The sequence below is a fragment of the Aptenodytes patagonicus genome, chromosome 3 (genome assembly GCF_965638725.1).
Source record: "Aptenodytes patagonicus chromosome 3, bAptPat1.pri.cur, whole genome shotgun sequence".
Taxonomy (NCBI): Eukaryota; Metazoa; Chordata; class Aves; order Sphenisciformes; family Spheniscidae; genus Aptenodytes; species Aptenodytes patagonicus.
The window spans coordinates 117,234,567-117,296,182 of record NC_134951.1 but is presented as its reverse complement, the minus strand read 5'-3'; the positions used below and the strand labels follow the sequence as shown (position 1 = coordinate 117,296,182).

Below are 61,616 nucleotides of genomic sequence, written 5' to 3'. Positions count from 1 at the left end.
GCAAGGCCAGAGTCAGCACATCTGCCTGGGGCTGGGCATTGTGTTGCACTGGGACTGGCGGTGTCACCAGTGTGGGGCTGGCACTGCCCTGAGCTGGCAGCGGAGTCAGCCCCAGCAGTGCTGGCCCGGGGTTTTTTACTCCGGTGCTGTGGGGCCAGGACCAGCTCTAGCACCACCAGCAAGGGACTGGTGCACTACCCTGCACTGCCGGTGCCAGCACCAGCGTGGTCTGGGCTGGACACCACACTGGGACCGGGACCAGCACCACCAGCGTTGGGCTGGACACTGCACTGCCAGGACCAGCACCGTCCCCATCTGCACAGGGCCGGGTCCTGCCCTGCCAGGGCTGGGAACAGGCCCAGCAACCCACAGCCGGGCACAGCACCAGTGCTACCAAGACTGCACCACGCACAGAAATGGCTCACACAAGTGAGCCTCTCCCTACATGTGGCTGAGCAGTATGCCTGTCCCCGGGCAGTCCCCTGTTCCCCCACCCTGGGGTACACAGCTGTGCCCCTGCTCCAGGGCCATGCCATCCTCCACGCTCCAGCTCACCGCTACTCACGTTGTATCGGAGAGCAGATAAGCACACGGCTCCTACAGATGTGCTGTGCAGTGCACACAGTTATGCTTTCTTGTTCCCTTTCATCCCAGATGTGCACTGCAAATCGCCCATATCCCCAGCTGTACCTTGTACCTGTGCCCCAAACCGTGGATGTGCACTGTCCCATGCCCTACAGATGTTCACGCAACACACTGCAAGGGGTGCTGCTCCCAGACCCTCTCCGCAGACTTGCAACACACCCATGCCTTCTCCCTGTCCCCACCAGAGTGACCCAATCTGTTGTCGATCCCTAGCTGGAGGTTCGCATCTGATCGCATGTGTGGGATGTCGCACCAGCTTCCACAGGGCTGTGGTGCTCCCCAGTCCCTTGTGGGACGTATCTCCTAGCCAGGACTCTTCCCCTCCCAAAGCAGTCCCTTGGGGCCAGGGTGGTAACGAGGGGAATATGTTATGAAGATTGACATCCCTGCAGACATGCCCGTGCAAAGGTAGATCCTCCATAGCCATGGCCACCCCCAGCCACTCAGACCAGGGAGAACAGGGCTACCAGGCCCCCGTGATGTTCCTCCACTGGCTGGAGGTGGCCCTGCTCCCCCTGTGTTGAGGGCTTGCTTGGCAGAAGCATCCTGCAGAGACTCCAGGGAGTCTCCAGCCCTGCAGCAGCTCATCCCCCGGGTCCCAGGGTGTAACACAACCCTTCACAGGCAGTTGCATCCTCATGCCTGGGGCCCTGTCATTCTAGGTCTATGATTGACAGATGATTGGCAGTTGCTGCATGAGCTCTGTATGCTGCAAGTCCCCATCACTTGTGTCCCTAAGTGCTGGCCCCTGGTGTTGGGTTTGAGAAGGCTCGAGGGAAGCAGGCAAAGCAAAGGGAGAAGGTAGGGGAGCTGTCTTCCCTGCTGCAAAGGCCCTCTCACATGCTTCTCGGTGCCCTTCAGGCCCCTTTTTCAGCACTCTACCTGCTGCCATGGACATCTTCTCTGGCACACCGCTCTCCCAGGCTGCCTCCCAGATACACCCGAGGGCATGGCAGAGATTTCCCCATGGAGGGATGCAACCAGGGGAGGGACTCCCGGCCAGAGATGCCAGCTCCTTCATGCCATGTCCTGCTGCCAATATCCACATGGGCACTTGCTGGGGGGAAGGAGCCCATGTGGCCAAGGGCAGGGTCCTCACAGCCCAGCAGGAGAGGGCTGGTGGAGCACCAAGCACAGACCCAGCAGCAGAGTTGGGTTGGAAGAGACTGTCATGGTCCTGAGTGCACTAATAAGCCTTAATGGCCCTTACCAGCTTCACCGGGGGCTCTACCCACACCCTGCCCATGGGCCCATGAGCTCCATTTCATATTAGTCTTCAGTCCCTGCCTGAGCAATGCTGTGCTGATCTCCAGCTCAGCCACAGCTGTACCTGTCCATGGACTTCCTGGCTTGAGCTTGAAGCTGTCTTGTCAGTATGGGCCTGCCCAGGTGGACAGTGTCTGAGCCAGGCTACCATCACTGAACCTGATCCTGGTCTGTAGATTGACTACCTGGCTTGAGTCCACACCTGCCTTGCCTCATCACCACAAACTTGCCTGATGACTTGGGGTCTTGGTTGAACCTGGCTACCACCGCTGCATCCACCTCGCTTGGGTACTGCGATACTGGGCCCTAGCTGGGGAGGGCCTTGCCTTGCTGGCAGAGCTAACTTCAGAATTAGAACAGGGACTTGTCCAGGCCAGTTTGGACGATCTCCAGGGATGGAGAGACCACAGCCTTTCTGGGTACCTCAACCCCTCTCCTGGGAAAGCAGTTCTTCATGCAATTACAGTTACGTTGCAACTTGTGTCTCTTTGACCTTAATTGAAAGGAGAAGGCAATACCACTTGATGAGCTGACGTGTAAGTCAAGCGAGAGCTGGAGGCTTCCTAACTTCCTCAGTTGTTTCCCCCAGGCAGTTGTCTGCCCATGAGTGGGCCTCTGCCACATGTGGACACTGAGCCTAGAGCATCAGTACCAAGCTGGAGGGGACAGAAGAGTTTGGTGCTGAAGCCCTCAGTCCCCCCTCGGGGTGGGCAGCCCCAAGTGCTGCCCAAGAGGAAGCCAGCATTATGGGGAGGTTCATCAGCAAGGACTTTCTGGAACAAAGCACATAGCAAAAACAGTGCTGAGACTGCTCGTGCAGGAGAGGAGCCAAACGGCAAGGAAAGTTCAGTGTTAATCAGTGTTAATCCCTCTTGAGGGTGGGACAACTGATGGCCTGGGCAGGCTAATGACAAGTGAAACGGAGAGTATGGGCACTAGCAGGGAAGGATACCCAGAAAAAGCAGTGATCTCATTTGCTACTGATTGCCCCAGTGCGATACCATACCAGTGATGGCAAGGAGTCTCCAGAGGAGAAGGAAGCTGACTCTGCGCGAGGTACCGGGCTCTGAGCAGTGCCACTGGGGCATTGGCTCTCTGATGCCAAACACGGCATGCCCTCCGTGCACTCCAGACAGACAGCCTGGAGGAGCACCAGACACCCCCGTGCCCGCACATTGCGGGGTGCTCCCGCACTGTGCACCGCCACTGTGCGTGTGGCAGCCATGCCCCGTGCTGCGCTGTGCATTGCAGTCAGACCTGGCACGGCAGATGTCTGCACTCTCCTGCTTCTTGGTGCAGAGCTGGGCTCTGCTCCTTGGTCCTGTGCTGCACGCTGCACCCGGGCAGGCACTGCGCGCTGTATCTGCCTTTGTGTTCAGCTGGGCACTGCGTCTCCAACAGCCTTATCGTGAATTTATATCATGCTTCTTGAAACATTCTTGGGGGAGAAAAGGCATTTTTGTTCATGATCTTGTTAACACTTCTAAGTGTTGTTTGTACTGTGTACAGCAAATGCAAACCTTGCAGCCAATTTAAGGGAAATATGTGCAATCTTGTGAGTTAAATGTTTGCAAGATGGTGCTATAATATTAGAGATGTTTTTTAGTCTCTTTACATCTGTCTAAAAGCACTTTAGTTATCTGGATATTTCTAAGTATTGTTTTTTTCCTTTGTCACTTACTGGGCATTTATTACACATTCATAAATCGAAGAGCAGCAAATCTATTTTTCACACTGTTTAGACCTTTATTTCAGGTGTGGCTAGATGTGAGCAGATCAGGCAAAGATTCACATCCCCGATTAACTCGAGTACTCTGCTCCTTCAAACCCTCTGTAGTTCCTGTTGCTTTGGACCCAAGGTGTGTGCTGATCTGTGCCACTGAGTTAAACTGGTACCTGAAAAACTGCATTTTAGCTTCATTACATCCCTGCTCTAAACCCCCCTTTGAGCCTTCTCTGCTGCAGATGGAGCTGAATGGGCCCACAAACCCACTGGAACAGCCACCTGGGAACATGTCCAATTTCACCTGCAGGCCCAAATGTAGCTGAAAATGATCAAAAGATTTTATTAAAATCTGGGTTAATTGTGACTTGGGAAGATTTGTAACATAGACCTGTGTGTGCATGGCTCTGATGTTTTTACTTGGCCCTGCCTTTCCTTGTGGGGCCAGATTCCAGCTGTGTGCACACCGTGTGGGAAGACGGCTGGAAAGTACGGTTAGGAGCAGAACCAAGTGGCAGTCATGGATTTCACCATCTTCTTACTCTTCTTTTTAGAGCATTAAGGGAAAAATAGGGGAGTGAGCCATTGGGAAACATAACTCATGTCAAATACCTGCTTTGATAGTAAAGATAGAAAGACAAGCAAAGCGGTTAGAGGGCACTGGTGTGCATGCCCATAGGGTAGCTGTGCCTGGGAGAGGGGCACAAGCAGAACCCCCCTGATATTCTGCCAGTAGTGCAGGCCTGGTGCTCACCAGGGAGAGCAAGAGGTGGTCTGTGGGGTAAATGCAAAATGAGCCCATGGAGAGTTACTGTGTCGTGGAGGCTGTGGCTGGGATTAGCCCGCCTGGTGGAGACCCGGCTCTTACCAGGACGGCTTCAGCTGAAGGCTGAGGTTTCAAACTGTCTCCAGCAGTCCAGGGATGGATGTGGAAAAGCCAGCCAGGCTTGCTAGGATGCCAGGTGCTCTTTAACCCCGCAGGGATGAAAATCCTGTGCCTGAGTGCTTCCAGTTGAAGGTCCCAATCCTGCAAACACCTCTGCCTGTGTTCAGCTTTATGCTGGCACTTCTAGGGCTTGCACACTGCGTTGAGAAAGTCTTGTACATCTTGGCAGGAATCAAAGATGAGGCAAATAAATAACGTTGTTGGTAGTAGTAGGAATACGAGTACAAAGATGTGGGGCATTGGGTTTTTTTGTTTTGTTTTTGATTTTTTTTTGCTACAGCTCTTATCAAGAGGTGTCCGCAGCCAAACTCACACCCTCCTCAAACCACTACTGGCTTGGTTCATCAGTGCCTGCCGTGATATCAGCACAGAAGACCCATAACATATGGCAAGGGCTGCAGCTATTCAGCAGGTGGTCCTGTTAGCTGCTAAAATCTCTTGCAGGGCAGTGAGGTTGCCTGGCTGGACCGGGAGGCCGTGCCAGGGGATTTGGCTGCAGCAGGGAATGACTTCTTCTACTTTGGCAGCCACAAGCCTTTGGGAGCTGCCATACAGAGGTGGCATTTGCAGATCACAGTAACGGGACTTCCCCAGAGCTGAGCATTGCTGTTTGGACTCCATAATGCCAGGAGGGTCTTCTGAACGGAGACACGGCGAATGCAGGAAGCAATTCCATAACCTGTCTTTTATCCAGCGCCAGCCTTTCCTGGCGTACTCAAGCACCGTACTTAACAATGAGAATTGCTGTAACCCCCATCGACTTTCAGAAGTCAACAGCCTGATGCCAGCCTTCACCGCCAGAAAGTCATAGCTGTGACAAGTAGGCACTGCAAAATCTCAGGGACTCATCTCCCCTCTCCTCAGCTCTCTTGCAGGCAAGAAAGGAGATCTGGGGTTGTGTTTGTCCTGCCCAGCAGCCCAGCTGAATGGGGAGATTGAGTGGCCTCTGGGCTGGATTACATCCGAGTTGTCTTGATGATGGTCATGGCTTTCTTTGACGAAAAAGGCAGTCAAAACTTGAGGGTGGGGAGTGGTCTGGTGAAGCATGAGAAAAATAAAACTTGGTGGTGGAAAAGGAAAATTAGCCTTATGTAGAAGAAAACCGGAGAAGGGTACCATTCCCAAAAGATTTCAAGGTCTGCAAATGAAACAGCTAGGTTTTCAGGCCAAAGAATTTAAATTCATGCTCAGGTTTTTTTGACAACTCATTTGCTTGTTTTGTGAAAAGCATTTCTCTGAAATCCTTGGGGCGGGGGCGTGTTGGTGGTGGTTTGCATATAAGTACTATTTGATAGAAAACTTTTGAGCAATCCTTAAGGAAACCAAGTGAAAGCCGAAGAGCTCTCCATGCTCCTGTCTGGCTCCAGGTGGCACACGTGCTGCTGTTTGTAACTCGGCGCTTCGGCAAACCGAAGCACTGGCATTCAAAACACAAGGAAGGAACACCAAGCTGTATTAGCAGTGCGGTAATGCCAACTTTACAAGGAATTTAAGAGTATATTTGTTCTTGTACATTACCTATAAAACACAGCTGCAAACGTCAGAAGTGCCTGAAATCCGAATCCTGATAAAATCTGTATTATTTATCTAAATAAAGTGTCTGGTGATATTTCTAGGATAGGAAAAATTTATAGAAAACACTACTTGTCTGTACCACTGCCAGAACAAGTTTCAGCTTAGCATAAAGAGTAGGTTCAAGTTTTTAATCTTGACCATGAAATGTGCTTTGTCTGCCCAAACTCTGGGAGTGAGTTGAGTTGGCGCTCAGGTAGTTTGGCACTTCTTAAGGATGCCCAGACCTTGCCTCTCTAATATGAGTTTTCGAACTCTGTGCTGGGAGGCTGGACCAAACTGCCTAAAAGAATTAGTTTCTTCACGCCAGCAAAGATGTCCCTGCTACGCACAGGGAAGAAGCTCTGTGTTACGTGCTGTAAAATCTCGCTGCTCCTTGTTGAGGGTTTGCACTATAAAGTCAGGATTAAATCTGGTGCTGATATCAAGACAGAGGAAGAAGCGTTGTGTTAGCAAAGCCAGGAGCTCCACGTTGTGGTAACAGTGATGCTCGCAGGGCTGCCAAGCAAAGGGTGGATGTGTACCCACTTAGAGAGACTTACCCCATTTCGAGCAAAGCGGGGACAGGGGTATGACACGTGGCAGTGTGCGAGGGCACAGCACGTTCACCACCTACCCACATGCACAAGCACTGTCTGTGCACAAGGGCTGGGCACGCCGTTTGAGGACCGTGTCACCACTGTGCTGACTTCGTGGCCAGTGTCCAGGCGTGTGGTGACATACAGCCGTTGTTGACAGGACAGTGTGCGTGTGTGCCGAGTGTTGCTCTGTGTGTGTTAAAGTGTATGGCTGTACCCAGGTGCCTGTGTCTGTGGTGATGAGGGTGTGAGCAGGGGTGCACCTCTGCCTGCATGTCTGTGCAGGTGATGTTCCCAGGGTAGTGTTAGTGCAGGGTGCATCTCTGCAGGTGTCTCTGGGGGTGCAGGGGGGTTGCTCCCAGGGCTGTGTGGACACAGGGGGTGCATTTGGGTAGGCGTCTCTCTGGGTGGAGTGTACCTGTGTGAGTGCTACGGGTGTTCCCAAGGCTGTGAGGGTGCAGGCGTGTCTCTCTGGGTGCGAGGCGCTGCCGAGGCCCTGTGGGTGCAGGGGCGTCTCTGGGTGTGGGATGCTCTCAGAGGCGCAGGGGTGTCCCTGGGTGCGGGGCGATCCTGGGGCCGTGCGGGTGCAGGGGTGTCTCTTGGGGTGCTCCCGGGGCCGTGCGGGTGCAGGGGTGCCTCTTGGGGTGCTCCCGGGGCCATGCGGGTGCAGGGGTGTCTCGGGATGTGGGGCGCCCCGGCTCTGTGGGGGCGCGGGGTGCCCCCGGCCGCGGGGCGCTCCCGGGGCCGCCCCGCTGGGGGCAGCCCCTCCCCGCAGGCGGTCTCTCCCGGCGGGCGGGGGCTGTCCCGCGGCCGGGGGCGGCGCCGGGGCTGGCGGGGCCGGGCCCCGACGGCGGCGCAGGGCTGTGCCCCATGGCGCTGGCGGCGGCCCGAGCGCGGGTGCTGCGCTCCCTCAGCCGCCCGCTCCCGCCGGGACGGGCCCCGGCCCCCGTCCGGCGCTGCTGCAGCGACGCGGGGGGCCCCGCTGCGCTGCCGCCCGGCGGGTACGGGGTCTGGCAGGAGCGGGCGGCCCGCGACCCCGCCGGTTTCTGGGCGGAGGTGGCGCGGGGGGAGCTGCGCTGGGACAGCCCCTTCCACACGGCCTGCCAGGCCGGCCCGGCCGCCGGCGCCGCCCGCTGGTTCCTCGGCGGCCGCCTCAACGTCTCGGGTAAGGCGTCCCCGGGCCCGCGCATCCCCCGCGCCCCGCCGCCCTGGGGGCCGCCGCGCCGGCCCTGCCCGCCGGTGCTACCCGCTTCTGCCTTCGGGCTGGCCGGGAGATTTCCCACCGGTGTAGTTTGCGCCAGAGCCCCTTTTTGGGGGAAAACCCCAAGATGTCGGTTGGGCGGCGCTCAGAGAAAATCTGCCGGGCGTTGCGAAATGCTGGGAAGTGGGGAGAAAATCCGAAGCCAGGGATGACCGTGGCTAAGTCTCTTGCCTTGGCGCTGCTTCCCCGGTGGCCACCCATCGCTTCTGTGGAAACCCTGCCGCAGCCCCGACGTCTTCCTTGGGTCCATGCGGGGCGAGGGCGAGCAAAGGCCTGCCGAAGGGCTGGGACACGGCATCCCCGGCGCCATGCCAGCAGGGATGCCCTGACCTCAGCTGTGCCGGCCTCGACCCCGGTGGCCGGCTGCGGGGTGCTGCTTGGTCCCGTGGTGGGCTGCGCAGCGCCGACACAAAGATGATCCAAAGGTGGGGGACGGTGTGAATCCCAATCTTTTACGGGAGAAGCTGCAGCCTCTTTTCTCTCTTAAATGAAGAGCTGGGTCTTTTCCTCCAACTTCACGACTTACATGAAGGAAGAGAAAAATGTGCCGTGACAGTCCTAACTACCTCTGAGTTTCTTCCTGGCCATATCTGCCTTGAAGGCTCTTCTGTGCTGTGGCCCTGTTTCATTCAGTGGGAGTAAGCCCCAGCCCCGTCTAGGGTACAACTCGGTGGTGAAGTCTTTTAACAGGGATATACGTTTCTTAACTTCATTTCCCATTCCTGAGAGAGTGCTTGAATCACCAGACTGCGGTTCAGTAGTGCAGGAATGGTAACATCTCTGGCCACCTTTTTTTCATAGCAAAAGAGCAAACCCTCCTCAGGTCTTCCAGAGAACATAGGGGAGTGTCTTCTCCCAGGAGGTGATTCCCAGCAGTGGATCCCAAGTTGATGGAGGTGTGTGTACAGCCCTGCCTCCAGCACCCAGCAATCAGAGGGATTTTAGCCGGACTTCTGTTTTCATTGATTCCTATTAAAAGGAAGATCTTAGCTGAACACATAGACTTTCAGGGATTCGTTTCTTTCCTCTGTAGACTGGGATCAGCACCTTCTTTTGGATCCCATGTGGGTAAGGTGTCTGAAATCCAGATAATGCTGGGCCTGAATTTAGATCATGTCTTGGGTCTGGTTGTTCTGCAGGCACTAAATGCTGCTTAGTTTTCTTTGCATAGGTAAAAAAAAATAATCATAGACCACTGAAACACAGATGCACAGAATTAAAGTTTTGCTATTGCTGGTTTTCTCCTTTTAAAGCACGATGAAGATGGTACTCGGCCACAGCTGAGTGACTAGTTTTCTGCTAGGAGGCTCTGGTTTTGTCCTTTGATCTCTTAAATCAAGAGATTTCTTAAATCTCTTAAATCAAGAGACTAGTTGCAGAAATACAGCAACAGTTCAGGTCCCTGATCCAGAGCATCCTGTGTGCCTGTCTGCCAACACAGCTGGACCGCAGGCAACCGAGTCATCTGCTGCTTTTTGCTTGGGGAGGCCTTGTGGTAGGATTTGGGGGAACTGTGAGCTTCAGTGCTTCTGGGTTTATTGGACTGTAACTCCTGGCCAAGAAAATACCCCGACAAACTACTGCACTTCCAAGGCGCTGGGTTCTCAGGAGCATGTCTTGCTGAAATGAATCGTTTCCAAGCATTGTTGAGGAGGCGAGAACACGTATGGAGAAACCATTAGGGTATAGCAGTAAGGGGAAGGTCACTAAATTCTGTCTTGTAAAATGAGCAAAAGGCTCTTGTAAGCCTAAGATCAGGAGGGAAATAATAGCATTTGGCCCTGGTTCACCTGCCGGTTCTTACTGAGCAAAGAGCTAAAGCTCTCACTCGGCTCAGCTGGGGCCTGCTGCAACAGAAATTCCCTCTGAAGGCTAGTACGGCTGCTCACGAGTAAGAAATGCTGCTTGGGCAATGAATCCCGTTAATGTGATTTACTGTAATGTGGTGCAACACGTGAGGGTGTTGCTGCAATGAGCTCGGAGGTGGGAGTTGCTAAGGGTCGCGGACCAAGCCACAGCACATCCAGTTACCTGTGGACGGATGACGGAGGAAACCAGTGTATAACTGCTTAAAGCATTCCCCATTAGAGCTTTTGTCCTCCCGTATCGTATTAGGATGACCTCAGAAATGGCTTTATCATCTCCTTTGTTTTTATAGTATTGCTGCAGGAATTTACATTAAAAAATAGAAGGCTTTAAACAGCTGAAGAGCGCTTTTTCATATTTTTAAGATTGACAGTTGTTCTTGTAATAAAATATGCCGAATTCTGAGGGATTTCTCTCTCTGTGCACCTTTAGAGGCTCATTCCCACCCTCCGTGTGGTGGTGTAAATCACAGAACAGCTGAAGCTGACTCCCGGGCTGCAGTTTACTTAAACTTCACAAATTGTGACGGCAATAGGCAGCTTTTGTTGCACTTAATTTATCTGGAAAAATGAAATCCTGCCCCACCAGTATTAACGTTTCCAGGAAATATGATCTGAAATTGAGCAATTTTTTTAAGGGTTTTCTCTGAGTTATACAGCAGTGTGCCTGACTGGTTTTTAATAGTTGTCTATTGAAATAAAATAACTGCCTTTGGAAGATTATAATGAAATAAGTAAGCATAGTTTAGGCTTGGAATTAATACTTTACAAGGTTAATCTTAACCATCAGGCAAGTTGCTACTGAACATGCATGCAGGTTTCTTGGGTGGATTCTCTATAAGTTTCTTCATGGTGGGTGCTCTCCCTAAGTCCGCTTGAGCATCTCACGTAGTTGTTCAGGTTTCCTCTACCTCAAGTTGTTGGGGGAAGAGATGCATCTTCAGAAGGTAATTTTATACCTTTGAGTTTTAGGAGGTGTAGTACGCAGCTTGAGACATGTTCATCTTTCCCAGATGTCTGGTAATGTGTAGATGTCTGTACTCTCTGAGTTTACCCTAGATCCTAAAATTTTACATATTTTCAGTTAGCTGAGATTCAGCTCTTCTGTTATACCCTGGAATAAAAATGTTTCACATGAGCTTTAATTAGAAAATTCAAGCGATGCAGTGCTAAAAATGCAAGCTGGGGAAGACAGTCTGTCAGATTTACATAGTGAAATGCTGTTCTGGGGAGCAAAAACATCAAGAGAGTGTCTTGTCTTCATGCTGCTGGGAGCAGGGGAGAGATTTGGACTGGTTTAAGCTTAGCCAGTGGAGCTAAGCTGAGCTGAATCAGCTGAGGCTTCTCGTGGTGATGCCATCTCTAAGGCCGCTGTACCAATTAAGTATAGTATTTGTAGTATTTGCATACTACAGATATGGCAAAGGACAGCTTTACCAGTGCTACAAATGCTATCACTTCCAGTGTTATAAATGAGTGTGTGGCTAGCTAGATAGCAATGATGTTTAATCTTACGCTAGCTTGCTGTTATGCTTGACCAAGCTAAGTTTACAGAGCACCTTGCATATGACCAGGCTTTGTTTAAATCTCTGTTTTCTTACAGTAAATTGCTTGGATCAACACGTCGAAAAGTCTCCGAACAGAGTGGCTTTGATTTGGGAGAGAGATGAGCCTGGCACTGCAGTGCATGTCACGTACAGGTATGGCACCTTCTCTCGATGCTTTACGATGCCTGGCAATGTAGGGCGGGGAGAAGAGCTGCTGCTCTGAAATCGGACCTCTGTGAAGCTCTGCTTTCTTCCAAGGTACTCCAGCACAGAGGACATGCAGCTGCAGCGCTGTGGCTAGGTTGTGGTGTCATCATGATGAGATAGCTCCTGAAAAATGGAGGCATGTTCCTACCAAGAAGTGATACTCTTCCCTTGGGTTCTTCATGGAGAAGCCTCCCTGATCTGAGACCCTGTATAATAAACATATTACAGGGTGAGAGGTACAGTGGATGTAAGTTAGTGACAGCTACTGAAAATTTCAGATTGAGCTCTGGCATCATCTTCTGGTTATGGCGTTAATGAGGCCTGCCTGTAGATTCCCTCTCTCTAAGTGGGGGCTTTTAGAAGAGAAAGGCTTGTTTTTTCTCCCTGGCTTATGTTCTCACCTGCCAGTTTTCTTTTTGCTTGTTAGAAGTGTTCATGGGAAAATTTCTGTGAGCAGCTTTCGGTTTCAGCACAGCAGCAAATGTCTTGGTGCAAACATCTTGTGTTTATGGTCAATAGCATGATACCAAGTCCTGGCTGGAGAGGATTTGAAGCTCCCTGTGTTCCTCTTCCCCATCCTCAGTGCAGTTTAGAGCAACCTTGAGGCTGCTCTGAGTGATGCTGGCTTGTAATTGCTGCTATAGATTGTAGGGTTTGTTAGAATATGGCAGTTTTCAAGCATATTTCTCTTCTCCCTGCTATATGCCCTCATTTATGAGACAGGCCTGCCTGCAAAAATGCCTTTTACATCATCTTTCTCTCTAGTGAAAGTAAAAGGTTTCCCAGACTTGCATGTTCCTCAGTGCTTATTTTAGGGAGCCAGATGTTTGATCTGCTGGATCAGAAAGCAGAGGAGACATAGGTAGTCCTGGCATCTGACTCTTTTACAAAATGTTTTCTGTAGCTTGTTGATAGTTGGGATTCCTGGAGTTCCTTGAGTCTAAATAGGTTCTGGTGGTCTGATTCACCTCCAGAATTTATTAAAGCTCCTGAAAACGTTATTCATTGGAGTGAGGAAGCTGGTCAGCAGGGAGGAGTGGGTGTACAAATAGCTTTGAGAGGTTAGTGCTCCATGCAACAGAAATAAACACTATCTGATATAAAGCTGTAGAAGAAGTGGATTGGTTTTAATCTTGGTATTGTTATTTGACAGGCTGTGTAGGCATGTTACGATATGTGTTGTAACCAACTGGGTAGCTTGGCTAAATGCTTTGAGTTTCGCTTTTGCCATTCTGGTGGTAGAAAAGGAAATGGAATTGAAGGTTTCTCCCAGAGTTTGGGGTGGTGCATGTACTTTTACCACTCTCTTCATGCCCCAGGTGGGAAACTGGGGGTACGTCAGAGGTGGGAATTGTGCTCTGATTAACCTGAGAAGGAGAGCAGCCCATCAGATAGCGCAACCTCATTCAAGGCAACTCTAGCCTCCCCCTTAGACTGTGCTGCTTGAAATGTGCTGAGCTGCTCCAGACCTTCAAGCCGTCTTCTCGGGATTTCTGGAGATATGAGAAGGCCTTTCTGAACAGCAACAGAACTGTTTTTTTCTTGGCCATGCCAAAATGTATTTGGAAGAAAGCATATTTTACAGCCTGTGGATTTGTGATTGCTGTGGCTTGAAGACAAGTAACCCACATCTGAAAACTGAATCCCTCTTTGTGCAGCCTTACAAAGATACGGTAACAAGCAACCAGAAAGAAGAACATCCAAGTGAAAGACAAGTTGGCAACATCTATTTTTGAACTTCTGCTTGTATTTGAGAACCATGTTCCTGTTTCTGCCTGATACTCTTGGTGAGATGTGACTGCATTCGAGTGACAGTTTCTCAAGAGACTTTGGTCCTATGATGTGTTAAAACAGGTCACTTGGTTCTCTGCTTATCTCATTAAGTCAGGAATAGCTTTGTTGAAAACAGTGATATTATATGGGTGTGTACGCAAGGAGAGAATCAAAAGTTTGCCTTTTCTGTGATCTTTGGCCTGCATTTTTAAAGGTTTTAAATGGGGCAATAGGGTTTTCCAAGGTGTGTTGGCACTGACCTCCCTTTGAGGCTGAGCTAAGTTGAAAACTTTTTGCAGTAGCGTCTTGTTTTAGCTAGAAGTTTTGCGAGGGAAAGCATATCCGAAAAAGAGGTGGCCCAGAAGCTGTGATGCTGATTGAGTAATCCTCTGAGAGCCTTCTGTAGCAGGGTGGTCTCTGCACGCCAGTCCCGGTGCAGGACAACCCCAGCATAAAGAGGGAATGAGAGGGATGCTGGGTATCAGGAGGATCCAAACTCTGGTGTCTGTGGCAGAGGAGATGTCGCCCTTTCCTTAGGATCTGGATGCGCTGTTGATGGGACAGCAGCCTTAAAGTCGTGCGCTAGGAAGGTAAAGACTTTAATTTGGCCACTGCCTTATGGACCAGCTTTGAGGAAGGTCCTGGAATCTCAGCTGGGAGGTGTCCAGGGCTTATGTGCAGAGAAGTACAAGGCACCATTTTTTTGCATTATCTACTTTGCAAAGCTTGCTGCTGTGAGCTGCTTCTCCTTATAGATAAGCCCTGGGTGGCACAAGGAAAGATGGGGCTGCTGGCGCGGGTGCTTGCCCTTCTCCTCTGGGGAGCTGTCAGGGGTAAGAAAACAGCTGAGCGCTGGCCCCATTCCCATCGCAGCCTGCAAAGGAAGCAGGTGGCTGTGCAGGAAAAGGGCTGGAACAGGCTTCCTCCTCCCTGAGGAAGGGAAAGGCCTCGATCAGTGGGACCTCCTCCATGCACTGGAAAGAAACGCAGCTACATCAGAAAATGCTGTCCCAGCTTGCTTATCCTTGGGAGAAATAAGAGCCTCCGTTTGCCTCTGCTGGCCCACTAACTGCCTAGCATGCAGCAGGCAAAGAGCTGGTGGGGCCATGCCGTAAGTCAGCCTACACCCCTATGCACGCTTGTCAGGAAGGTGGGTTGTGTTTATGCAGCTGAGTTCAAATGCTCTGTGCTAGGAGAGGAATCCAAACATCTCCGTATTGGCAAAGATACACAAAGCCATGGGTGAAACATTTCAGTTTTGCCTGAACGATGATTGCTGCCCTTACAAGCTCAGCTGTGATGATCTTTTTCACTGCTGAGTTTTGTCCTGTCTCTCCAGCTGATGCAACTTAGCCTTTCAGGAAAAAAAGTTCCCTGTGCTTTTTCCCCCCTCTGGGTTTCATTTTTATCAAGTAGAAATTCAGCTAAGTTTCAGATTATCTCCAGTTTTGAATGGGAAGGCGGGAGACTTGGTTTTTTACTGCTTTGCGACAACAGGGCATGCAACCCTCCTGGGATTTGGTGGCTGCAGTCAGCAAAGTGGGGACAGATCATGCCAATCTGGTATCAAGAGATCTGGCTCTCCGGAGGCTAAACCACCATAAACTCATTGGTAGGGCAGTGGCAAAGTAGCAGTTAACCCACAGAAGTGTGCTGTTGTGAGCAGGCAACTGAATTTATTGGCAGAAGGGTCCAACCCAGCTGGGAGTGTTTTGTCCTGCTCTGTGGATGTTGTCAGGGCCCAGGAGCTTTGAAACCTTGCAGAGGAATTCCCCAATGCTTTGCTGAGCCTGGGTTTCAAAGGGCACTGTATTATCAAGCAGGCGGAGTTGGTGGCTGGAGCTGTTGGGTTGCAGCCTCTGTAAGCTCAGCAACAGGGAATGTTAAAGAAAGCAGCTAAAGTTATGCCACATGCCCCCCTGTCCGACATGGGGTTATTTATTCTCTTTGTTGTTCCCTTGTTTACCGTGGTCTCTACAGTTTAGCCACCTGTGAGCCAGTGTTTCCTAGCACTGCAGAATCCTGTGGATATTGCCAAAGGGAGCTGTGTGAAGAAGTGGGCAGCAGTATGCGTTAGCTAACCTGTTTTTGCAAAGGGTTGCAGTCTGGGTCTCAACGGAAGGGTTTTAATTTACAAAGGAGCTCACTCCAGTGCAGAAAATGTTACGGGCAGAGGGAATGTTCAAAATGTAAAATGTAAAGTAGGGAGAGGAAAGCAGAAGCTGAGGGGCCAGAAATTAGGGTCCTAGGTAGGTTGGACATCTTCGTTAGCACATCACAGCTATGCCTTTAACAAGCCAATGGATGGTGGTTCCTCAGCCCAAGCTGAAATGGTTGAAATTGTATTAGAGATCACAGTGAAGACTGCAGCTGGAAGCCATGTGGGTACTTACTAGGCTGTGCAATGCGGAAGGTGTTTCTCATTGACAGCAAACTCTTTTCCTTCTTTCCAGTGCTGGCTTCCTAAGTTGAAGTTGCAAGTAAATCTTGCCCAGGCTTTCATCTTTCCTCATCCAAGGCAGCTCAGGGACTTTTCACTTTCTCACCTGAAAAAGGTCACAAGGGGTTTTCCTTGCCTTGGGTTCAGGATGTCTGCAGGAAGGCTGGACAATTGTGCTCGGCTTAGGAATTGAACTTACAGCCAAAAAGTCTCATGTTGAGCTTTATATTTTTCAGTTATCCTCACTAAAATGGAAAAAATGTTCAGTTTTCCTTTTGGTGAAAAAAGGAAACATACGTTTTCTCCATTTAGCAAAAAGAGGGAAATAGAGGGTTAAACTGAGGCACTGTCACAGAAGCTGCAGTGAGGGGTGAATAGGTTTGTGCATTATCCTTGTGGCCAGAACATTGACCCAGGAAGAAGGGATGGGTGTGAAGACCTACTGTGTCCCAGGGGACTTGAGCCCACATCTCAAACGACGGTGCCCGCTGTGATCGCAGGGTATAGAGGCAGGCTTTGAACTCTGCTGCTCCACAGTAATTCATGTAGAGCAACAGCTAGGAGGTAGAGATCTGAGGGTGTTGGGCTGAGAGATGCCCAGATATGGTTTTTTATTGGGTTTTTTTTTACACTAACCTGTTTGAGGCATTTGACCTGAATTTTCAAATAGTTTCAGCCTGTTCCAAACTATGGTTCCAGGAAACTGGTCGCTGCAAGAAATACTCAATTCAGCTGTAGTGCTGAGACAGCTGAAAACATGGCTTGTGCTGAGCCTCCTAAACAGGCACTGTCAAAGCCCATATACAGACGGCATTGAATATATTAGGAAGATGTCTAGAAACACTTTGCAAAAGGCTGCTTCCCAAAGAAGGTCTTGATGCGATTTTTTTGGGTGTAAAAAGAAGTGGCTTCCTTTGTTTAGAAAGCTGCAGGCTGTCTTGCTGTGGCAAAAGATAGCATCAGACTTCTTGGGGAAAAATGTTTCTGCCAGGCATCCCTAAAATGCGTCAGAGAAATGCCATGTGTTGGTGATGGGTTTTACAGGAGTCATTCCAGACATTGAGCAATGGGCTTTTGAAACACAGGCACCACTGTATCTGGGGAGGGATCTGGGAGAAGTATGGTCTGGTAGTTTCTGAACAGAGATGTTGTAAAGATAGTGAGAGAAGTGCTGCATCTGTTAGATTAAACAGAAATACTGGCTTGAACAGTGATCTGGTGGCTCTGCCAGAGGGCCAGCCTTGCAGGTCTTATGCTTAGAAGTGATGCTGTGATAGCTGAGGAGATGCCTGCATAAAGGGTGATGAGTCTCTAGAAGAGAACTGTGTTAATGCTCAAAGTCTTTTTTATGGGCAAAAAGGAAGCACACCTTATATAGAGAGAGCCGAGAGTTTATTCTTAGTATAATTGAACTCTTAACGTTCTAATCTTATTAGTCAAGATCTAATTATTACAGAAAAAGAAGGAAAGATGTCCTGTTGGTTACCACTGACACCACTTTTGTCCAGCATCAGGTCCACATTTCTTTTACTGATTGTTTGCAGCGTGGGGCTGCCAGTGCCAGCCTGTGCTCCACCTCTTGTCGTCCCATGCCTATTCTCCTTCATGCCACGTCCTGTGCCTCCACTTCTCAAGGCCTCTTATCATACCAGGCCTGTATTTCTTTATACTACCTCATTATGTTAGGGTTGTAAACCCATGATGGTAGCATAAAAAGATAAAGAAGAAAAGAAATTAGCCATGGTTACCTGGTCGATTAGAAGAATTGCTGTTACAGCTAAACCAGGTGAAACAAGGCTGCAGGTAGGTCAAGAAGATCTCAGAGAGCGAGCATCACGAGCTGTGTTCCCAAGACCTTGCAAACTTGGTACAAAGCCTGTGGCATGTTGCTTGCCACAGCAGTACCGTGTTACAGGGCTGCAGGGAAACAACAGGAGCAGACTGCTCTGTCCCTGAAAGGAGACTGTTTTCCAGCAGGTCGTGACATGAAACAGCTACGTGAAGGGCTTGCTCCAAAGCTGACGGAAATCAGTGGGCTGCGGGTCAGGAGAGCAAACCCAAGAGCAGCTCTGCAACAGGGTGGTCATTATGAATGTGGAGGGGGGATATATGTGCAACCCAGCCTCTCCCTGCTCCCTGCTGGCACAGGGGGGAGAGCTGGCTCTCCGCAGAGCTCTTGTGCATGGTGTTTAAAGCCTATCAGTGTGTCACCTGCATCATGAGCAGGCATGTCACTGGGATAAGACGGTGCTTCCCTCTGGTTTTGGAGGTGCAGGGCTGGGATGGGTAAATTCACATTAAATCCATGTTCAGCAGCTATCTACCCTCACACCTGCAGTACAGTGAATGGGTTGGACTTGTCCGCATTTGCAGTTGAAAGATAACATTTTCCGAAAGCAAGTCCAGAATCTCCTCATGTGTCATAATTTTTCACCTTCCCTGCCTATCTTCATTAGTGCGCCTACCATCTCCCTGGCTTGCTTTGTTTTAAAAGCACATACCATATATACTGTTCTTTCTCCCGTGCAAACGGCCTCGCCTCCTGGGTCCAACTGGTTGCTGCTTCCCTGCTTCTCAGCTCCACCCTGATACTTTATCCACTGGAGTTGCGTTCTGCTGCCCGGTTTGCTCTCTTATTTGCTCTCAGCTCTTATGATCTGCTTTTGCAGAGGATCTGCAGACCGTTGCGCCATGAACTGACTTTGCAGTTTCTCAGCTGTCTCTGTCCAGAGGGACTGGGTGCTTCCTTTCGTTGCAGCACATTTCCTTCTCCTGCAGTGGCTCTGCTGAGATCCTCCTGTGGCCTGCCAGGCTTGCGCGCAGGAAGCCAGGTGCCCCGGTACTCTCTGTGTGCCCCGTGGCTTCATCTGTCTCTGGTGGTTGTCCTGCCTGCCTCTGCTGAGCACAGTGCCCTGCTTCGCACTGTCTGCTTGGGTGGCTGCACTGAAATCCTTTGGAGTGCAGGCAGGCGGCAATGCTGCGAGCATTGCTTGGGATTTTGCCTTTCTCCCTCTTCTTGTGGTTTGCAGAAGCAGTGCACATCTGGTCTGAGCCTCTGGCCACCCTCTGTCCTTCACTGGCAATGGCTGAGCCCTTTCAGGGTAGACATTTTCACTCTAAGCCTCTGCTTCTGGAGCCCTCAGCATAAGAAAGACATGGACCTGTTGGAGCGGGTCCAGAGGAGGGCCACGAAAATGGTCAGGGAGATGGAACACCTCCCCTATGAAGAAAGGCTGAGAGAGTTGGGGTTGTTCAGCCTGGAGAAGAGAAGGCTTCGGGGAGACCTTATTGCAGCCTATCAGTACTTAAAGGGGGCTTATAAAAAAGATGGCGGCAAACTTTTTAGCAGGGCCTGTTGCGACAGGACAAGGGGGAATGGCTTTAAACTAAAGGGGGGGTAGATTTAGACTAGATATAAGGAAGAAATTGGTTACACTGGGGGTGGTGAAACACTGGCACAGGTTGCCCAGAGAGGTGGTGGATGCCCCATCCCTGGAAACATTCAAGGTCAGGTTGGATGGGGCTCTGAGCAACCTGATCTAGTTGAAGATGTCCCTGCCCACGGCAGTGGGGTTGGACTAGATGACCTTTAGAGGTCCCTTCCAACCCAAACTATTCTATGATTCTATGATTCTTCTACCCTTCCTCTGTACCCCATGTTTCAGTGCAGGCAGACACTAAGTGAAGATGCCGCCTTCTGTGCTGTCTCACCAGCTCCAGGGTGACAGCGTCTAGCTATGTTCAGCATCTGAGGTATGTTTTCAGTCGATGTGCCTTGCTACCAACACAGCTCCTGGGTGTGGATGGGAGGCAGTTCCTTCCCTGTGCACAGCCCGCCGGCATTCTATGGCATTGCCTCTGTGGCAAGGGTGGGGCAGTGCTGGGCTTGAGGCCAGAATTGCTCTTGGCTCTTCTAACCTTGTGTGATGGAGGGACTGCAATGCCAAGCTTGGAAGCAGTAGCAGGTGGGGAGGGTAATGGCCATGGTTTCCTCCTGCTCAGTTCGGTTAGGTCTGTCCCACCCAGTTCTGCAGGACAGTGCCCCTGCAGGGTGCTTGTTCCACCCTGAGATGTGTCTAGGTTAAGTACTGGAAATGTGTAACCTGCTGGCATGTACTAATTGCCTGCCTGTTAGATAACAAAGTGTGTGTGAAGGAGTGAGGGAGTCAAGGGAAGAATTCCCAACACAGCATTTTTGCTAACTCACTTTCTTGAACTGGAGGGGAAGCCTGAGTTGCTGCTGCAAGAGCCAGAAGACACACCTGATGCTCAGGGATTTGTGGATTTCTTTGTTGGAGTTCTTGGCTTCACCTTCTATTTGCCTTTGTCTCCGTTCCCCCATGTGCTGCACCACCGAGGGACCTCCAAGGCCTTCCTATCTCAGCCTTTCAGAGCACGAAGGAGAAGGCAAAGCAAATAGATCCGGGGTAAAGTCCTTACTGTCTATCAGCTTGCTCACATGCTCTCATTAAGCAAATGGTAAATTGGGGTTAATCATAAAAAAACAATGAGAGCTTCTGCCATCACGGTCACCGAGTCCTGAATAAGCAAGTGAACCACAGAGTTGGTCAGAAAGGACACCCTAGCCAGAGCTTTTCTGGCATTTCTGTTCAGGAGAAAGAGGCTGCAGCTCTGAAAGCACTTGGGTATTTTCCATCACAGATAAGTGGTTTTTATTTTGCTTTCTCACAACTGCCTGTCTGGGGCTTGTTGCACTTCCTGTGCTCTGCAGTTGAGCAGCTTAGTTTTGTTTTGGCTCTTTAATATTTATCCACATTGAGATTTTTCTCTAATGCAGCATCGGATGAATTCTGAACCAGACAATGTGACCTTTTAGGACAAGGCACAAAAACAAATGTTGGGTGGGAATTCATTATTGCACAGAGTCGCTCAGTTCATGAACTTAGTAAAAGTGAGCAAAGTAATACATACATCTGTATGTATCTGCACAACAGACTGTGCACTTATGTAGACGGCAGGAACATGCATGGTCATGAAGCACGTGGGAAGAGGTATTGAATGTTGTGCTTTAGAGTTTAGGCTGATCTCTAGCTGTAAGGGATTAGGAGGAAATTCAGACCGGGGTAAAGCCACGCCATATCTGCTTTCTGCAGGGTTGCGGTCTCTCTGCGGTGGTCGCTGTTGCCAGCTACTTCCAGAGAGCAGGCACTCGAGCACGTCTGGCCACCTCTCTGAGTTCCTGTGCTTCAGGAGTGGTCTATTTACTTGATGCTACAGGAATAGTCTTAAAATAAATAGCACAAAGTGCTGTGGCTGGGATTCGAGGCTCATTTTCCTTATCTTCCAAAAGATGGCAGGGAAGTGGTATCCCTCCAGCCATCACTGTATCTGTCTTCGTACTTTCTCTATGGCTGTGTTGCTTCACTGCCTTCACAGTGCAGATGGAGTTTTATCCTAAAGAAGTAAGATGCCAAGTTATTCTCAGCCCGTGGTTTTGTTACGACATTTCCAAAGGGGAGCAGCTGGGCTTTGCCTGTTTCCAACTTGCATTGGTTTAAAAAAAGAAATGAAACAAGTTTTGATGGACCAGAAACAACATTTCATTTCATTTGCAGCTTAGCCACCAGCTGAAAACTGGTTTTGTTGGTTGGTTTGTTTTTTCACAGCTATGGCCAGTTCTGGGAGATAAGGATACATTGGTAGATTCATGCTTTACAGCTTGTTATGAAATGCTGACCCCCAAAATTCATTTGTTTGTTAACAGTTTTTGGGGTCCCTGGTGGTGTAGCTTACAGACCCCTAAGGGTTCACAGGTGACAGGTTGAAGATGAGTGTGTTAGGGAATAGAAGATGTCTCTCTCCTCTGGGCCTCAGTACTCAGCGAGTTCCTGAACCCAGAGGACAATTTTCATTCCTGGTGGACTGTGAGAGTCTTCTCTGAGCTGATGGTTGGCACCAGTAAGGGGTGCTCTGCTGCCCTTCGTGAGGGTCACCTCCTTCCTTGGTGTGAGACTGCTCCTCACCTGGCACAGTTACCTGTCTTCTTCTCAAAGCCCTTCCACTGCAGGCACACAGAGCTGTTCAGTTCACGACAGCATCTTGGTCCCAGGCATGCCTGCAATTGTGTTATCCCCCATGCAGGCATCAGAATAAGTGTATGTGCAAGTCCTTGCCCACGAACTGCTTTTTCGTTCCTTAGAGGAACGTTTCTGCTATTAAATCAGCATGTCACAGCGGCGAGCCCTGTGAAAAGAGCTTTTGTTCCTGTTCTCTGTGTTCCTGAGTTTCTCTATGCAAGAGTGGCTGCAGTTTTACTCGGAGCAGTATCTCAGTTCTGTGAGGCCGTTGCACTCTGTGGCACAGCAGGGTCAAGTGACAACAGAGGAATTCGGACTGCGGGTGATCCGGCTTTGATGAAAGTCTTGTAAAATCTGCCGCTCACACAAGTGTCTCGGGACTTCTCCTTTTCTTCCTTATGCATGCAAATGTGTTGTTTACCCTTGCAATTTAAAGAGAAGCTACTAGTTGTGAAGCACTTCCAGCAGTTCCCCAACATAAACAGTGCTGGGAGTCTTTGGACAATGCTTCCATTTCATCTTGTGTTTATCCCACACGTGTTCCCAGTAGCTTGTGACTGAGTCTCATAGGTGAAAAAGGCATCAAGGACGTCTAAAATGGATACCGACTTCTGGAGGCAGCGGGACAGCCACTGGCTTGCTGGCTGCTCTACCCATGCCAGAGCCTGGCAGCTCTGGGCAGCGCCTGCGGCTCTTGCTCGCTCGTCCTTCTGCAGCAAGCGTGGCTCTCTGCCCCCTTTTCTTCTCTCCCCAGTGCAGTCTGGCTCTCACCACACCCCAGGCCACCCTTCTCTAAGATGCAAAAGCTGGCGTGCCCATAGTGCTGAGCTGACAAGGTCCAGAGGTGATCGTGATGCCTCGCTCAGTTCAAGTTCATCCTTTTTTTGCTCCCCCGTGTAAAACAGGTTGTGCGGTCACATGACAACATTGCTTCTGTGCTGCAGGGAGCTTCTGGATCTGACTTGCCGTCTTGCCAACACCCTGAAGAAATATGGGATACAGAAAGGGGACAAGGTGGCCATCTATATGTCCGTGTCTCCCTTGTCTGTGGCAGCCATGCTGGCTTGCGCCAGGATTGGTGCTGTTCACACTGTGGTCTTCGCTGGATTCAGCGCGGAGTCCTTAGCTGGGAGGATCATGGACTGTAAGTAGATGCAGACTGGGGAACAAACCCCTCTGGACAGTGCTCCAAGACGTATCCCAATTCTGGGTTTTCTTGGCAGAAAGAGAAAAGGTTCATTCTCAGCTGGCGGGACAGTTCACTCTGCTTTGCAAACTACTGTGAAGAGCCTTTTCCTTAGTGGCAGTTGCAGTATCCTCTGGCCTTAAAATACTTTATAAATTGCTTAACATTCAGTCTGTGCTGGGTTACTGCCAGACAGCAGTGAAGCTGGAGGGAAAACCAGAGCTTAGGAATGGGGCCTGATTTGTTCTTTCGCAGTATAATCGCAGTGTTTCTTTGATACTCTCGCACAGTGCTAATTCTGCAGTCTCAATTGTGATACTGTGATTTATGTACAGCACTGGAAGCGTTGGCAGCCTGCCCCTGCTCTGTTAGCCGTTGTACCAACAGACAGAGCTGTTTTTAGCCCAAAGCACTTGTAGTGTGATTAGGTAAAAAGTAATGCTAAAAATACCAGCAGAAGAGCAAAATAGCAAGCAGCTCATGTCCTAGCAGTCACATCAGTTTCTTTATGGCTAGTGTGAGGGAACAAGTCTTACAGCAATTTTCATGCTTTTTTTTCTGTTTTAGTAGAGTTAATCTATAGAGAGCAAGTACATGTTTTAGTTATCCCTCACTTTTGGCCACTTGTGTGGAGGTGATGGGCTAAAGAGCCATTTCTCTGCAGCCACAGCTCTGTAATAACGTAGTGTGGTACAATTTGAAGTGCTCTGCCAGAGTGCTGCTGTGTGCTGTGGCTTCCAGGAGGTTTCCCCTCAAGGTACAAGTGAGTTTCAGAAGGCTGCAGGTATCTCAGAGCAGGGTAACACCTCCGAGAGGCTGCTGAGTTTGGTGCTGTTCACTTCAGTTTGCAATGGACACTTACATGCAGCCCCAGAGAGAGGATGAGAGAGGGGCAAAGGTGCTTGTTCACTACGGTCGTAGGAAGTCTTGCACTGGTTTCAGTGCGTGAGCTGTTAGGCTAAAGCAGCCGTATTCACTGTAACACGGGTAACTGGGAAGAAACTGTTCTGCGTGTCGGCTTTGCTAGGCAGGAATGGAGGTGTTTAAATGGCAGTGAGTGATACTTAGGCTAGACACTGGGAAAGACTTTCTTATGTTCCTGATAGGCATTGGAGTGGACTGGTGGGGAGAGGGTAGAATAGTTACCACTGGAGTGTTTTAGGAAGATTGGACTGACAGCTGTCAGAAATGCTTTAGCTGGAGTGGACCCTGCCTTGGGGTGGGGGAGATGGACTAGATAACCTATGGAGGTTCCAGGTACCCCTAATCTCTGTGGGTCTCAGGTTTTAAAGTGTTTTCGTCAAGTGGCCCTGACTGGTTTTGATTGATAGAAGTTCTGAGTATTTGTCATGCATGTTGTCCTATACATCATCCCCAAAAGTAATGAAAGCAGGGTGCACATACTAGCCTGGAAGACAGGCCGGCATGTCTGCTAATTCTTTCTTTTTTTAGCTGGATGCAAAGCAGTTATCACCTACAACCAGGGAGTCAGGGGAGGCCGAATCATAGAACTGAAGACTACTGTGGATGAAGCTGTGAAGAACTGTCCAAGCATCAAACACGTCTTTGTGGCTCAGAGGACAGATAACAAAGTCCAGATGGGTGACTGTGATATTCCCCTTGAGGAGGTATGTTGGTGTTGGCAAGCCTTGCCTGTTTCCCCTGACGTTTCTTGAAGTATGTGATGTTTACTGTTCTGGGGGAGAGAAATATGGTGCACTAATAAATGTAGGGCCCAGCTAACACAGGCATCTCTGAGAGACCCGATGCAGGGCTGTTCAGAACATGTGTGCGAGAGTCTTGCTGAATGTGTAGATCATGCACACTCTGGTATTTGGCTTTGGTCTTTGATCTGCTGTAGGCTACACTGGGAATCGGCAGCCAAGGAAGATCAGGCAGTCTCCATACTTTCCTTGCATATGTGTGCTGAGCTAAAAGCCTATGAAGCACCCTCTGCACTGCAGCTTGGCACTCTAGTGTAGCCGCACCAGACCTGCCAGCGATGACTGGCCTTTATGCTGCCTCTGGAGCAGGCTTTCAGTGTGTGCTGCTCTTCCCATGCTGCCACAGTACCCCGGTGGGCTGATGGATACAGCTGTGTTGCAGTGACAGCATCTGTACATCCCTGCAGTCACCTAGCTCTGCAGATGGCCACTGGTGCTCCGGATAACTCCTTTTAGGTCTGAGTGTTGGCTCGATCATCTTTCTCTCCATCTGTGCCCTTTGGACCTGAGTTCTGCGAATGAAAAGGAGGTGCCCCTTATGGCATCTGGATCTTTATCCTCAAATGGTTTGCCTGTATTTACAGTCTGCTAGGTTTGTGAGTCGAAGCAGGTCAATCTATGTCTGATTCATCTCAGCATGGGCAGGGAGTATGCTGCTCCATTTTAGTAGTCTTGCAAACAGTGCTGAGATTTAAGGAATGAGTGTTTCCTGAGACCCAGAGTGCACTGATGCCATTGCTGTTGTTGTTATACTGTGTTCAGACACTCTGTTATGGTTTGTTATATGCACTCTCAGACTGGACACTGTTGAAAGGCAGTGCAGAAATAATCAAGTTCCTGGAGAGACTTAATACAGCCTATGGACAGTGTCGTGGTTACCCCATGATGGGAGGACAGTGATGGCTTGGGACTATTTAGAACCTGTGCTTCCTGGGGAAGAAAACAGCAGTTGTTCTAATGTGTTTAGCTGGTACACATGGGACTGCAGCCTAATGCAGAAGTAGTTTTATCAGTTTGCTGGCAGCAGTAAACAGAAACTACTCGTTGTAATAATGCCTGGAAATCACCCGTCTGCAGCCAAGATAATTACTCGGGAGTCCCTGTGCTGGTCACATGAGATAGGAGCAACTGCTAGGGTAAGTTAAACAGAGAAGTCAGGTTTTATTCGGAAATTGTCTTGCTGCTTCTTACTCTACAAAGCACATTCTGATGATTTTCCTTAGTGTGCAAACAGCCTGAGGTGCTTTGGTGATCCAAGAGCTGAGCTCAGCCCATTGTCAGTTGTAGAGTCTGAAACATAACAAGAATTAAACCATATCTGTTAACTCTGTCATTACTGATCTTTACAGCAGTTGTGCTTTCCAGCTCTTGTGCAATGACTTACTGCAAAATTTAAGCTCATGTAATGGAGCATATGAGAACTCCATCTTAGTTTCAAAAACTGGCAAGTCAGCCTGAATTGGCAGTGCTGAAGTGTAATAATAAATACCTGAGATGAGCAGGAGTGCTGTAACTCAGAGGCTAAGAATTACGTCTGACCCTATCAACTCTTCATGTTTTATTAAGCTTTGTTTGTCAGACACTTTTAAACAACTGGACCTGCCGTTGGTAGTGTTCACTTGTAAATACAGCGTGTTTACAGTGTGTACTTGTAAAAAGGCAGTACCTAATTCCTAATACAGAAATTCCTTCAAAAAGCCACCTAATAACCCTTGCAGGAATCATTATTCATCTAGGACAGTACAGAGCTTGAGAGAAGCAAGCCAGCTGTGCTTTTTTTACAGCCATATGTTGAGCATCTGGAACACAGTGTGATTATTGCAAGTTTGTACATGGATAAGAAAAATGTTCAACCTCGTCCTGAAAAATCTACAGTCTGGGCAGACAAGCCCTCTGCTGCTACAAGGTTCATTGACCACAAACATCTCTTTCAAAGTACATTATTACCCTTCCTCTACTGGACTGGGCACACAAGCTGGACCAAAAGTTTGCTCTGACCTAGCAGGACATTGCATCCTTCCCTCCCGTGGTTCTGACCGTAGGGGTGAGGAGAGGATCTCACCCAAATGGCCAAACAGTGGAGTGTGAGGAGAGTGACAGAGGCAGGAGGGTAAAGCACTCTCCTCATGGGTAGAAGCAATTAGAATTTGAGGATCAAATGGACAGGACAGTCATCCACTGCTGGGGCCAGGGGAGGGATATGAGTGCACAGTTTAACTGTTGCACTGCAGTTTTAAAAGGAAGAGGAAGGTCCTAAACAGTATCCAGTCAGCCTTGCTGCTGCTGTCAAGTGTGGTTCATGATTGCAGTCACACTTTGGTTTTCTACCAGCAGCTTGCAAAGGCTTGAAATGTAAGCTATGACCTACCATTTTTTTCCTGAAATGTTATTTTATCTGGCCAATTCCCCTTGATGCCTGTGCCTAGCAGAGGTATTGGTGGAAAGGCTAGGTGCTATGTGTCCACAGGAACCTTTCCACTAGGTGAGCACATATAATCTATGATACATCCATGGACGTTTGCGAGGGGGCAACAGCAACGGTGGTTCTTGTCTCTGGACACTGTTGACATGCTTACAGATAGAGTATTGGTTGGCTCCATATGGCCAAAGTCTTTCTGTCATTACCACCTTTTCTTCCTTAGGAGATGGCCAAGGCAGCTTCTGTATGCACTCCAGAGAGCATGGACAGCGAAGACATGCTTTTCATGCTGTATACCTCGGGCAGCACTGGGAAACCCAAAGGAATCGTTCACACCCAGGCTGGATACCTGCTGTACGCTGCTCTCACGCACAAGGTAACTCGGCTGCCTCCTCTGGAAAAGGTTCACTTACCTTCCTACAGTACTAACGAGAGGGACTTGGACTGGTGAGGGGTGCTGTATTCTGTGTTTGCTGCCCTATTGGCTTATTGGTTGTAAACAAACTGAAAAATGTCTGAGAACGTGTAATTAATCTTCAGGATTTGTTCCTGGGGAATATAATACTATGCAAACCAGAGCCTAGAGTTATGAAAGGAAGGAAACTGCAGTGCTGCTACTTCTGCATTTAAAATGTGCTAGTGTTGCAGGCCAGAATTTGCGGACATTAAAGTGATGCAGCTGAGGAGATTCTGGTAAGTATCTTACTGGCATTGGTAATGTGGATATTACTGTAGTATTTTGCAGTGGGATGCTGGTCTTTTTTATTTCAGAGAGGATCTGCATAGCACTTGTCTGAAGATCAAAAATTACATTCATGCTCTGTGGTTGCACCTCTACGCTGCTTTCCTATGTGATCTAGGCTAAATGTTTTAACCCCCTTTCTCATGAAAAAAAAAGTCAAGGCACTGCTTCTTGAAGCTTCTAGTCTGAGCTCTGCATATGGAAAGGTAACAGTGAAATGTTGAGAGGACTGCGGTGAAAGATCTCCATCTGACTTTCGTGGTATCACCCTGTTTGTAATCACACACAATTCAGGCAGAGGTTTTCTTTCTTTAGGCTGACACAGTTGAATTTTTAGAAGATTTGAATGTGCAAATGTCAGACTTCTCTGCATGATGGGTATTTGTTATATCAGCTTTTCTAAGTGACAGCGTAATCTCCAAGGCATCTCTTTCTTAGTCCAGAAGGTAGATTCTACACCCTGGTGCAGACATGCAGGGAGGCACTGTATGCAGCTGCAGTCCCTTGAGAGGTACTTCAGAGCCTGAGAGGGAAAGGCACTTGCAAAAGTAAGGTGAGAATTTTCTCTCCTAGGTAGAGGGATCAGCTGACCTGTGTGGCCTCTGTGGTCTTTGCACACTCATGTGTGACACTCTTGTCACACACTCATGGGGTTTTCTTTTAGTTCTGATCCACTTTCTTTCATTGAAAACATAAAGCTGACTCTGCCTTATGAGTCAGGACCTCTTCACCATACGGTAGAGGAGTTAGATTTACAGCGGGAAGCATTTTCCATAACCAAGACCAGATAATGAGTTCTCCAAGATTTTTATCTTGAATTTGATGAGCAGGGAGAGGGGAGCATCTGGAAAGCGATACACCGATAGAGAAGCTGCGCAGCTAAGAACATTTCTCAGAAAATGTTTCATGGGCACATATCAGTTTCTCCAGCTTTCTCATGAAAACCTGTTCATGTTCGTGAGGGGTCTGAGCCTCTGAGGCCCTGAAGCTCAAGGTCAGCTCTCCCATGTGAACTGCCTGGAGTAGGCACCCTTAGGTATCTGGGGCTCTGGGCTTTGACTGTAAGCTTTGTTGCTCCAGTCTGAGCAGCTGCTGGTACAGCCATGCTCCCTGTATGTTTGCAGAAGCAGTCAGGAGCCTGGAAGCCCTGGTACTGGTCTCTGACTTGCTTCCTCACCTTGGGCTGGCCTTTGTGTTGCTGTGTCCTACGTGTCTGGCTCCACTCGCCCTGCGTGCTCTCTTGCTCCCACTTGGATGTCCAGTCCAGCATCTTACCTTTAAGCTCTTTGCGCCTGCCAACAGAAAGTCAGCTGGCCTTACATTTATCTTTGCAGTATGTATTTGACTACCAGCAAGGCGATGTTTTTGGCTGTGTGGCTGACATTGGCTGGATCACGGGACATAGCTATGTTGTGTATGGACCACTCTGCAACGGAGCCACCTCTGTCCTGTTTGAAAGCACTCCAGTGTACCCTGACCCAGGTGAGGAAGCGGTGGGTAAAGGTTTGGCTAGACATGGCAGTGTGACAAAGGAGATTTAGAAACCTGTCCGGTGTGACCTGCCTGCTCAGGGGAGGTAAGCTCCATTTCTTTGGAACACGTGTCTATGACATTCAGGAACATCTGTGCATCCAGGGTGAAAAAAAAAAAGTTGCCATTGGTTTTGCTCTGTACTCACAGTAGTCACAGCTTTAGCATTGGCTGTTAACCTTCCTGCTGAACATTTGCAGTGGTATGTCAGTGCTAGACAGTTAAAAAGCCTGTTTGTGATCTTGCAGGTCGTTACTGGGAAGTGGTACAAAGGTTGAAAATTAATCAGTTTTACGGAGCACCTACGGCTATACGCTTGCTGCTGAATTATGGAGAAGAGTGGGTGAAGAAATATGACAGATCTTCCTTGAGGACCTTGGGATCAGGTAAGGGGCATGAAATCTTCTTCTGAAAAAGACGGGGGGTTCTAGCTGGTGAAATGAAGGTACCAGAGGAGCTTGGCTGACCAGATGGGATGTGGTTAAAAATAGATGATAAAGCAGGCTCCCTGTCAGGCTTTTCAGATATTTTCTCAGCAGAAGGAGAAACAAACTGAAGTTAAGGCCATGGAACCTTAGTGTGATTGCCTGTTTCCTAGCTTATTTTGCAAGATCGCATTCTTTTCTAAAAAGATTTATCTAATGGTAAATGCCATCACTTTGAATTTTACTGGCTTAGGAAGCCCAAGCAGCATTTTCCTGCATTATTTAGGATTCTAGAGGTTCTTATATATACCTGCATTGGTTAGTTACTTTCAGTGGTATTTATTGCTTGCCGTTTGGTCTTTCGGGAAAAAGTCAGTCCTCAGCTACTTGAGTGCATTGCAGTCCTTTGCACATCCCAGCATTCTGCCCAAAGATCATGCATTCAGCGTGTTGTGCACCAAAAGGGAGCATGAACTGCCTGCAACCCCCCGAGTCTCAGGCTGCTTCCTTTCTTATTTTTGTCTAGTGGGAGAGCCCATCAACCACGAAGCTTGGCAGTGGTTCTACCACGTGGTGGGAGAAGGGCGCTGCACCCTCGTGGACACATGGTGGCAGACAGGTAAAAGGCATCCTTCGGGGAGCGTGGAGGGTCCTGACCGTTGGCAGGTTGCTGGTGGGTAGAGAAGAATTAATGCATTTCAATTTGATCCGACGAGTCTGTCAAAAAACCCTCCTGGCATTTTGATCAGCTTTTGAAAGTCGCTGGGGAGTTTCAGCACATAATAGCAATGTAACAGCATATAAAAGCAATAGCAATGTTGGTGTTTTTTTTCTTGTCCCCTCTAAATGTTCTTTGATATTTTGAATGCTGGAAAATCTCAATTGGTTCTAGAAACAGGAGGCAGAGATTGAATTTCTGGGCAAAGCTGGGAGTAGGCAGCTTGAATTGGAAACCTCATTTTCAATTATTTATCCACCTGTACTGACCTTGATATGGTCTTATCATAAAAAGGCATTTATAGCACCATATAGCCACAATCTGTACTTAGGTGTGCTTTATTTCCCTTCCTGGGAACGGTCAGAGGAGGATGGAAAACTAAGCTGTGTAGTCAAAGGGACCCGGTGCAACTGCTCTGGTGGATTGGAAAGGAGTGAGTGGAGGCTTGCTGGCTGGCTGTGCATCAGGTGGGTAGGAGACAGTGGCTGTCACCCAGCAGGGCTGCCTGGGAGCAGCTTCTCCCAGAAAGTAGTATGCTGTAGTTGCTTTGGCTCTGGACCTTTGATGCCTCAAAAAGGAGTGCGCTTCTGTTTTGGCAACATGCTTGGCCCAGCTGTGTGCATCAGTTAAGGCTTGTTTTGTGTTTACAACCTGCTGGACAGAGTGACTGGCTGTCATAGATCCCTGTCCAGATGGAGCAGAGCTGTTCCCTGCCTCCTGCCCTCCCTGGCCAGCAGCAGAGAGAGGCCACAGCGCTGCACTCCAGCTGGGGCTGTGCTGCCTGGTGGGGCCCTGCGCTTGAAGGAGTCCTGCAGCTCCTTCCCGGCCACCTCAGCACCTGGTCCTCTCTTCCAGGCACCAACATTCAAGAGTTGCTAAAGGCATCTTGCAATATGTCCTTCTCAAGTTGTGAACCACACAGTTTGCCATGGAGCCGTGGACTTAAAGGACACAGCACAGCTGCTGGCATTCTGCCTCTGCTGAAAAAAAGATGTCCCTACTCTTAAATTTCTAGCTGCCATTGGGCAGAATGTTCATTCCCTTTCCAGTCAAGCTGCTCCTGATTTCATCCTTATTCCTGCTAGCAGGCTCTGTCTTCAGGATCCCTGTGGCCCATCTCAATGTGATGAATTAGCTTCTGGCACACAACCAAGTTCCATTTAATCCAGACCAGACCAGACTTGCAGGCTCTTTTTATTTTCAGATTTGAAATAAAACAACCTCAGAATTCAGAGCAGCAATGTTAACTACTATCTACTTCAATTACTGATCTCTTAAACCATCTGGGTTCTCAGAAGCTGAGCAGAAGGAAAGCTGACTGGCTAGGTGCTATATGCTTTCCTCCTCACTGCTCTGAAATAAAACATTGTGGAGAAGCAGTTGATTACTGTACAGTGATGGAGTTGAGAAGAATCTTTTTTTGCCCTAACATTTTTTTGGTTTAGTTTGTCTTCAGTTAACTGGTGCATGCAGTGTGCATACAGTGTCTCCTATTTCCTCCGAAGTACAGGGTTAGGTCTTATATTAAACTGTATTTCTCCTGGGTTTTTGGAGCAACAACTGTCAGGTGAGAGGTTAAAGAACATTTGCTGGACAGTCTGTAAGTGCAGAGTGCTTGATCTTACCTTGAACCAGGCATAGTTTTGCAGGTAAACAGTTACCAGCTCCTGGAAGCATAAAATAATGATACCTATTCATGAAATTGATTTTATTAGAAAGTAGAATCAATCTTTCTCCACAGTTGATGCTTCCAATAAAGAGGAAGACAAATTATTCTTGGAAACATTATATACGCCATTTGAATGTAAAGGGAGCGTGGAAGGAGATCATAGAAACAGTTTGATGGATGCTGGTTGTGGTCCTGCAGTATCACCTCTCGTAGACAATTTCAATATAGCTTGTTAATTGTACTGTTGTATGCAGTGTCCTCTACGGTGTGTTGCTCTCCGAAGCAGCAATGTGTTGCCAGCTAATAAAGCCTGGTAGGTGTAAAGATCAGCAAATGGTGATTTAAGAATCCACTTGAAGGTCTTTGGATGAGCAAATGAGTGAGATAGCAATTACGAGAAGCAATTTAAGTAGTGTGGTATGTGCAGATGAGAGAGATAGAAAATTCCTGTGGCTCTTACTGTTAAAATATTAGGTACTGCTGTGCTGTGATTGACAGTAATAGAATCAAAGCTGTGTTTGAGTTTCAGGTGTAGTTCTTTGTAGTGCAGAAGAGACACGAGGTATTTTTACTTTTGTCGGTTTTATAAAAAGAGTACAGCTGTTGTATGCAGCTGTGAACAAAAGCTGGTTTTGAAAGACATCTCTGAACGGGCCCTGGAAGCTTTTGTTGTTGGCATCATCTTACAGCGATTTAGACTGGGCTGGTGCTTCTTAGGTGGATTCCCCCCAAAGTAGTCAATCCAATCTATCTGTGGTGGTGAAGACAACGATGGCAGAGAGTACATGCTGCACCCTGCTGCCAGAGGTCATCTACCCACGGCAGAGGGGAGCTTGTTTCGATGCATCACCCTCCTTGCTCAGACTCTGCTGTCCTTGCTTGAAGTCTGGGTGGATTTGCACTACGGTGACAGCATGGGCACAGGTAACGTGGAAGCACAGCTTTTAGACTGACCTTTAGAGGTCAGTCTGCCAGCCCGACCTCTAAAGAGACAGACTTCATAAAGGCAGGGTAGAGCCTAGAAGTCTTGCTAGCTGTCATCTGTCAGTGGCAAAAATTTTTCCTGGTACTTTTAAACCAGTTTAAAATAGGTCTTTACCATGCACATAATTTTTAAAGCACCCTTGCCACCATGCAGCTCCCTCTGGAATGTGACTTTACTGCCTTATGTGCAGCTGGTTGCAGGATGTCTAGGATGTGGCAAAACCCATGTTGAAACGTAGCTTGCAGTGCTGTGTTCAGAATGAGTACTGGTTTAGGAAGAGCAACCATCAGTTTAATCAGGTTCCCTGCTCTGATGCAGATTTTGTCTATGCAAACAGAGAACAGCAGGTATCTGGGGTGCTTTTTTCTTTTTATGAAAAAATTCAAGATGACCCTTTCAAAATAAACAGAAACATGTGAAGTAGATGCATGCCCATCAATGAAATGTGAAATAATTTTATGTGTAAGCCACATATGAAACTATTTTCTGCAGGTCTGAAGCTTAGCGTTCCTCAGAGGCCCTTCCTCATAGCTACGTCAGGGCAGCTGGATGCAAATTCAGGGTCAAATTCAGCCTTTCCAACCCCTGGTTTCAGTTTTCACAACCTCAGCAAAGCCGGTAGAGAAATGCACTCTCAAAGTGGCAGAACGTACCTTTATTTATAGAGCTGTATTTTTAAAAACCTAATGCTCCTTTGTTTTTGTTTCTCTCTTGTGTTTCTGCATTAGTTTTAGAATAGAAAAGATCTGATTAAGGTTGGAATCTGATTTAATGTTCATCCCAGCAGGAATGAAAAAGGATGATTAAAAGGTTCAATTTTGAATAGAAGATAAGCTCAACCTGCCTGTAAGGGGTGGGTTAATCTCATACTCTGCAATAATAGTAATTCAGACTCTTGAAGTGCTTTTCATGCTTTTACCTTAGACAGCTGTAAAAACAGCACCGGGAGATAAATCCCCTGATGTGCTTATAAAAAGTAACTGTAAAATCACTTCTAGGGTAGGAAATGGGGCTGGTGAGTACTGCCCCTGCCACCAGGCAGCCCTGTTAGCGTGAGAAGGACCTGCAAGGGTGTAAGCGTGCATTATAGCTGCCTGTATTTGTTGCTGGTTGGTAGCTGGAGGAATGGGTTGATTTGTGAGCCGACTTAGGGCCAGCTGTAGGAAACAGAGCATGTGGGCTGAATCAATGGGGTCTTCACTGTGTCTGATTGATTTGCCACGGACAGGACTGTGGGAAGGCTCTTGAACGCACACGTCGTGGCTGCTGCTGCAGGGTCTGCAGGCTGTCTGGTGCAAAGCCAGCTGCTGTAGCCCCTGTACTGCTCTCCTCTGAGCCTTTGAAGAGCTAAGCTGGACATCAGCGATCCTGATGCTCTGGGGCATGGGGAGCTGCTCTTCCCCTGAGGCGGCTGCTTGGCCACACTCTGGTTTGTCACCGATGTACACAGGGGGCAGCAATTTTTGCAGCCAGCAGTGAATGATGCATCATGCAATTATGGAGTAGGAGTAGCTCTTGATCCGAGCTCACCAAGGGAGGGACCTGCCTGCAGCTCTCTGCTCTACCTGCTGCAATGTCCCCTGTAGATAGAACAGGCCTTGGTGGTGTCATCCTGGCTTGCCAGACGTTTTTCTATGTTTAAGCCTTTCTTGTAGTCACAAAGAGCTCTTGGTTTGTCAGGTCTGTGCTGCTTTCAGAAAGTTCTGCTACTTGGTCTTGCATAGTTCCTTCCCAGTGGCTTTTTATTGCAAGGTGGCTTCGCTATTCTCTTCTTTAACTAAGAAGAGCTGGCATCTGCTTTCATCCAGCTTTGGATGGACCCCAAATATTTTGTTTTTCATTTTTCTTCCAGAAACTGGTGGCATCTGCATTGCCCCACGGCCTTCAGAGGAGAAAGCTGAGATCATTCCGGCTATGGCTATGAGACCTTTCTTTGGGATTGTGCCCGTGCTGATGGATGAGAATGTGAGTTGAGGCTGTGCTGGGTGCCCGAAAGAGAAGCTGCTGTGTGTTTCTGCCTTAATCACCTTTCTGATGGCAGAGTAACAGGATCTGGAAAGATGTTTGTTCCTCTGTTAAAATGGTAGAATAGATGAGCAATTTATATATTGAGCATATCTCAAATGTCCATACAGATTGCCAGCTGGGCATTGCAAGCTGTCTGCAAATCTCTAGAGGAGTGTTTGCATTTTCAGCACCACTTTTATGGTCTTACACTGCTTCTGATTAAGAGCTGCTGCCTCCATTTATGAAAGCAGTCAGAAGTCACACAGCTCCTGGAAACCAGGGAGCTGAACAGTTGGAGCAGTGCGTGCAACATCCAGTGACGTGGCAAGACTGGAGCAGCCAACAGGACTGTGGAGTTTTCCAAGGAAAATGAAAGGCATGAGGCCCTGCAACTGTGCGTGTCTGTGAGAAAACTGGTGCTGGTCTGTGCTGAGCGATTCCCATCTGTGCCCCAGTGCCCTGTTAAACAGTAAAGCATGTAATCTCCTCCATATACAGATTGTTAAGGGAACGTGGCAGTTAACAACAGTGAAAGTGGAAGGCAGGGGTCCAGGCATTTCCCTGTTAGCCTCATCCCAGGCATCCTCTGGCTGCTCGGCACATCTTTGCTGTCATCTTTGCTTGGCATTGCCCTCCGGAGAATCACAGGACTCACTTTTCTTTTAGTCTTACAACTGTCTTATCTGCTGTGCCGCTGGCCTCAAGGGGTGAGGAAGGCATGATACAGACAATAGCTCCATGAGCGGATTCATTTTCTCCACCTGTGGTCCTCCACTGGCAGTCTGCAGTGAGCAACAGGGTGACTCTTGCCAGATCAATGACACAGAAGCACTTACTATTCCTATTTTGTTCACCTGATCATCCTTCCTGTGCTTGAACCTGCAGGGAAAGGTTATAGAGGGCAATGATGTGTCCGGTGCACTCTGCATTGCCCAGCCATGGCCTGGCATGGCAAGAACAATCTATGGAGATCACCAGCGATTTGTTGATGCCTATTTCAAAGCCTACCCAGGTAAGGAAAGTGCCAAGAGCACTTGCACTGCAGTATAAGCACACCGAATATTTTCAGCAGCACTTTGTGATATTTCTGTATCAGCCAGATCTTGGTTCCTTGGGGTTGTGCGTCACGTGTTGCAAGTGTGCACTAATGGTCTTAGAAAGTGTTGACCTTTCTAGCGGTCAAAAGGGAATGTATTTTAAAGTCCAAATACCTTTTCTTTGGGGCCATTTGTGTCTCACTTGGAAATAGACATATTGGATGGGAAAGTACCTCCTACATCACTGAATCTCACTGCTGCTGTCACAGGCTGTGTTACATCCTTCCTTTTTTAAAACATGGTCAAGTTGTATCTGGCAAGTAATTAGAAGTGGCAGGGAAACATTTTTTTGTATGAGATTGGACACTCAGGGGAGCAACTAAAAGGGATTTGAAAGCTACAAGGTAGGCAAGAATTAGATAATCCTGCAAGTTGTACAAAAAGGGTTGGAAAATAAGAATGGGAAACTGGTAGAAGAAATTGAATGAGCCCATAGTCCCTTATTACTCTCTACATGTTTGCATCTGAAATCTTGTATTTAGTTGATAGTTGTTTAATTGATTTGGAAGGGCAGGAGGCATGACTGAAAGTCCATGAATTGGCCAATAGTGGGTCCTGGCGAGAACCACCTTCAGATTTTGCAGCACTAGCTGCTTGCTGCTGCTCAGAAGTGCCACAGGAACAATTCAGATGCAGACATGGCTTTGATGAAGAGCCAACACAATCACCAGATGTGTCCTCAGTGACACTGGAGTTTCCTGGAACCACCGGGTCTTTTTCAGTTTCCATCAAAAGTTTTAGACTCTCCAAACACCATGCTTATCATGGTTTGGTTGGTTTTTTTCCAGCTAATCTGATAGCAGTGTTTCTGCCACGCTCATATGCTGGAGAGGGACTGTTATCTGGGATCTAAGTCTTTGTTAGCCAGGAGGGAAAATGGCTTTTCATCAGTTCCAGTGTAAGTGATTAAAAAAATTGGCAGTGTTCCCATGTACAAAATGTAACAGAACGGCTCCCTTTCAGCTGAACAGTTTTAATTTTCCATGAGCGCTGAGGTGTAGCTAGCAGCAGACCTGAGATTGACCAATAGCCTACAGCATGATGGCAGATGGCATTTGAAGTGGTTTTATCTTAGAGCTGTATGCCCCAAGCCTGAGCACACAGTTGCTGTGCAGCTGTAGGCGAGTAAAGCCTAGGGAGATCAGAGAGCCCCCCTTGGTTTTGTAAATCCAGCAAAGCATCACTGTGTTGTGTTGCTGGACTTGGTTGTACTACAGGGAACATCAGCCGCTGTTTGCTGCTGATTGCCTACAGTGATTTTGCCCATCTTGGCAGAGATCTGACCTCCACTGTCTTGGTGCTGCTCAGGTGGTTACTAGGAGCCAGCACAGCCCAGGCAGAGCAGACAAAGGTTGGGGATGGCAGAGGGAAGTGGGAAACGGTGTGTGGCAGGTCATGCAGCTGTAAGCTTGGGAGTCCCTGTGAGCTGCCTGACCCACCCTACCCTACTCGCCATCCTAGAGCACGGTGTGTTCAGCATCAGAGCCCAAAGCAATAGGCTGGCACACTTCCTGCTGCTGACCACCCACGTGTCTTTGCTGTAGGTTACTACTTCACAGGGGATGGTGCTTACAGGACCAAGAAAGGCTATTACCAGATAACAGGGCGCATGGATGATGTCATTAACATCAGCGGACACAGGCTCGGGACGGCAGAGATAGAAGATGCAATGGTAAGTTCTGAGCAGGTAGAGATCCCTTCACAGGGCATATCTGTGAGACAGGGTGGTCCCTTGAAAGAAGCTTTATGAATTTAAACAAGTGCAGGGTCTGTTGCCTTCAAACCCCTGTCCCTGCATACACACAGCAGCTTGATGCATAATGAATAGCAAATGAGCAAAAGGAAACAGCACCCTTATTAATGAGACGACAAATGGGCAAGTGAGAGAGCAGTCACGCCGTGGGCAGTCCCTGCAGTTGAACTGTCAGAGCTGTGTTTCCTTTCAGTGACATTATACTGTTGCAGTTGTAATTTTGGATGCTGGTGGAGTCTCCATAAGGGATTGTCTCTCCTGTTTGTTCCTTCCCTTCTGCTAACACCTAACCTGTCCTTCGCAAATCTGTGGTTCTTGTTCGTCTGAACTAGCTGAGTATGCCTGAGAATTCAGCAGTGTTAAATATGAAGCAGCCTTGATTCATGTCAGCTGCAAAGTTAGCCTGTCATTTTGAGAGAGAATAATATTAGCTCAGGGAATTGAAAAGAAGAAGTCCTCAGAGCATTTATCTTCAAAGCATGGCGTGAATATTTATTTCTATATTATGTGCCTTGCCTGCAAATGGCACTTAAATGTAACATTTGATAAACCTGAGCTGTGTTCACATGGCACACAGGATCCTACTGTCTCCTCTGTGAGTAAATTTTTTGTCTGTGTGATCATAGATACAGGATCTAGTTCCTCTCCCACTCTGTACATGTGTATATGCAAATATATTTATGTTTATATGCTTAGATTGCTCTGCAATGTTTTCTTTCATATTTTAATCTAATCTAAGATAGCATAATCCAGTTTTTAGTGTGGGATTCAGATATGTGATTTCTTCCAGTCTGTACACAAATTGTCTTCTTACTGCAGAAGAATGTTAAATTAAACTCTGAAGTGTGACAGAATAAATCACTGTTGTGTAGCATAATAATAAAAATATGCATTCGGCAAAACAACCCTTCCCCCCTTCTGGGAAGATGAAGAGGCCTGATTCTTTCTGCATTCTGGTGTGCTTTAGGCACTTATAAACACCAGTCAAATGTGGACTGTGATGTTGGCAGCTTCACTTTTGCTCTGATGGCAACAGTTCCCTGTGGCACAGAACAATGCAGGACTGGTTTTGCTTGTGATTTGGCCATGGCCAGTCACCACTTGGGACCGTAGCCATTCACACATAAGAGCACGGATAAAGAAAGAGAAAGCAGGTTTCGAGCTGGTGCAAATTCAGCTTGCTGTGCAGTGGGCTTAGCGGTGTATGTAAGAGTACTTATTTCTGTGTTTAAAAGCAGAGCCAATCCAGTGAGTAAATGCTACTCTCAGAGACGTGGCCATGGCCGTTGCTGCCAGCTGACCTTGCAGTAGGAAGGTGGCATCCAGCTTTCCTGCTGTGCTTTCAGCAGGATCTGCCAAGGGGAGGGTGAGATATGGCAAGGTGTTTTGTTCCTAGAGCAACTGGCGCAAACTCTGCAGGGCTTGAAGTTGTTACGCTCTGTGTGTTTTTGTCTCACTTTTTGTGAAGGCTGATCACCCTGAGGTCCCTGAGACAGCTGTGATTGGGTATCCACACAAGATCAAAGGAGAAGGTATGTGAAAAGCAGTGTCCTGACATGACACCTACATACACTTCCTTAATTTCTAACCTGGGCTCTGTGTTAGGAGGTGCCTAGGGAATGGGAAGGCAGTTATCCTTAGGTTGACTGGCGTTGCAGCCCCAAGAGGAAAAGACAGCCATGAAAATAACTGCATGTTCCTAAGCTGGGTGCAGGTATTACTCCCCTAAACTGTTTTCACACATAGTGTTTACATATGTAGTAGAGCTTCCTTAAAAAGGATTGTGCTCAGAGATGTCCTTTGAACAGAATGGGAATAGCTGATTTGCGTTGGCCAGCTTTCGATCCCAGTGGCAGTTTGGTTATTTATGTTGAGTTGTCATTGTCACTGAGATCAGTCTGGTCCATAGAAGCCAAGACAAGGCTGGGCCATCGTTTGAGGGCTGGAGTCTGACTCCCTTTTGTAAACAGGATCTATGGTTTTCTTGGCAGTCCCTAGATTGCGCATAGGAATGATTTGAAACCTTCCTTGGCATTCAAGTGAGCATCCCTGGTCTTGCCAGCCAGGATCTAATATGAGGTATGTGGCTTCTGCTCATTTGTCTTCCAGGTGCCTTTGCTTTCATAGTGCTAAAGGAGCAGACAGCTCATATAGACCGTGTCAAAGAAGAGCTCAAAACCATTGTGGCTTCCAAGATAGCAAAATATGCTGTGCCTGACCACATTCTGGTAAGTGGGACACTGTAACCAGGACTAGGAGCAGGAATGGTCACATTGAGCAAGCCTCATCTTCCTGCCTGCAGTACTGCTGTTGTCCCTCTCTAGCAGGACAAAGAAGCAGAAAACCAGAACTAGCTGGAGGGATCCCTAGGTAGGGGTGGGCAGGTGCAGTGGTCTGCATGTGCTCCTTTGCCATGCCTAAGGATCAGCAGTGACCCAGAGGGTGGCTGGGATATTACAGCTGCTCCAGCCTGCAGAGCAGCTTCTTGGTGGGGGCTGTTACAGAGCATGTTTTACAGCTACCCTGAGGCTGCTCCATTTGGGCCAAGTTCTGAACCGTCCTTTAAATGGGATGCACAGAGAGCACCATGCTTGGCAAGAGCTCTGGCAAAGGGGAACCCCAGGCCTGCCCTGTGCCTCAAGAAGCACTTGATGTCCCTGTTCACCATGCAGCAGCATTACTGCTCCACGTAGCTCTTGCCCTCAGCTGACCCCCTGCTGAAGCAATGTAGCACTGCTCTGGGTGGCCCTGTGCAATGGATCAGATAAAACCCCACCAAACTGTAGAGAAACGCCACAACCTTCAGTGTCACTGAAGGGCAGTGACACTTTTCTACTGCCCAGCTATTTTGCATTGATAATTAGCACCAACTCCAGATCCCAAAGCACTGGCTGTTTCTATTGTGTAACTCAGACAGCTTGTTGAGCCTGACCCTGGGAGCACTGATGAACTCCAGGCTCTGTTTCAAGCCTGCTCACCTTTCAGCAGCTCCCTTTGTGTGTTTGGGGAGAGTGCCCAAAGCTCCTCCTTAGCTGCCCCCCAAGGCCCATCTGCATCCATTCCACGCTCTGCTTGGAGGCAGTGACCAGACCGCTTCTTTGAGGGGCCCTGCTTTAGCCACATGCTGGGAAGGTGGACACCAAGACACAGGTTACAGAATACAACAGGAGCAGGCAAGGGTGGCTCATTCAACTTGGAGCAGCCCAAGACGTCCTTAGTGGATTGGAGCAGCTCCCAGAACTTGCAGGTTTGCAAGGAAACATCTTGTTTCCCTGTGTTTGGGGGTAGTCCTGCAGAGAAGTCCTACAACTCTTTCCTTGTATGTTAGTTAATGCTTTGGAGTTTTGTAGCCTACTGGCCTGATCATGTTAGCAAAATGTGAGACCTGCTAGCATCTCTATTCAGTGCCTGAAAACTCTTTACCAGGCTAAAATTTATGCTAAAGCCTTTGAATCTGCTGCTAAGTCTTTTGCAGGAAGCATAGCCAAGACATTTAACATTCTTCTGGTTATGAAGGAGGGCGTGTAGGCTGACAGATACAATCGGGCAGAGAGAAACATCAGGACCCAGGAGTTATCCCTTGAGTAGGAGACCCTGTAGCTGGCGTGGAGTATTGTGTGCTTTATATTCCTGCCCTGTAAAGGGGAATATGAATGTCTGTTCTGGTAAAGGGTTGAGATCTGTGTCATCATCAGTGCCTGAGTTTTCAAGTGTAACTAGCTTTCTAGTTCAATAGTTAACAGCTTATTCAGGACCTGATTATCCAGAGCTGTGCATACTGGAGATACACAGCAATGAGTAAATGGGGAACAAAGTCCACTTAAATAAGAATAAAATTTATAGCACAAGGAATTGATGCTAGTGGCACTCCTCTCCTTGGACATAAACCAATGTGCTCAATGGTCTAGTATTTGCCAGGAGCCTCAAAGGAGCTGTGGCCATGAGATAGCGTGCCAGGCTTAGGACAGTTCAACCAAATTGCCTTGTGGTTTGCAGCAGGACCCAGGTTCTAATATGGGTGTGTCTTTCCCTTCTCTACAGGTGGTGAAACGTCTTCCTAAAACCCGATCAGGGAAGATCATGAGAAGGCTGCTGAGGAAAGTAGTCACTGAACAATCAGGCAACATGGGAGATGTCACCACACTTGATGATCCAAGTGTTGTCAAGGAGATATTAGATGCTTACCAGACATACAGGAAGAGTTCCTCATAGCAGGCAGCTCTGGAATCTCTCTCCTCTGGAAATGTGAAAGGTCTCAAAAAACCAGGCAAACAACATAGTTCTCTCGGTGTTTTTTTAAAAACTCTGTTCCCTTCTAGGGGAACAACATTTTCCATTCCACAATGTATTTTGAGATGCACAGAGCTAGGAGCAATCTGCAGTTCTGCAGTGTCAGTGAGCTCCCTTTCATTGCTTTTAGGGCTGATACAGAGCAGCCATTGGTGGTTTCCATTAGCTATGATGAAATTTAATACTAACTGAAGCAAGATGCAGACATTAATGTTTCTCATTTTAATGTTACTGTACAGGGAAATGTTTTTATACAATGCTTTTGCTGTTTTAAAAGAAGCCCTGGAATATACTTCAATTTTTTCTTCAGCTTGGATATCCAAGTGCAAGTAGCTGTATTTCACTGCAACTGTGGTGCCTTTTTGGCAATGCTGGGTATTCTAGTAGATGTTTCACATGTGGTGTTAGGGAAATTAGAATGACATTGCTAGTCTGATAATTCTTTCTTGTGTTTACCCAGTCATTACCCTTCGGCTTTCCTCATAAGGATTTGTTCCTACCACTGTATGTCCTGGGACTTGCCGGAGATGGTGAGCCTGTGTCCCTTCATGGCCCACCTAGGCAACCCAGCACTAGCACTTCCAGCCGCAAAACAAAGCCTACCGCTGGGCTCCCTACATGACCTGAATGCATTGCCAGTTGCATAGGAGGGATCTGGTCCCATGTGGTTTTATTCTGCCTTGAGAAACTGAGATTACCAACTGGGTTTTTAAAGTAGCTGTCCTCTTCCTCATTGGTGATGACAACTGATCAGTGTTGTCCATTGTGGTTCACTTCTGCATATTAGGATTGGTGGTCTACAACTGGTAGATCTTTGTTGCCAGTTGGCGATTTGTGTTAGGTGCCTTTGTTTCTTGAAGTCACTATGAAAAGGGATGATGTTTGCTTGCTGTCTGTCAGAGGAGCATTGGGAAACAAAATCCTGAAGTGCTCAAGAGAGGTTTGAAGCTGAGAGAGATGTGCTGGAGTGTTCATTGTGACTTGCCAAGCTGTGCGATTTCTGGCCAAGGAATAGTTATTTTAGCCCACTCCCAAATGGCCTGTAATCTTGTTTGCTCCAACAAAGACAGGCACCCAGTTTGGAGGTAGGTTGGTTCTCCTGTCAGAAGTTATGACTTAATGCTTATCATCCACATCAGCCCCTTCCACATGCTGCCGTGCTGATCTTCCAAAGAGTTAAATGCCGGGTGGGTACCTGCAAATTGCACAATCCACAAAGAAGAAGGAAGTGCCTCTTAGATGCCTTCTGGAAAGCGATGGTAGCATTCCAGACCAGCAACCTCAGAATAGCAGGGAACAATAGCCTTTGGCTTTCATATGCTTTCAAAATTGCAACTAATATATTCAGTGTTTTATTTCTGGACTTGTTTTATCATGAACGCATTTTGATTGAAGCACTCCTTATATTTGGGCCATTCAGAAGAATTTGCTAGTAGGTCTCCTGTCCTCTACTATGCCACTGAAGGTCATGGAGAAGCCTGTAGGTGACAAATGCCTTTGAGACTTCTGCCACTGCTAAATTTGGTTTAAGCTGGCTGAGTGGTTCAGGGTGGTTGGAGGGGCCACAGAGCATGCCAGGAAGGCACAGCAGAGGACTCCTCCCCTCTCCCTGGGTGCAAAAGCTCAATGTATATGCCAGTGTAGTGTGCACAATGCTGATCCTGGGAGTGTGTGCCACAAGAGCTCTGGGAGAGCTTCTCCATCTTAACCTGCCTAAGCCAAGTGACTGCTAACCACCATTCCAGCGATGTGGCTGGGGTCACTCCATCAAACCTTGCAGTCCTGCCTCTGTCTTTCTCAGATGACAGTCTGCTTAGTTTCGTGGAGCTGTGTGTTTTGGCCTGCCAAACCCCTGAGTAATTGGCAGAATTGCCAATTTTTGCTGTAGTTTTACAGAGGTTACTTATTGCTGAATTTAACTGGAGCAGCACTGCCTTTTCCAGTGGGACTGTGTACGAGAAAGACAATCTGTGCACCTAACTGGAGGCAGGAAAGGCAGGAAGGAAATGGCTAGGTGATCCTGTAGGGCTGGGAGAGGAGTGGTGAGGTTTTTGGGCAGCAGAGATTTTGGTACCAAATGGGGAAGCGGGCTGCTTGCAGTACAATGTGTTCTCAAAGACAGGAGTGTTGTCTTAGATCCCAGAGTTCCTCTGAGTACACTAGCTGCATTTGCTGTTTGGTTTTTTTTTTTTTTAATTTATTTTAAATGTCTGTAGGGACTGGGTAATACAATAGGGAATATCATGCTTCATTAGAATTCCCATCCTTCTGACTGCAATTCATTTTTGCTTAAGGTAAGTAGACACCCTGTGGACTTTGTGGGAAGTCGAAGATCAGAAGGTCTGATAGAGTTGACAGGATGTTAATATTTTGGGAGACAGCCACTACATATATCCTCTATTGCCATTGCAAAAGAAAAAAAAAAACCCACTTCCTGAAGTGATTTTCAAGTGGGAAGCAGCCAGGAGTTAACGCTTTTGACAGAAAAAGTAGACTCCCTTTTTTAAACCAGTTGTCTCCACACAGTCTGAAATACAGCATGGAAGAAGAAAAATGACTTTTGAACAAGATTACACACTTTCTTTTTAGTCAGGAAAGCATTTCCTATATTAGGCATATAGAATTTCCTTGTCCTGTTGACCTGAAATTTCCATGCTGAGGTGTGACCCAGTGGTCACAGACACATGGTCTAATTCATCTGAACTGTCTCACGAAGACTAGCTATGTGAGGAGCAATGTGCTTTGGTGCATTGAGACGTTCATCATGCAATTCCTCAGCCCAGGGAAAATGGGAGATAGGTGCGCTCCCTCACCTGCATCCCTGTTGTCTCAATTTGCATGGGCTTAGGGACCATGGCTGCCAGGGAGGTTACAGACTGACCACAATAATTTCACAATAAATTCACAGCCATGCCAGCTATGGTGTGGACAGACTGTAGTTACAAACAAGCCTCATACTGTGAACTTCTGAAGCCTTACAAACACCTTTGCTAAAATCACGTCACCAGCATGTGCAAGATTAGAGTGCCATATGCCTGCCATCCAGTACCACGATGGCCGCTCTGTTTCTTCCTTGCGCATTTCCACAGCTGAGCTGTGGTCCTTGGGATGTCCATCTGCTCAGAGGCCCCCTCGGGGTATTCAAAGGGAGCACGTGGTGCTGTTGTGCTGCCCACATGGTGTTCTGCAGTGGACACAGCTCCTGCTGGGCAGCCTCAGCCCCCACCTCTCCTGGTAAAACTGCACTTCTGCAAGTATACCAGCATCAGCTCTTGGAGCTAACACCATGTGCTCAGTTCATCTAATAGCACCCTGAGGCTGGTAGAAACAGAGCGAGGCAGGGCTTGGAACTGGTACTTCTTACAAAAAGAAGAATACTGTGCTTCACTGTGTAGGCTACTTGTAGAAAGCTTTGCCAAACAGATGAAATTTTCCAGCCAGACAAGTCCCCCTTTCTTCTTTTTCCCCATGATCTCTGCTAACTGCAGCGGTTGCATCTTCAGTGCAAGCCTGTGTGGAGCTTTGCATTTTCGCTACTCCCTGGACATCATGACCGTCAGCACTGGTGGGTGGCGACAGTGCTTTCTGCTTCACATGCAGCAGTCTCACACCCCCACCAGGCTTGTGGTTCAGGGAGGGGTTCAGCCTGCAGAACTGGCACTGATGTCCTCAGTTCTTGAAATGCTAGGAAGGAGGTAGCTTGCGAAAGACCCCAGGCCTGCAGTCTTAAGAGCTGATCTTCGCTAATCGGTGAAGGAGGTAATGGTATATGGAATACTTTACAGTGGGATCGTGGGACAAACTTGGGGGTAATTGCTCTGTTTAGAAAAGCAGAACTGTTGAATTCTTCTAAACCTTTGTGTGTCCATGAGTAATGTGTGGGTTATTTGCCAGATTGCCTTTGTAGCTTCATTAAAAGAGATCCAGAGTCAATTTTAGCTGTTGCAGCTTGTTGCAAAGGGCAAATGTGCTTGCTTTTTTTCCCACTCGGTTTTGCCGGTGAGAGCCGGTTGTGGTGCCTTTTACTCCACTGGAGACACAGACCATGATTTTCTTAATTTTAGAAAGGGAAAGTCTATCTTTCTAGAGATGAGGTGTGTGTTGTACAGTCTAATGTTAAGCCTTTCATTTCATTTTGTTTTCTTGTAATCATGCTTTAAACACATTTATTGTCCTTGACCAAAACCAATTTTTTCAATGATCTCTGTATTCATATTTTCATTAAAGGAAATATCTTTCTCTGTGTGATGGGTTGGCTTTGCATCTTAGGTGTCTGGCCCTCCATCCCCTAAAGTGTCTGGGACTTTTTCAGTTCTTTGGACTTGCTTCTGCCTGTTCTGATTATTTTAGTCTGCCAGCACAGGCCAAAGAAAGGCAAAGGAGTTAGAGATCAGGATGAGTCATCTTGTGGTCCAAATTGCTGTTTTGCTTTGCTGCTTTTCTCTAAACAGTAGCTCACAGGAAATGAGTTACTGCCAGAAAACTGCCACTGCAAAACAACTCAAAAAGTTGAAGAACTAGCATTTGCATGTCAGTAAGCTGTATTTCTCGTGTAAATCCTGAGGTCCCACTGCTCTACACTCATTTTCCTGTGTGATGCTAACAGAGAACAACTAGTGGGAACAATTAATTACCATTAGTTAATATGGACAGTTCAGCTACTAATCTCCACAGCGTGCACAAGTAGAAAAGGAGTGAAAACAGGATGTGTGTGGGGAACATGAGAGACAGCATTGTGTAGAAAGTGAGTGTGTAGCTGTCCCAGAGCCGAGCAGATGAGAAGCAACTTGTTTCCAGGTGCCACGGATCATTTTTAAGTGCCAGGAACACATCCTCTGCAGGGTGCCTTGTCCATTAAGAAGTGAGGAAGATTGTGTTTCACCCTCTACGTACCACATGGATAACACTATAGTTGTAATGCAGGGACGGACAGTGAACATCCTCATTAGCCACTTCTCCTGTTACCTCCAGCAGCTGCTTCTGGAAAGCTTCCAACACCACTCTTAGCTCTTGCAACCCTCTGGCAAGTGTCTCCAACAAGTCACGGAAATGGCTAGATAGAAAGGCAGGTGCCCATCTCCTCACTTTGTGTTTCGCTACTGCAGCTGCCCTGATTCATTTACTGAGAATTTATTGGTAAAATGGAGGCTGTTTTCCAGCCTAACACAATTACATTCAGGGGCTGTCTCTGTGGACAGTTAAAGCCACAGAAACTGATTTCAGCAACAAGTTTCAGTTTTTAAACTAAGCAGGAACAGATGATTCTTTTTCAGCTTGAAAATTCTGGACAGGGAATTGTCTTCTGGCTGAGTGTAGAGGCGCAACATGTTTTTCATGGCAGCGAGCCTAACCCTGCTTTGTCCTGGATAGAAGGCTTTGGGGACGTAACCACCTTTTGGGGTGGAAATGGTCACGTCTGTGCAAAATTACCAGCCTACAAACATTGGTAATGAATGATCTGCCACAGCAGCTTTTTCACTCTTGCTTCTATTCCTCTGTAGCTGGTGTGTATCTGCCTGGACTCCCTGTGTCTGCAGTGACAAAGCTTACTTTGACTTTTCAGTCTGTTGAGGCTGGGAGAGCGGAAACCCAGCGCTTTGTAGTGCTCAACCTGCACCAGGCATGCAGAAGACTCAATTAAATTTCTTATACTTATTGGACCTTGGGGATGCCACTTTACTCCTCTGTGCCTCAGTCCTCTGCACCCCCAGAAACAACAGTAGCCTTACGGCAAAGTTAGGAGGAGAAGTTGTGGAATACTACTCATAAGGTCCTGGAGTGAGATAGTTGTTCAGAAAAGCGGGTGCCTTTAGGGAACAGTGCTGCTAAGCTCTCTTGCAGCTGCTGGCCCTGCTGCCTGAACTCAACCCGAACAGAGAGAAAAGCCTCGCTGCCCCCCCCCTTTCCTGGCCACAGCCCCTCTCTGTGGAAAACCCACACGTTTTGTTACTAGGAGTGATGCCAAAGAGCCTTTCCCATTCCTTGGCAGCGCACAGCTGGGGAGGTCCCCTGTTCCAGCCCTTGTCTGTTGAGCTGCACTTGCTAAACGCTGGTTTTTGCAGTGTTAACAAAGCCGTGGGTCCGATCTTGGCACTGGCACCCAGGGTCCTTCCTGTAACGCCGCTGCTCCTGAGCAAGGCAAAGCAGCTAGAAAAATCTCAGCACATTGTGTTACCCAAAAGACCAAGAGAGGAGCAAAGGTGTTGTTCTGGGAGCCTGCGGGCTGACAAAGATGGGGGGGTGCGGGTGTCAGCCCTCACCTCTGGGTTAAGTCATCCCGTGGGCGCACAAGTTGTTGAGGGGGACAGGCAGACATAAAGAGGGGCCCGGCAGCTCTGCCAGCTCACACCCCCGACACCGGCTCCGGGAGCCAGCGAGGGATTTGCCTTCCGCGTCCCAGAGCCCCGCGGCGGCCCTCTGCCTTCCCGTCCCACCGGAGACCATTTCCCCTTCTCTCCGGGGAAAATCACCGCCGCCCTCTCTCTCTCGCCCTCCCTCCCTCCCTCCCTCGCGGTTTCCTAGCGCCATCTTGCGGGCCCTGGGGCTCGGGCTCGCCGCGCCCGGGGGAAGGACGGCTGCAGCACCGGCCCTGCCCACGGGAGCCCCAGGCCGCCCAGGACGCAGCGGTGGAGCTGGCTGGATCGCTGAGATCCCCGTGGCGGCAGGGCAGCTCTTAGGACATACTGCCCGCCGGCGGGCACGGACCTAGCGGCGGCCGAGGGACCGGGGCGCCCTTTACCTCACGCCCGCCGCGGCGCCGGGGCGGCTCCCGCCTGAGGGGAGAGCGGGGGCGTGGCCTGGGACGTGTGGGGGCGGGGCCGCGGGGGCGGCTCCTTGGGGGTGTGTGGCGAGGGCGGGGCCGGGAGCGCTGGTGCGCGGCGGCGGCGGCGGCAGCATGAATGAGGCGGAGGGCCTGCGGCAGCGCCGACCGTTCCGTCCGCAGGTCATCACCGAGGACAGCCCGGCGCAGGAGGCTAAGGAGGGCAGGTGGGGCCCGGCGCGGCCCTCCTCGACGGGGAGGGAAGAGGGGCCTGCCGTGACCGTGGGGGTGGGGCAGGCCTAGCCTGAGGGGAGAGGAGGGCCGGGCTGCGGTTGGCGGTGTGTCGGGGGTTGCTGAGGGCCCGGGTCGGGCCTGGCCGGTGCGAGGGGGTGTTCGGCTTGACCCCAGGGAAAGGCCCGGTCTGGCCGGGGAGCCGAGGAGGCGGGGTCGTGGGGGGGCAGGTTGGGGGGCCCGGTCTGAGGTGGGGCTGTAGGGCGGTGATTGGGCCCGGCCTGAGGGAAATCTGGCTGGGAAGTGTGCTGGGAGGGGAAGAGGCTCCACCGGCCTGGCCTGACTCGGGTGAGGGAGGCCCTGGTCTGTGCCATAGTGCCCTGGGAGAGGCTGACCTGGGCGAGAGGGGGTGGAAGGGGCTGGCTGGCTGGCTGCCGGGGGGCTGAGCAGGCCGCCGCGGGTGTGGGGAGCAAGGCCGCAGTTCTCCTCTCTTGGTTGGTGGCAGAGGTTGATGCTGGTGCACCCGTGGGTGTCAGCCTGTGGGTACCCCCCGCGTCCCAGCACCCCGGCTCCGCAGCGGGTGCTTCTCTGCCTAGTGCTCGGGCTTCTGCTGGAGGTGGCTGACAGAGGGAGGAGGGTTTTGGGCAGGGCCTGCACACCTGCTTCTGCGGAACTGCAGGAAGAGCTTTTAACCAAAAAAAAAAGGTTTAATTTGTGGCTTTTTTTTTTTCCCCCAATGGGTCTTTTTAAGTACTGTTTATCTTTTGCAAGTCAAGAAATAACAGTTGTCCCATTGTGGCTTGCACAGATTTATTGTGGGTGCGATTAAGTCCTGTATAACTGGTTAGTCTGTTTATATTTGGCAATAGTTTAAAGAGTAATCTGCAGTTTAAAGACTAGTCTATATGTATCTGAGATAGAATAACTTTATAAACAGTCCATTTGTTTGTGGCTAAGTTAAAGAAGATTCCATTTACTATTTTCTGTTTAGGAATCTTATAAAAAATTAGCTTCACTGTAAATAAAGGCAATAGCTGCAATAAGAAAGTGATGGTGTTTGCCTTGCCTTCCACTGAATGAAGTAGTTGATGACTTGTAATACTTTGGTTCACCATCTATTATGTCTCTTCTGACTTGAGTACCTTGCAGATTCTTATCTCTGCCCTTCAGGGTCATCAGAATGAAAGACTGTGTATGGTGGCTTGCATGGGTAGCCCCTGTTTTTGAAGGAGAGCATCAGCATCTCTCAGATTGAGAGACTGCTCTTCCTGGCTTCAGCCTCTCTTGGTAACTTTGCTCAAATCAGTTGAATTTCTAAGGCTCCAGCAATGATCCAGAGTATCCTCAGGTTCTGTTCTCATGAGACTCTCCTGCATGAAACCAGTGGAAGAAATTCTGGAGGCTGCCCTTTTTCTGTCCGGGAGCCGTGGCAGAAACTCTTGATGACAGTTGCTTTCCCTTCTGGCCCCCCAGTAGTTCTTCAAGAGGATGAGGCAGCCTGAACTCCTGGCTATGGTGACCCGTAGTATCGTCTTGCTAGCCTACTGTCTGTCTTCAAGAGCTGGTGCAATGGCTTCTCTTTTTAGTTCTTAGTGACAGCTAAATTGCTGTCATTATAGCTGGAGTCCTGGTAAGTTGCGTTATTGAGATTTGTGGATGGAGTCCATGTAGGATTAATTATCAGAGACACAATTAGCTAAGGATTTCTGTTTTGCTTATTAGTGTTGGTGAACCATTACTTCAGTGATTCTCTCCAGTGAGAAAGTTACTGTAAGTCAGTAACTTACAGTTGTCAGTATTCTATATTGGGTATGTTTTGTTTGTTTACTTTTATAGGGATTCTGAGCAGCTGACTTTTTTAATTTTTTTTTTTTAAAGTTTTTGGGTTTTATTTAAATTCTTACGGTTTCAGCAGTGTCTAAAACAGGTCTTGCAGTTTGCAGGCTTGAAGTGTGAGTTTGTTTGTCACCTCATTCTTCCTGCCTTTTTCCTTTATTGTCAATTCCTTGCAAGTTTGAATGAGGATCAGAAATATGACCTTTACTTAAATCATGCTTTCAGGAGCTTTAATTAAGTTGGCTTTGGCAGATGAGTTCCCATTCATATTTATCTGCTTCCTTTTGTGTGAGCTATTCTCAGCTGTCACAAAGATGCTCAGGTGTCTGCTGACAGTACTTTTATAGTATTGAGCCTTCATCTTTTGAAGGACAGTGGAAGGACAAGGCCGACAGCTGAAGTCTTTGTGTGAACTTGAGGATCGCCTCATATCTCTACCACCTGCTCTCGATTCCAAATCCAAGGGGAAACAGACTGGGAGGTTGTTGCTTCCTCAAGACATCTACTGTTAGAGCAGGAAGTGCTGAATTCTTCTAATTAATTACAAGGGCATTCTGGCTCTTGGGAAGTATGAAGAGGTCAGTGCAGAGGAGAGAGCTTGTTGGAAGCAGTTTCCCAGCCTGGTCCAGCTCAGATGGAGACAAGCTTAGTGGTGTAACACTGCTGAAGTTCATGATGGGAATGAACTGTGCTCTTGAGAGAGAGAAATAAAACTTAGTTTTTAATATAAAAAGAGCAGGAATACTTGGGCATGCTGGTGGAAAGGAAGGAGGCTTAGGCGGTGAGTGCCTTGGGGGAGCTGGGGACAGTTTGGTGACCAGCAGCAGCAGTGCTAACAACACTTCTTGGAACGGGCTGAACTGTCTGTAGCTTTGGGCTAGCAGCAGCCACAGCTCTTGTCATGGCAGGCTGCCAGCATCCTTGTATCAGTCATCTCGGCACAGCCTGGTGATTAGCGCGGTGGCTTGTGATGGCCCGTTGGGTACTGTGCAGAGCTGGGGAAACTGGGGCAGGCCTCCATCCTAACGGCCTGTGTCTGCTACCAGAAGAGAGGGGCTGACAGCAGTTGTGCCATCAGGAAAGAGCTGTGATGGATTATGAATATTCCAACTTCTGTACTTTGTGCATGCAAGCAGTGATCAAATCCAGGCTTAGTTCTGTCCTTGCTGTTCCAGCTGATAATCCCAAAGGTTACCTTGATGCTGATATTAGTACTGCAAGTACATGTCATTAGCTCCCCAGTTGTGATATTTGTGCTCTGGGCAGTAGTTTGTATTTCGTACTGTCTGGATGATTGGCTAATGAAGGACAAAACAGTGGAAGAGGTCCAAGGATTAATGCAGAACCATCGGGCACTGTTTGCCTTTATTTAATTGATAACTGCAAGGAGGCTGGCTGGCTGGCTGTGCCAGTGAATGGTTCAGAGTAGCTAAAATTGTGGGAGCTGCTTTTTCAGCTCAAGGCTAGGATTTGTTGAGTGTGGCTCTGTGCTTTCCTCTGTAAATGCCCGATTGATGCCTCTAAACTTGTTGAGAACAAAACCTGTTTTTCTCCTGTGGAAGAACAGTTTTTACTTTTTTGTTGTGTGTTTTGATGGGTAAATAGAAGATACTTAATTTCTTTTGTGTACTGGGGCTTGAGTTTCAAACCAATGTTCACTAAATTAAGCAAGCATTCATTTAACTTCTCTAATGTTTGTTTTAGTTGAACTTTTCATCCGCAATTTGTGCTGGGATGGAAACCATTGCCAAAACTGAAGATCAAGTTAAAAAAACCCCAACCAAACACCATCACCTCCCCCCCATTTCTTGGGGTTTTTTGTGTGTGGTTTTTTTTTTTTTTGTCAGCTGTAACTTGTAGCATGCATGAAGCCTGAACATGAGAATACTCTGCCTCATATGATGCCAGTATGCTGAGACTGGATAAATATCCCTTTCTCTTACCCTAACGAGTTCAAAATGGACCTTAAAGGTCATTCAGGATGGCAGGTGGGCAAAAGTATTTCTGGTTCCTTTTGTGAAGAAAATAGGCTGTTAAAGAATTTTTAAAGTCTATTGTATCTTAAAACAGCTTAGCATGTTAATCTTATTTCTTGGCTGGTTTTGGCAGTACTTACAGCAGCAAGGTGTTCCGTGTTACCTTCTTGACTTTGGCTGCATCTCTAACTGTGCCCCTGCTTGGAGTAACTGTTCTACTGGATTGTCCTATAGACCCTCAGCCTATAAGGTAAATTATTGCTTTGTTTTGAAATAAATGTTATTGAAGCGTAACTTCTTGTATGTGTTCTGTTGGTTTTGGGTTTGGGTTTTTTTTTTTTCAGCAAACAAGACTCAACCATGTAAAGTCATTCCAACTGGATTAAGAAATTGGGGAGTGATTGCAGTATTATCCATTGCCATGGCTTGCTTTGCCTAGCCAGTCTGTTTCTGAGCCATCTTGTGCAGTTGCGTGTCACTACTGACCATTGAAGGAGCTGAATTACTTTCTTTGATTGTTAATCTAGAAAGTGATTTTCTGCTGTGCAAGCTGTCACTGAAGCTTGTGATTACTTACGTGCACTCTTGCCTTCTGTGAGACAAGAACTGCATTTTCACTAAGGACCAAGCTGTACCCCTGCTATTACAGTTTTGTCAGAGAGACTGTTTATCTGAGGATGGAAATTGAAATGGATGACCAGACTGGGTTGATTTGGCGCTTTGTACCAGTGGAACCATATGGTGATATTATATTTAAATGCAGATCTCATAAAGCAATGCAGCTAGGTGATTTCTGCCCTGAATGATGAATTCATAAACATCTGAATCAAGGTCTGTATCAAATGTGTAGTGTAACAGTGAATCAACTACATGAGAAGATGTGACCTGTGTTGGGAGAAGTTGTGTGTGAAATGCTTTGATTGCTAGCATAGGGTGGAGTCAAGCGCTGTTTAGTGCTCGTGGCATTTTGAAGTAAGTGAAAATGCTCAGTCTGCTAAATATTTATGATCAACTCGATAATTCCTTAATAAAAAGGAACAACAACACTGTAAATACCTCTAGAGTTGAAAGAATCTGTTAATGTAGTAGGGTAGTACTTACAAGTCTTGCCAATAGGCTATTAGACATAAGCTGCCTCATTGCAAATCATAATGAAATACTTTCTGCTGTGGTTGGGTTTAACAAAACCCAATTCCCTGAAATACACTGCAACTGAACAGTAGTTCTGAAAGCCAATAGGATGTCTATAATGCTTTTCCTATTGTATAGTCCTGGTCTAATTCTAGTCCAGGGTAACAGTATTCTGCATGCTTATATTTCTTACTTTAAGTCCCTCTTACAAGACCGGGAGAACTATTCTTCCTGCCCAAATCCCTGGCTTATATTGCTGTACATTCTTAATTAGCTTCTTAGCTTCACCGCCAGAAGTGGTTCCAGTCTGTACAATAGATAGGATGATTCTGTGTGATGTTTATGAAATGTTTTGAAAAAGCTCAAGGAGGTAGATGCTATCTGAATCAATCCCTTCAGTGAAAGAACACGTAAAAATCTCATTTGCCAATAGTGATGTTATTCCTGTAAGCCACTGGAAACAATGAGGAATAAGAGGAGGGAGAAAAAAGCAGACGTGACCTGTGAAACTCCACGTGAAATTCCTGCAACTCTGGTTTATTTCAAGTTCTTTCTCTATGAGCCTGTCTTGGATAATATGGATCCCAGGCAGGATTTTCTGCTTGCAAACACAACTGTCCAAAGTTCCCAGCAAATGAGTTCCTTATCTGAAGCCTGTTATCCTCATCTGAAACTCTTTGATGCTTGGAAGAAGGGATGGAAAACAAATTTGTGTTAGCATTGTGAAGACAACTCTGCTGTAAATCTTCTGTGGACAGGAGCTATCAGTTGGCTTTGCCACTGCAGTAATACATACTTAAAGGAAAGTTGGCTGTCTGTAACCAGACAGATAAAAGTATGTATTTTTCTCTCCTTCTGAATTATTTGTGCTGTGAACCTGTTTTCCTCAATTGTCATGGCTTTTCTAGTTTGCAATTTCGGTTGACTTTTTCCCCCCCAGTCACTGAGGCTCTAGAAATTGTAGTGATTTTCACCATATGAGCAGTAGAGTTGCAATGTGGTTGGTGACAAATAGGTCCTGGATCCTGTGAATCTGGGCAAGTTTTGGAGTCAAACCTCATCTTTTTAAGATTCTACAGGTGGAAGGCATTTGCTTATGGTCATATAAGGAGTTACTTAGGAAAAAAAAAAAAAAGATTGAAAAATTCTTTCAAAACTTGGCCTAGGGAGCTTTAGCATATTCTTGTGAATGAACACCTAATGAGCTTGGGCATGTACGCAGCTTTTAGTAATAACTTTAAATCCTTAGCTCATGGAGACTGAGGTGGCTTATGTGTGTGCTTTTCAGTCTCTTCGGTTCTTAAACATATTTGAGTTTGTTAGCACAGTTAAGGCTGGTTTTGAAGCACAGTGCTTTGGAGCCTGGTATTTAAGTTGAAGCTGTATAGGCATCTTACTACTTCCCTTCTCTGTATCTCTCTTGTTTGTTGGAACTCCAGTTGTCTTGAACCTGGCTATTTATGTGAATAAGGGCTTGGAAGATCGGACCTTATTTTGTCATTTTGAGATTTCAGTTTATGTGCAACTTACTCCTTTGAGTTGGTCTTTCTCTATGGGAATGCATTCAAGTCATGAACGAGAATATATGTTTCAATATGGTATGAAAGCATGTGTGTCCTAGTGCTCAAACTACTGGAACACTTTTTTCCCTAGTTGTATGCTAATTAGTAATTAAAAATTATTTTTTCTCCATGATGAAAATGCTATACAGTGTCAGATCTCGGTGTATTGTAAAATGCCAGGCTTTTAAATTTTAAAACCTTTTTGCTTAGGAATTTGCATGTATCTACTTAGGAAAAATATTCTGGTAGGAACAACTCATTCAGCTGAGTAAGAAAGCAGTTATTCTTTTGTGTTGTGGCAATGCAGAAATCCTTTGCCTTTGTGTAAGATAGATGAACTGGGAATGTGTTGTTGGACTTGAAGCCGTATAGATTTCCAGATACGTCTTAGGAACACATAACTGCAACTTTTCTGATCAGCAGAACCAGAAAATTATGATCGCTGATGAACAAGAGTCAATTTTTCAGCTTGTCAGCTATGTTTTCTTTTTTGAAATATGCTGTATGTAAAGCATAGGTCAGGTTTGCAGGAGTTGGCAAACTAGGAAAAAAATGATCCAATATGTTGCTCAAGAGTGTTTGCAGATTTGCGCAAAGGATCATGAGGTCTGTGTTCTGTTTTGCAGTTTGAAGGAACCTCCCCTCCTGACAGGTGTGCTAGAGCCCAATATCAAGTTACGAAAAGCTGAGCGGTTATGGGAAAATCAGCTGGTCGGACCAGAGTCCATTGTCAATATTGGGGGTAAGCACTGACAATACAAGCTTTTAAAGAAGGGTCTTTAAATGTTGCTCCATTGATAAGGGTTTGTTCAGCAATAAAGCTGTTGGAAAACAAACTCTGGAAGTTATTTTGAATATGCAGGTTTTTAAAAAAATAATTGTGTTACGCAGCAAAGCCCGGCTGCTATATACTGCTTTTCTCCTCTTTCCCCAGTATAAAATAAATCTTGTTGCCAGATTAAAAATCCCTGTCTTCCAGGACTGAAAGCATCAGCAATGTAGTGAGGGGCTACTTACATTAGGAGGAAGCGGTCCCATTTTTCATTTGGCTAGCTCTTAACTGGGAATTAATATTTACAGGGCACTACCTACTCTTTTAATGCTCATTGCCTCTGAGGGAACTGAGTTTTGTGGTGTTAATTTTTGCTTATATGACAGAAAAAAAATCTCAAATTGATAAATAGCATATTTACATTTTAGTGCTGTTGCATGCATTACAGGTGCCATCCTATACTTCTCTCTTATGGCACGTGTGTTCTCCCCAAATCACAAACCCATGCCACCTCTGAGCAGCTTCTTAATGAGGTGGCTAGACTTGTAATGGCATGACAGCCACTTAGTAGGAAATCAGCTTTGTGCAGGGGTTGTTCCCTGTGCCTCCTGAAGCGGGGTAAGGCTAGAAACTACTCTTGACATGAGTCCTTGACTGTTTTAATGTGAGAAGGAAAGGGTGTGGGAGTTGCAAGCAAGGCCCTTACTGAAACATTCTTCAGTTCCAGAGGTGCTCAGTAGCTATATAATTTATTTTCCTTCTGCTATATCTTCTAATAAATTAGTAAAATATTTTAAAAAATTATTTTACCCAGCAAGAAACTACTGTAAATTCCTTCCTCAGATTATGCTTTTTCTACCTATCTCTGTTAACAATGTGCTAAAGTGATTACCTGAAGCCGCTGATTCTTTTCTGTTACCTAGTTTCATCAATCTCATTGGAAACTCTTTAAGGAAACCTTCCTGCAAGGGACAACTGACCTATGGGTGAAATAATCAACCTGACTGGAAATAAGTTTCGTATGAATAAATGTTGAAGTCGTCTTATTCCCTTTTAAAAGTGTAATTAGCAAACTTAAAACTTCAGTTAAATTGGAGATGGAAAAGTCCAAGCAATGGGCTGTACTAATCCAACGGTCTTTCATTTAATTTGGTTCTATGGAAAAGTTTGTATGTTGTTTGTATTCAGTGAGTCTGTCTTATGCTATCACGTGGCTTGGCATGAACACAGTAATTTGGCAATGCTTTTGATTTGGGTGGTTGTTCAATTGCTATGGTTTTTGTAATTCTTCTCCAGAACTGATACAATATGAGCATTGGCAGGTGTCCAGCAGCCTATGTGTACTGTATCAGAATGAGATGTTTTTATCTAGTCAGTCTCTCATTGAAGAGTGGTAAGATGGATGCAGTGCCTGATCGCATTTTATGATGATGTAGCAATTTGCCTAGAGGGATCAATCCAATGACTAGCCATTAAGTTGTTACATCTACCTTTAACCAAGAATTTGGACCACTTATGGGTGAAAAGCTTCATATCCCATATTTATAACTCCTAAGACTTAAATCCTTCCTCTTCTTTTTGAGTTGGAAGAAATCTAACCAAATGCTCTTATTTGCCTTCATCTTTCCTCTTCCCTCTTTATTCTTTTGCTATGACTGAAGACAGCTGTTACTTCACTGTATCTTAAACATGAATTCTACTTCATGCTAGTAGAAGGATCACGTAGAAGGATGTTTGCCACTACAGTTTTGTGATCAAGCTAATCACACCAGTTGTTTTTGCAGATGTGCTCTTTACTGGGACAGCTGATGGGAAGATTATCAAAATAGAAGATGGGGAAATACAAACAATAGCCAGAATTGGCCATGGTCCTTGTGGTGAGTGACAGCTCCTGAACATAGTGTACCTGAAAATGTCTGGGTCACGGCTTGTGTTGGTTAAACTGGTGTTCTGTCTGGATTGCTCATGCAAGTGCATATCTTTCTCTGTAGAGATTTGTAACAGAAATATTAATATATTTGTATGAATGAAGTATGAGTGGAAATATGTATATAAGCACTGGAAGGAATAGCAGAACGAAGGGCCAAAAGAAAGGGAATGGGTGCTCTTGATAACAAAGGACACTGTTCCCAGCAGTAAAATTTAGGAATGTGGGTTTTCTATGTCATGACTACAAGGCCTGCACTCTAGTAAGGCTGCAGCATGGATGGCTTGTTGGTAGAAGATCCTGCATCTTAACACTGGGAGGAAGACAAGGTTGAAGTGCATCACAAATAACATTCCTTTTCCTGTTAGTCCATCTAGAAAAAGCATGTATCCTAAACAAGAAAAAAATGGGCAGCAACCTGGCCTAATATTTATGGAAGCTGAAGTCAGCAAGATTCTGAGGTGAAGGGCCACCCCATAAAAACTGAGGACTCCTAAACAAGTTTGAGTGAATGAACTCTGAGATAATGTGTGAGTGGGAAAGATCAAGTTATTTAGAGATTTTTGAAAACAAATATCACCTTCCCCATCTACAGAATTTTGCCTTGCATTTTGTTGTACTAATTTCCCTTCCTCTGTTTGTAAGTACAGTGGGAGGTTGTGGTGGCTGCACCTGCTTTAGCAGAGGTCTTCCATTGGTCATAAGTCTGTTTTCTCACTGCTAAATTGCAGTTGTTTCTTGTTGAATTCCACAGTTTCTGACCCACTTATTTGCTTCATTTAGTGAGATTTCTGGAACTGAGTGAGAAAAACCGGTAGCGGCTTGTTTATTAACAGAACCATTTCTATGGGGAAGCTTAATGTTGGCCATCTCAGTACTGCCTGGACAGTCTGAGAAGCTTGGCTGGTGTTTGTTGGGACTGTGGGTGATTTTGTTTGCGGCAATGATGTAGAAGCTTACATGAGGTTCTGCAGCCCTGCGCTGGTTGTCAGTTAGACAGAAATTATGGGCAGGAACTGTTGCTGTCTTTATGTAGCTCACATTGACATGTTCATCACTTCAACTAATTTTACGTGGATGTTCACATGATTAGGCTCTGGACTGATTTGGAAGCAGTCTCTTGGCTGCCTAACAGGTAGGACAGCCTTGGTGCTGACAGCCAACGAAGTCTGCTGCCAGCTGATAGGAAGCTGGACTTCCAGCTGCTGCTTAGGCATAAATGTGGGTTGGGATGGATATGAAGAATCACCTTTCCACTGCTCATTTCCATTGGACTTGTACAGCTTGGGAGATGTGGGAAGATTACGCTGCCCTATTTGTTTGGGGCCAAAGAGGTAGTGGGGAGCCTAGACTTCCGTCTTGCCCTCCTTGAGTTGGGGAGGGAAGTGGAAAGGCTGTAGCTGACTACCTTCTCCAGAAGTTTCTCTTGCTAATCTTTCAAACTACAGGTGTTCTGAAGTTCTTAGTTCTTCAGGACTCAAGTAGACAAATTTTTCAGATTTGCAGTATTCCCCTTCCTCCTCCTATAGAAGTCTTCAGTGTCTGTGTCTTGAGTAACCGGCTGTTTCATGACAGCGTTGGACCTTTCCAGAAAAAGAAAGTTCCAAGATGTGTATTTTTTTTTTTTAAATTTAAAAAAAGAAAAAGAAACACGCAGTAAAACTGATTCTTTCTGAGAAGAAGCATTTAGTTAAATCCAGTTCTCTGACATTAAGCCCTACTCAGGGCAGCTGTTAGCTAGCTACCAGCCTGGCAAATTATATGATTATCTCTAGACTGGTGAAAACATGGGGATATCTGTTTCACTCACACCTAGGAAAGTAAGTTCATTTCTTTAATGAATGTGTGTGGTGCTGGCCATAGAGTTTTGTTAAGCTACAGTTTGACCTATGTAGGTAGCCTGAATGTGTTGTAGTTATTTCTATTTGGAAAACCATTTTAAAATTGTTTCCTAAGGAACCCGTGAAGATGAGCCAACGTGTGGAAGACCACTTGGCATCAGAGTGGGGCCAAATAACACCCTTTTTGTGGCAGATGCTTATTATGGACTCTATGAAGTTAATCCTGGTACAGGTATGACTTTTCTACTCAGAAGTTCTCTTCCACTGACAAATCTGGGCTTCATTTGCAGTTTTGCCAGACACTGCAGGCAAAACAATGCCTGCCTTCTTTTAAACTGGTTTGGAGCTGTCTGGATGAAATATGCCATGCAAGAACTTGATATTTATTTTCTTGTAGCAATCACTTCCTCTCTATATCTGTCTGCCTGGATCAGAGTTACTAGTGGCTTACCTTCTGGTGACATACGCTTTTGATTATCAAAATTGGTACCTCAGGATGCATGAATAAAGCTCTGTGTAGCTGTTTCAGTTTTCATAAAGGGAAAAAAAAAATATTGCTGTTACATAAACTTCTTGTCATGTTTGGTGCGGCTGTAGATCAAGTGGCTTGTTCCTGCTGAGAAAGGCACTGTTGCATTGTGCCCTTTGTTGTAAGTCCCTGAGCCAGATCCCAGTTTTAGGAGCTGTGCTGTCAAAAAGTGATAGTTGCTTTTGTGTAGGGTTGATTTTCTGACAGTTTACATCTCCAAATTGGCTTCAGGTGGGGAGAGGGAGGCTAGCCAAATGCTAGGTGAGATGTAACCAAAGGGTTCACACTGTGTGGCTCTGGGAGGGTATGATCAAGGTCTCGCCTTTTGATGGCAGACAGCTGCTCTATTAGCTCAGTCATGACAAAAACAAGCAAACAAACAAACCCAATCCCCGTGCCCAAAGATTACTTCGATAGATTTTGGTTAATTTTTAGAGATTTGACCTTAATAATTTGCCTAGTAATATGTGGCAGAGCTGACTGTGGCAGAGCAGTTTAGTGAACCTGCTGATGTTTTAATGTTTAGAAAGTACTATTCTTTGTTCCTACAGATTTATGGGGAAAGAGGGAGTAGTGATTGGCTTGCCTGCATCCTTCTACAAGGTTGGGACCTGAGTTTGCACTTAGTTTCATAGAGCTTCAGAA

The 61,616-nt window shown here is 47.2% G+C and overlaps 2 protein-coding genes across 2 annotated transcripts in view; both read left to right on the top strand.

Annotated features, from left to right (window-relative positions):
* The first annotated feature begins 7,600 nt into the window (after window positions 1-7,600).
* ACSS1 (acyl-CoA synthetase short chain family member 1) lies at window positions 7,601-46,651 on the top strand. The gene is made up of 14 exons (XM_076334821.1): window positions 7,601-7,895; window positions 11,460-11,556; window positions 22,806-23,005; window positions 24,500-24,675; window positions 27,414-27,566; window positions 29,267-29,414; window positions 29,711-29,848; window positions 30,414-30,506; window positions 35,112-35,224; window positions 36,152-36,278; window positions 37,908-38,035; window positions 39,585-39,648; window positions 40,226-40,344; window positions 42,158-46,651. The coding sequence occupies exons 1-14, from the start codon at window positions 7,601-7,603 to the stop codon at window positions 42,326-42,328; spliced, it is 2,022 nt and encodes a 673-aa protein (XP_076190936.1). The 3' UTR covers window positions 42,329-46,651.
* A 2,629-nt stretch (window positions 46,652-49,280) lies between these two features.
* Window positions 49,281-61,616, top strand: part of APMAP (adipocyte plasma membrane associated protein) — a 15,864-nt gene continuing 3,528 nt past the window's right edge. Inside the window, exons 1-5 of the mRNA XM_076334820.1 lie at window positions 49,281-49,393; window positions 53,343-53,459; window positions 56,529-56,644; window positions 58,459-58,551; window positions 60,558-60,674. Of these exons, the coding sequence (XP_076190935.1) occupies window positions 49,302-49,393; window positions 53,343-53,459; window positions 56,529-56,644; window positions 58,459-58,551; window positions 60,558-60,674 (535 nt within the window). The 5' untranslated portion in view covers window positions 49,281-49,301. The remainder of the gene's footprint in view (window positions 49,394-53,342; window positions 53,460-56,528; window positions 56,645-58,458; window positions 58,552-60,557; window positions 60,675-61,616) is intronic.

Excerpts from the sequence above, each read along its gene's own strand:
- ACSS1 (XM_076334821.1), top strand. The coding sequence starts at position 7,601 with ATGGCGCTGGCGGCGGCCCGAGCGCGGGTGCTGCGCTCCCTCAGCCGC. Across the intron at positions 27,567-29,266 it reads ACGCTGCTCTCACGCACAAG|TATGTATTTGACTACCAGCA; the intron begins GTAACTCGGCTG and ends TTATCTTTGCAG. Across the intron at positions 40,345-42,157 it reads CTGTGCCTGACCACATTCTG|GTGGTGAAACGTCTTCCTAA; the intron begins GTAAGTGGGACA and ends CCTTCTCTACAG.